We start from the raw sequence: 72,089 nt of genomic DNA, 5'->3' as shown, positions 1-72,089 counted from the left end.
TGCTTCTGACTTTCCTAACTCTGGGACCAAACAGTCAGAGGTCAGTCTGCTTTAACTGAATGCTCCAATCAATTCTGAGCTCAACCCATTCTACATCAGTGTTTATTTACAGCATTACAATGTTTTAGAACTGACCTCTGAATGATACCACACTGTGACCTTTCACTGACCCACAAAGCTCCTGACACGCTCCTTCCCCACAGCCCTCTGTCTGGGATTATTGCTCTTAACTGGAGCAGCTTGTGGGAACGGGATAACAGAGATCAAGTGACTGAGCTGGTGATTCAGAAATTCTACCCACACACTGCTGCGTCAGCAGTCCCCTTCTTCACATCTTCCTGAACATAAGGGTAAAAATCCATATCATTACACTGAATGAATTCACAGCATTAATTAGAGGCATATTAAACAGGAAGAGTGTGATTTCACAGGGAGGAACAGGAGGTTAGCTCTATAACTGTGTGTGGAGATTTATATGTTTCACATCTTGTTGTAGATTTGTTGACATTAATTGAGGCAGTGTGTTACTTGTAATCTGTTCTACAGGATGCCTGTGTCACATGTAATCTGTTCTATAGAGTGTCTGAGTTACCTGTAATATTTATAGTGTCCTATAGGGTGTCTATATCACCTGTAATCTGTTAGTAAATTTGCAGACGACTCCAAAATTGGTGACATTGTAGACAGTGAAGAAGGTTTCCTAAGATTGCAAAGGGATCTTGACCAAATGGGTCAATGGGCTGAAAAATGGCAGATGGAATTTTCAATCTGGATAAATGCAAGGTGTTGCATTTTAGTACAACAAACAAGGATAGGGCTTATACAATTAAAGGTAGGGCCAAGGAAAGTGTTGGGGAACAGAGGAACCTGGGGTCTGAGTACATAATTCTTTAAAGTTTGCATCACATATCGACAGGATGGTTAAAAAGGCATTTGGCATGCTTGCTTTCATTGCTCAGTCCTTTCAGTGTAGGAGTTGGGAAGTCATGTTTAAATTGTACAGGACATTGGTGAGGCCTCTTCTCGAATACTGTGTCTAGGTGTACAAGGTAATGAGAGGCATGGATAGAGTCGATAGCCAGAGACTTTTCCCCAGGGCAGGATTGACTACCACGAGGGGTGATAGTTTTAAGGTGTTAGGAGGAAGGTATAGAGGAGACGTCAGAGGGAAGTTCTTCACCCAGAGAGTTGTGAGCGCATGGAATAGTTTACCAGTGGTAGTCGTGGAAGCGGAGTCATTAGTGACATTTAAGCGACTGCTGGACATGCACATGGACAGCAGTGAATTGAGGGGAATGTAGGTTAGGTTATTTTATTTTTGGATTCGGATTATTCCACGGCACAACATCGTGGGCCGAAGGGCCTGTACTGTGCTGTACTTTTCTATGTTCTATGTTCTATGTTCTGGTCACCCAGTTATAGAAAGAATATGATCAAGTTGGAGAGGGTTCAGAAGAGATTTACCAGGATGTTGCCCAGTATGGAAAGTTTGAGTTATAGAGAAAGGCTGGATGGGCTGGGACATTTTTCACTGAAGTGTAGAATGTTGAGAGGTGACTTGGTAGAAGTTTATAAAATAATGAGAGGTACAGAGGTATCTCAGACTCCAGCATCGACAGTTCTAACTATCTCTAAGATGTTGTTAAATCTTTAAATAGTTAGAAGGTTTGAACTGATTAATATGATTGTGTAAACAGATAGAGTTGGTGGTAGTTGTTTTTTTCCCTAAAATGAGGAAGTTCAAGACCAGGGGGCACATTTTTAAGCTGAGAGGAGAGAGATTTAAACAAGACACGAGAGGCAAATTTGTTTTATACAGAAGGTGGTTTCCATGTGGAATAAATTTCCCGAGGAAGTGGTGGATGTGGGCACAAATAAAACGCTTAAAAGACATTTGGACGGCTACATGAATAGGAAAGGCTTGGAAGGGTATGGGCCAGGAGCAGGCAGGTGGGACTAGTTTAGTTTGAGTTTATGTTCGGTATTGACTCGTTGGGCTGAAGGGTCTGTTTCTGTGCTGTATGACTCTATGACTCTGTAGGGCGCCTGTGTTACCTGCAACCTCTATAATGTTCTATAGGATATCAGTACTATCTATAATCTGCAGAGTGTTCAAGAGGATGTCAGTGTTGCCTGTAATCTGTTCTATAGGCTGTTTGTGCAACATATATTCTTGTCAAAAAGGTTTTGTCACTTAATCTATTTTTCTAATCAACCTGTTCAGAGATATCTATACACCTCTCTGGAGTAGGTGAGACTTGAATTTGGGCCTCCCAGTCCAGGGACAGGGACGCAACACTGCACCACATGGGGGCTCAATGATGTTCTATAGCATGCCTGTGTTACCCATCATCTGGACAATGTTCTATAGGGTGACTGTCATCCGTAATCTGTATATTGTTCTGTGGGGGCTGTGTTATCTGTAATGCTTGTACCGTTCTGTAGGGGACAAGGTCAGAAATCACAAAACGCCGGGGTTATAGTCCAACAAGTTCATCTGAAAACACAAGCTTTCAGGCTCTAACTCCTTCTTCAGGTGTTAGTGAGTGAGGTAGCATCAGACACAGCATTCAGTAGTAACAGATCAAAGTGTCACACCATTGAGAAGGATGTACTAAACAGACCTAAGATGCTGCTATTAGATAACAAAGTGTGGAGCTGGATGAACACAGCAGGCCAGCCAGCATCAGAGGAGCAGGAAAGCTGACGTTTCAGGTCTGGACACTTCTTCAGAAATGGGGCCAGGGAAGCAGAAGTTTTAGAGGAGGTGGACGGTGTGGATGGTACTACGGATGTAGGTGAGGAGTTCCTGGATAGGGGGGAGAAAATGGAGTTGAGATAAGTGGAGATAAGTTCGGTGGGGCAGGAGTAGGCGGAGACAATGGGTCGACCAGGGCAGTTGGGTTTATGGATTTTGGGAAGGAGATATAAACGGGTGGTGCGAGGTTGGGGAACAATGAGGTTGGAGGCTGTGGGTGGGAGGTCACCTGAGGTGATGCCCATTTCTGAAGAAGGGTCCAGACCCGAAACGTCAGCTTTCCTGCTCCTCTAATGCTGCCCGGTCTGCTGTGTTCATCCAGCTACAAAACTTGTTATCTCAGACTCCAGCATCGACAGTTCCAACTATCTCTAAGAAGCTGTTGAATCTTTAAATAGTTAGAAGGTTTGAACTGATTAATATGATTGTGTAAATCCCCAAATTCCATGTCAGATCATCGACATGGACACTACCCTCGCATGTGGGAACACCACCCACCATGAGTACAGTAGATGCTCAAGAGACACTGCCAGCATTGTCTATCTCATACACTACAGGCAAGGATACCGGCTATTGGTGGAACCATGCAGACCCTACAACACTGGATGAATGGACACCACACAACAATTGCTTGACAGGGATGTTCCCTCCCAGTGGGGGAGCACTTCAGCAATAAAAGGACATTCAGCCTCAGATCTTTGGGTAAACATCCTCTAAGGTGGACTGTGGGATACATATCAACAGAGTCACCAGGCAGAGGCTGAGAGCCGAGTTCAGTGCCCATGAGGACGACCTCAACCGGGATCTTGGGTTCATGTCGCACTACAGGTGACCCCACAATACTGTACATTCTCACAGATACACACACACACACACACACACACACACACACACACACACACGCACTCACGCGCACACTCACTCACTCGCGCACACTTACCCACTCACTCACTCACGCGCACACTCACTCACTTGCGCACACACACTCTTTCTCTCATATACACACACGCATTCACTCTCTCTCTCCATCTTTCTCTCACGCACACACACTCTCACTCTCTCTCTCTCACACACACACACACACACACACACACACACACACACTCTCACTACCCCCCCATCTCTCACACACACACACACACACACACACACACTCACTCACTCACTCACTCACTCACTCTCTCTCTCACGCGCATACACACACTCTCTCACTCGCACACACACTTATTCTCTCTCACTCACACACACACACACACACACACAGACTCCCACTCTCTCTCAAGCACACACACACTCACTCTCCCTCTCTCTCATGCACACAGACACTCACTCTCCCTCTCTCTCGCTCTCTCATGCACACAGGCACTCACTCTCTCTCTCTCTCTCTCTCTCTCTCTCTCTCTCTCACACACACACATACACACACACACACACACACACACACACACACACACACACACATAAATCTAGGGCGTGAATTTGTATTTGTTCAAAAAGCACACAAACTCATAAACAGAGATAATGGGAACTGCAGATGCTGGAGAATTCCAAGATAATAAAATGTGAAGCTGGATGAACACAGCAGGCCAAGCAGCATCTCAGGAGCACAAAAGCTGACGTTTCGGGCCTAGACCCTTCATCAGAGAGCATGAAGGGTCTAGACCCGAAACGTCAGCTTTTGTGCTCCTGAGATGCTGCTTGGCCTGCTGTGTTTATCCAGCCTCACATTTTGTTATCTTCAAACTCATAAACAGTCAGTCAATGTGGCATTTTTTAAATTCATACCTTAGAAATAAATCTAATCGGACTCCAAAATAAAACACAAACAGATTCTCAACAAGGCTTCACACCAACACTCATTGTCTGACCTAAAATGTCACCTCTTTTTTACACTGATAAAACCTTTGGTTCTCACAGGACAAGGGCTTGAAAGGAGCTCAGTGTTACAAATGCATATTAATCAATTAAAACCTTCTAACTGTCTAAAGATGTAACTGCATCTTCGGTTCGTTTAGTACATCCTCATTAATGGCATGACTCTTTGATCTTTTCCTTATAAATGCTGTGTCAGATACCACCTCTCTCACTGACACCTGAAGGAGGAGTTAAGACTCATCCAGCTTCACACTTTGTTATCTAAGACTCAAAAAGCTCGTGTTTTCAAATAAACCTGTTGGACTATAACCTGGTGTGGTGCGATTTCTGACCTTGACTACCCCAGTCCGACACTGGCACCTCTACATCATGTTCTATAGGGGCTGTGTTATCTGTAATGTATGTCCTGTTCTCTACACCTAAGTGTCGTTGATAGTTCTGTAGTGGTCAGCTTTGAGTGGCCTCACCTCTGAGTTTTGCACCTTGCTATTCAGTGACTGGAAACATTCCCGCCACTAGTGACTGGGAAAGCTGGGCAGATGGCGGTTAAAAAGCACACACCTATTCACAGTTGGGAACACTGCCAGGACAGGTGAGGAGGAACCAATACAAGTTGGCTCTATGCCACCATCTAGTGATTTACACTAACCACCTTCTGAGCATACATGTAGCTGGCTGGTAATAGCAGTGTTTGTGTGAGTCTCAGCTCAGTGTTCGTATTAATGTTATTGCCTGTCAGCCTGTTAGTGGCACTAATAGTGCAGTATTACTGTTGGAGTTAGATTAGATTAGATTCCCTACAGTATGGAAACAGGCCCTTTGGCCCAACAAATCCACACCGCCCCTTGGACCATCCTATCCCCTTATAACCCCCACACCCCTGAACACTATAGGGCATTTAGCACGGCCGATCCACCTAACCTGCACATCTTTGGACTGTGGGAGGAAGGCGGAGCACCCGGAGGAAACCCACGCAGACACAGGGAGAATGTGCAAACTCCGCACAGACAGTTACCCGAGGCTGGAATTGAACTCGGGTCCCTGGTGCTGTGAGGCTGCAGTGCTAACCACTGAGCCACCGTGTCACCCCAAAGTTAGGACTGAGGTTACGGAATTGTTAATGTTAGCTACATTTTAGTGTTAAGTTTAACGAATAATTAGCATGAATGTTAGTGTCAGTGGTGCTCTTGTTGTTAAGATTGATGCTACTTTTAGAAGCTGTTTTCATGTAAGGATTAGCTTTTTTATTCTTTCATAGCATTTGGGCATCGCTGGGTAGGTCAGCGTTGGTTTCACATCTGTAATTGCCCTTGAGCTGAGTATCTCGTTCAGGCCATTTCATTGCTCTAGGTCTGGAGTCACATAGAAGCCTGACCAGGTAATGATGGCGGATTTCTTCACTGAAGGACATTAATGGGAGAATGGATAGACTGGGACTTTTTTCACTGGAGCATTGGAGGTCGAGGGGTGACTATATAGAGGTTTATAAAATCACAAGGGATATAGATAAGGTGAAGGGCAGGTGTCTTTTCTCTAAGATGGGGGATTTCAAGACTACAGAGGCATGTTTTTAAGATGAGAAAGAAATGAGATAACAAGGTGTGGAGCTGGATGAACACAGCAGGCCAAGCAGCATCAGAGGAGCAGGAACGATGATGTTTTGGGCCTAGACCCTTCATCAGAAAAGGGGGAAGGGGAGAGGGTTCTGAAATAAATAGGGAGAGAGGGGCAGACAGATTGAAGATGGACAGAGGAGAAGATAGGTGGAGAGGAGACAGACAAGTTAAAGGGGCGAGGATGGAACCAGTAAAGCTGAGTGTAGGTGGGGAGGTAGGGAGGAGATAGGTCAGTCCAGGGAGGATGGACAGGTCAAGGGAGCAGGATGAGGTTAGTAGGTGGTAAATGGAGGTGCAGCTTGAGGTGAGAGGAGGGGATAGGTGAGACGAAGAACAGATTAGGGAGGTGGGGACGAGCTGGGCTGGGTTTGGGTCGCAGTGGGGGGAGGGGAGATTTTGAAGCTGGTGAAATCCACATTGATACCATTGGGCTGCAGGGTTCCCAAGCGGAATATGAGTTGCTGTTCCTGCAACCTACGGGTGGCATCATTATGGCACTGCAGGAGGCCCAGGATAGACATGTCATCTAAGGAATGGGAGGGGGAGTTGAAATGGTTTGTGACTGGGAGGTGCAGTTGTTTATTGCGAACCGAGCGGAGGTGTTCTGCAAAGTGGTCCCCAAGCCTCCGCTTGGTTTCCCCAATGTAGAGGAAGCCACACTGGGTACAGTGGATGCAGTATACCACATTGGCAGATGTGCAGGTGAACATCTGCTTGATGTGGAAAGTCATCTTGGAGCCTGGGATGGGGATGCGGATGGGGGTGAGGGTGGAGGTGTAGGGGCAGGTGTAGCACTTCCTGCGGTTGCAGGGGGATGTGCCGGGTGCGATGGGATTGGAGGGGAGTGTGGAGCAGACAAGGGAGTCACGGAGAGGGTGGTCTCTCCGGAAAGCAGACAAGGCTGGGGAGGGAAAAATGCTTTTGGTGGTGGGGTTGGATTGCAGATGGCGGAAGTGTCGGAGGATGGTACGTTGGATCCGGATGTTGGTGGGGTGGAACGTGAGGATGAGGGGGATTCTGTTTTGTTTGTTATTGCAGGGACAGCATGTGAGGGATGAGTTGCAGAAAATGCAGGGGACGTGGTCATACGTTGTGTTCTCGACCACTGAGGGGAGGAAGTTGCGGTCCTTGAAAAACGAGGACATCTGAGATGTATGGGAATGGAATGCTTCATCCTGGGAGCAGATGCAGTCAAGGCGAAGGAATTGGGAATAGGGGATGGCATTTTTGCAGGAAGGTGGGTGGGAGGACGTGTATTCTAGGTAGCTATGGGAGTTGGTGGGCTTGAAACGGATATCGGTTTCTAGGTGGTTGCCGGAGATGGAGACAGAGAGGTCCAGCAAGGTGAGAGAGGTGTTCGAGATAATCCAGGTGAATTTAAGGTTGGGGTGGAAGGTGTTAGTGAAGTGGATGACCTGTTCGATCTCCTCATGGGAGCACGAGGCGGCGCTGATACAGTCATCAATGTAACTGAGGAAGAGGTGGGGTTTAGGGCCAGTGTAGCTTTAGAAGAGGGACTGTTCCACGTAATCTACTAAGGGGCAGGCATAGCTTGGGCCCATGGCCACCCCCTTTGTCTGTAGGAACTGGGAGGAATTGAAGGAGAAATTGTTGAGTGTGAGGATGTGATCGGCTAAGCGGATGAGGGTATTAGTGGAGGGGGACTGGTCGGGCGTGCGGGACAGGTAGAAGCAGAGGCCTTTAGGCCATCTGCATGAGGAATGCAGGTGTATAGGGACTGGATGTCCATGGTGAAAATGAGGTGTTGGGGGCCGGGGAATTGGATGTTCTGGAGGAGGAGGAGAGCGTGGGTGGTGTCACAGACGTAGGTAGGGAGTTCCTGGACCAAGGGGGAGAAAATGGAGTCCAGATAGGTGGAGATGAGTTCAGTGGGGCAGGAGCAGGCAGAGACAATGGGTCAATGCAGAACCCTGCAGCCCAATGATATCAATGTGGATTTCACAAGTTTCAAAATCCCCCTACCCCCACTGTATCCCAAAACCAGCCCAGCTAGTTTCCCCCCCCAATTCCTCTCACCTATCCCCTCCTCCCACCTCAAGCCACACCCCTATTTCCTACATACTAACCTCATCCCGCCCCCTTGACTTGTCCGTCCTCCCTGGACTGACCTGTCTCCTCCCTACCTCCCCACCTACACTCATCTTTACTGGCTCCATCCCCACCTCTTAGACCTGCCTGTCTCCTCTCCATCTATCTTCTCCTCTACCCGTCTCCCCCTCTCTCCCTACTTATTTCAGAACCCCCTTCCCCTCCCCCTCCCCCATTTCTGATGAAGGGTCTAGACCCGAAACGTCAGCCTTCCTGCTCCTCTGATGCTGCTTGGTCTGCTGTGTTCATCCAGCTCTACACCTTGTTATCACGGATTCTCCAGCATCTGCAGTTCCCATTATCTCTGATACATGAGGGGCATTAGTTTTTACATAGATTGTGGTTCCCACATGGAATGAACTTCCAGTGGAAATGGTGGATGTGGACACAGTTACAACATTTAAAAGACATTCAGATAAGTACATGAATAAGAAATGTTTGTAGGGGGATATGGGCCAATCACAGGCGGTTGGGACTAGTTTAGTTTAAGGTTATGTTCGGTATGGACAGGTTGGAATGAAGGATCTGTTTCCAAACTATATGACTGTGTAATGAACCTGATGGGTCTTTGCAACAATTAATGATAGCTTCACTGCCATTGTTCCGAACACTCGCTTTCTATTCCAGATTATTTATTCAGTTTAAAGTCCACAAGTTCCCTGTGGTGGCATTTGAAACCATGTACACAGAGCACCAATCTGGGCCATCTGGATTACTAGGCACTGCACCAGCATGCCCCTCGTGTTTACACTAAGACCTGTGCCCAAGGAAAAGTTCCTGGTGTCTCCAGGACTCTGCTGAAACAGGCAAGCCGGAGAGCTGCCAAGGTTTCAGATTCCACCTTCATGAAGTGCCTTGGGATGTTTTCCAGAGTTGAAGGTTCTGTACAATGCAAGGGGTTGGTACCAGTTTCAGAAGTGCTGGGTGTGGTCCTAGAGATAAAAAAAATAATGAGACAGATGACAGCTGGGTTGGGTTCATTTTAAGAGACAGTTACAGCTCCTAAGCCAAAATGAATCTGCTAACTTTGAATCTTTCACGTTTGGTAGTGTTACCTTCAGTGTTTGTTACCTTGTCTGTGGATTTTTGTGTCTGGTCTTTACTTGCTGCCCAATCATAGTAGTTGTGAGATTGGATGGTGTTTGAACAGGGATTGCGCAATTCAGGGAGGTAGCCAGTGAACTGTGTACACAATATCCCCCTTGTCAAGCCATCCTCTGCCCTTCTTCCTCTCCTGGAGGCTCAGATGCAGCAGTTAATCCTCTAACTGCAGCAGTTAGACATTTTCACTAATTCACCCAAATGCCCATCAACAGTTAGAGCTGTGAATCCAACTTGCAAGAGCTGCACAGATAATCCAGGCTGACAGTCTGTTCTGAGAGGGAACACTGGACTGATGGAGGAGCATCTCCTGGATGGGACATCGGACTCCAGCACTCTCTGCTCTCTCAGGTCGGTGTAACAGATCCTACATAAATAGCAAAGAATTTCCTGCTGGTTACTATTTATCCACTGGGGTTGTTCACTGTCTACCCTTCCATCTGATGAAACTCATGTACATCCTAGAGGTAGAATCTAAGTGCCTGATTGACCAGTTCTCTATCTAACCCTCCTGGCCCAATGCAGCAAATGGAGAGAGAGGAGCTTTCACTATTTGCTGAGAATGCTCTCAGGAGCCAGTCAGGAATATGTGCAGCAGAGGAAGATTGGGAGAAATGCCATTCCTGAGGGACCATATGCCTTTCATCTCTCAGTGAAACTCCATGGTGTCCTAACTCACCATCCAACATGCACAGTTACAGCACAGTCAACAGGATCATGTGATAGGAGTGAGAAATCAGCCTATGGTAGCCATAGAATCCTTACAGTGCAGAAAGAGGTCATTTGGCCCATTGAGTCTGTACCACCCCTCCAAAGAGCATCCCACCCAGACCCACCCCATTCCTGTAACCCTGCATTTCCCATGGCTAATCCACCTAATCCACACATCCCTGCACGTGATGGGCAATTTAGCATGGCCAATCCACCTGACCCGCACATCTTTGGACTGTGGGAGGAAACCGGAGCACCCGGAGGAAACCCACGCAGACACGGGGAGAATGTGCAATCTGCACACAGACAGTCACCCGAGGCTGGAATCGAACCCGGGGTCCCAGATTTTGAACCTCGGTGGGATGGGCTGCCCCAAAAACTGAATGTTGGACTTGTTTGTCTGCCTGGACCACTGTGATTCAGGCTTTTAGTCTTGCACCCAGTTCAAACATCCTGTTTGGCACAGTTATTTCCAGCATCATGACTCTGCAATACCTGGGCATTATGTTTAACTACTAAGCATGTAACTCAACAGTACACATCTTTTCAGAGTTCAAAACATCAATGACATTGCTGTCTTGTCAAGGTTCGTCTCCCAGCTCACTTCTCGATGTGTTGCAGGCATCAGCTAATATCCTGTCATTCATTTCAGTTAAACCTATTGATCTGTCGATACCCTCATGCAGCTCCTGTTTGCCCTCTTTTCACAGCCTTAGGCAGTAGTGTTCTTTCGGGACATCCTTGTCCTCATCAACTCTGTGTTTCATCACTTGTGGCGACCGCTCATTGTCTGTGCTCCTTTGGGGTGGGGGGGGACCCGAGGCCTGGGACTGGTTCTGCTGGGACACAGCGCATTGCCCCCTCCCCTGCTTTCCCCCAGCCAGCTTTGCCTCCATTGCTCCCCCACCGTCAGTCAACCACCCCCTAGCTGGCCAGGTCCCCCCACCATCTTCACCCAGAGTGAACCAGCAGTTTGTTTAGTAAGAGGTTAGAGTCTTGAGGGTATAATCCAGGCTGATACTGACAGTACAATGTTCTGGAAGTGTCAGAGATGTTAGACACAGTTTGTATCTGCTTTCTCAGTTGGGTGTTAACTACCCCCATGCTGTTTCTTAGAAAAGAAAGGAGTTATTTCTCCAATGTCCGGTTTGCTGTTGGTTACATTACCTGTCCATTGAAATGGTGAAGAAACACCGACTGTGTGGTAAGCATCGTCCTGCTGCTTATGGGACCTTCCTGAGTGTAAATTGGCTGTCGCTTTCCCAAACTAACCGCAGTGACTATATCTGTAAACTACATCACTGAGACATCCAGTGGTCAGGGATGTGCGGTAGACATTTTCTAATTGGCCTGTTCAGGGATTTTGTGAGCAGGTGGGATTTGGATCTAGACCTCCTGGCTCAGAGGGAGGGATACTACCGCTACACTATAAAAGCCCTTGAAAGGCTGCTGTGTGAATACAATGTTTTTCTCTCTTGATTTCCTTGGCATCAAGGTCCACAGATAGAGAGCCACACCAATTTATGCTTAACCTCAACAAAAGGAATGCTCAATGATTTTCATTCAAATCTCCATCAAGACAGCAAACCAGTAATTTCACAGACTGGAGCGAGTGTTCTCTGTTTGCTCCAAGTGCCTAGTCCAGTGTTTAGTAATTGGAACTAAATGGTAGTTAGTGAGTGCAGTCCCTCGTGTATACTGGGTGAGTCAATTCACCAGGAGAGCAAGATAATTACATTGTATAAAGACACCAACAAGTATCAATTACCAAACCCGAGGATTTATAGCCTTCAGAACCAGATTTGCCTCAGCTGAGCTTCCTTGCGTTTGAAACAGCTTTTTAAATGAACACTTTTTGTTTGCAACTGGTGGTGCAAAAATCCTGGGCTGGATTATCCTCTGGGAATGTGTCTCAGCTGTCCCCAGAGCACTGCAGGGTAATGGGGGAAGGGGATTGCTGGAGATATTTAACACTGCACATGCGTGGTCTGAAAATACAGTCCCAGTCTGCCCTCCTTTTCATTCGCCTGTCCTGGTCGGTGTGACCCATTTACTTTATCACCCCCTTGTCTGGCCCTTCTTGCAGGGACCCGGCAGAGGGTGTGGGCTAGCTTGGGATGTAGGTGCTGCCAACTATGCCAAGTCACCTATGTCCTTCTTTAACCATTCTGTACTGTACCTGGTGAAATGTAGGATCATTGTTTCTTAGTTACCTCAGATTTTACTCATTCATGGGATGAGGACGTCACTGATCAGGCAGCATTTATTGCCCATCCCCAATTGCCCAGAGGACAGTTTAGAGTCAATCACATTGCTGTGGGTCTGGAGTCACATGTAGGCCAAACCAGGTAAGAACATAGAACATAGAACAATACAGCACAGAACAGGCCCTTCAGCCCTCGATGTTGCGCCGACCTGTGAACTAATCTAAGCCGATGCCCCTACACTATCCCATAAGGACTGCAGTTTCCTTTCCCAGAGGACATTAGTGAACCAGAAGAGTTTTTCCCAACAGCCAATTCATGGCCATCATTAGATTCTTAATTCCAGATATTTCACTGAATTTTCAATTTCCACCATCTGCCGCAGTGGGTTTGAACCCGGGTCCCCAGAACATTATCTGGGTCTCCGGATTAATATTCCAGCAATAATATCACTAGGCCATTGCCTCCCCCCTAGGGAGGGGGTGTGGGTCTGGAGTCATACCAGGACCAGCCTGGGAATCAATGATGGGCTTCCTTTGCTAAGGGATGCTCACAAACAATTTTTTTTATATGACAACCTGGCAGCTTCATTGTCACTACTCTGAGCGAAGGAAACGTTTGCCCATCTCTGTCCAAAATGGGCTACTCCACACTGTGAGACTGTCCCCTGTTCTAAACTCCCCAACAAGGGGAAACAGCATCCTGCATCCAGTCTGTATGGCCCTGTTAATGTTGTACATGTTTCAATCAGATAACCTGTCATTCTTCTAAACTCTAACTTACCTGAGAACTCTGGCCCAGCTGAGGCAGCTTCTCCCTGTATGACAGTCCCCGGTATCACACCTCTCACTCTGACATTGGTGTGGATTCCATTCCAAGTACTCCTCACACCCGCTTCAGCTTCAACAACACCCATTCTATAGGATAAACACACATCCTTACTGCAGAAGGGCATAAGGGTTAGAAAGGGTTAAAACTGAGGTGTACCTCAAGCACCACCCACTATGATGACATCATAAGGATAGGTGGGGAAAAATTACTTGGCATGTTGAAGGTACAAAACCTGCATCCAGGCCTCTCCTCCTCATCGCCGTAACAATGTCCAGCAGATCATTTTAACTTGTATTTTGTTGCTAAGATGTAATAAATGACATCTCATCATTTTTTATACATGAGCATTGCTGGAAGAAGACACATCTTGTAGAAGCTTTTCATCTTGTACTCATCAGGACAATGTTGCAAGAATACCAATTCAAAGGGAAAACCAACATCTATGCTGCATGAAAGAAGAGTGCTGATTGGTTGATGAGAGGACTTTGTTTGAGGTATTGCCATGGAAAATGCACCAATTAATGCTGATTGACAGTTAACTGCCAGAATTAGTTTAAATTTTAAACCAGTGAATGGGTGTCATCAATTTTATTGACTTGAAACGGGTGCAGTGTGTACATGTTCTTCCTGCCTGTGATTTAACATGTCGCTCCTTCCTCGTGCTTCCCTGATACTCTCCTGGGGAAGGTCCATAATCAGTTTTGGGTCTTCAGTTTTCATATAAATCTTTTTTTTTATATAGAGTCATACAGTCACCCAGCATGGAAGTAGGTCCTTCGCCCCAACTTGATCGTGTTGACCAGGTTCCCTAAACTGAACTAGTCCTTGCATTTGACTGCATTTGGCCCATATCACTGTAAACCTTTCCTATCCATGCCCTGGTCCAAACATCTTTTAAACATTGGAAGTTGCACACACATCTACCACTTACTCTGGCAACCTGTTCCGTATATACACCATGGTCTCTGATAAGTTGTCCCTTGGGTCCTAATTAAATCTTTCCTCTCTCCCCTTAAATTTATGCCCCTCTAATTTTGGACTCCCCTACCCTGGGGGAAAGACCTTGGCTGATCACCTTATCTATGCCCCGCTTGATTTTATAAACCTCTATAAGGTTACCCCTATGCTCCAGTGAGGCAAGTCTCAACCTGTTCAGCGTCTCCTTAGAACTCAAACCTTCCAGTCTCTGCAACATTCTGGTAAATCTGTTTTGCCCTATTTCTGTAGCAGGCTGACCAGAACTGTACACAGTACTCCAAATGTGGTTTCACTAATATCTTTTTATTCATTCACAAGGTGACGGCATTTCTTCCCAGGCCAGCATTTATTGCCTATCTGTAATTGCCCAGAGTGACATTACTGTGGCTCTGGAGTCACGTGTAGCCAGGCCTGCTAAGAATTAGTTTCATTATTTAAGGGGCATTCATGCCTTAGATGGGTTTTTATGACAATAATTTTGTGGTTATCATTAGACACTGAATGCAGAGTTTTAATTGAATTCAAATTCTAACATCTGCCTTGGCAGGATTCAAACCTGGGCCCCATCACCTGGGCCTCTGGAGTAATAGTCTTGTGAAAATAGCACTAGGCTATCGTCTCCCCTCTCACCTCACTGTCACTATATTGGCTAGTATGTGAATGAAAAGAAAACAAGGCAGAGTTAATACCGCAGAGTTACTGTCTCTGAGGACCTGAAATTCAATTTCATTGTAAGCTCCTGAGACTGTGCTGGAACAAATTGAACTCTTTTCCTTCCCATGTCATTGCTTCCTGCATGGAAAGCAATGTTTCACTGGTCCCGCTCCATCTCTCGACACATTCTGCACCTTCTCTTCATGAAACAATTCCAACCTGGAGCTTGCAGCACATAAATAAAGCATGCTGTCAAATAACTGGGAAAACACGGAACAGAGGACCATGTACAAGATACGCAAGAATATATAGAATCGGAGAGCTGTACAGCATGGAACAGACCCCTTGGTCCATCTAATCCATGCTGACCAGATATACTAAATCAATCTAGTCCCATTTGCCAGCATTTTGCCCATATCCCTCTAAACCCTAAACTCTATTCCTGTACCTATCCAGGTGCCGTTTAAATGTTGTAATTGTACCAGCCTCCACCACTTCCTCTGGCAGCTCATTCTATACATGCACCACTCTCTGTGTGAAAAAGTTGCCCCTTAGACCCCTTTTAATCTTTCCCCTCTCACCTTTAACTTATTCCCTCTAGGCATGGAGTCCCCTACGCATGGGCAAAGACCTTAACTGTTTACCCTATCCGTACCCCTCATAATTTTATAAACCTCTATAAGGTCACCCCCTCAGCCTTCAGGGAAAATAGCCCCAGCCTATTCAGTCCCTCCCTGTAGCTCAACATCTCTGTAAATCTTTTGTGAACCTTTTCAAGTTTAACGATATCTTTCCTTTAGCAGGGAGACCAGAACTGAACACAATATTCCAAAAGTGGCCTAATCAATGTACTGTACAGCTGCGATATGATATCCCAACTCCTGTACTCGATACAACTGATCAATAAAGACAAGCATTCCAAATGCCTTCTTGACTATCCTGTCTACCCGTGACTCTGCTTTCAAGGAACTGATGAACCTGCACTCCAAAGTCTCTTTGTTCAGCAACATTCCCCAGGAATATTCCCCAATGGTAAGGACCTTACCATTAAGTGTATAAGTCCTGCCCTGATTTGCCTTTCCAAAATGCAGCACCTCACATTTATCTAAATTAAACTCCATCTGCTAACCCTCGGCCCATTGGCCCATCTGATCAAGATCCTATTTTACTCTGAGATAACCCTCTTCACTCTCCACTACACCCCCAATTTTCGTGTCACCTGCAAACTTACTAACCATGTTCACATCCAAACTATTTATATAAATGACAAAAAGCAGTGGACCCAGCACTGATCCTGTGGCACACCACTGGTCACAGGCCTCCAGTCTGAAAAGCAACCCTCCACCACCACTCTTCAAGCATGTGACTCTAGACCCGCAGCAGTGCGATTGATTCTTCACTGCCCTCTGGGCAGTTAGAGATGGGCAATAAATGCTGACCTAGCCATCTTGTGAATGGCTAAAAATACATTGGTGATGCCACATTTGGAGTACCATCTCCTACCTTCAAGCTAATTTTGTATCCAAAAGTCTAGCTGTCCCTGGAATCCATGTGATCTAACCTTGGTAACTAGTCTACCATGTGGAATCTTGTTGAATGCTTTGCTGAAGTCCATATACACAATGATAGTAAGAACTGCCAATGCCGGAGAATCTGAGATAACAAGGTGTCGAGCTGGATGAACACAGCAGGCCAAGCAGCATCAGAGGAGCAGGAAAGAAGGGTCCCGACCCGAAATGTCAGCTTTCCTGCTCTTCTGATGCTGCTCGGCCTGCTGAGTTCATCCAGTTCCACACCGTGTTATCTCCATATAAACAATGTTCACCTCTCTGGCCTTCATCGATCTTCATTGTCACCTCTTCAAAAACTCAACCAAGTTCGTGAGAAACGATTTCTCATGCACAAATCCACGTTCACTATCCCTACTCAGTCCATGCTTTTCCATATATATATAAATCCTGTCCCTCAGGATCCCCTCCAACATTTGCCTACCACTGAAATCAGGTTCATGGTCTATAGTTCCCTGGCTTTTCCTTACCACCTTTCTTAAGTAGTGGCACCACATTAGCCAAAGTCCAGTCTTCGGCACCTAACCAACGGCTATCGATGATACAAGTATCTCAGCAACTGGCTCAGCAATCACTTCCCTAGTTTCCCACAGAGTTCTGGGATACACCTGGTCAGATCCCAGGGATTTATGCGTTTTAAGTCACCCAGCACCACCCCCTCTGTAATATGGACATTTTACAAGATGTCACTATTTATTTCCCCAAGTTCCCAGGCTTCCATGTCCTTCTCAACAGTAAACACTGATGCAAAATTCTCACTTAGTATCATCCTCAACGCCTGCCGCTCCACACATAGGTAGCCTTGCTGATCTTTAAGGGGTCCTATTGTCTCCCTGTTTAATCTTTTGTCCTTAATGTATTTGTAGAATCCCTCTGGATTCTCCTTTACTCTATTTGCCAAAGCTACCTCATGTCCCCTTTTTGCCCTCCCGATTTCCCTCTTAAGTGTCCTCCTACTGCCCTTATGCTCTTCCAGGGATTCACTCGATCCCTGCTGTTTATCCCTGACATATGCTTCCTCCTTTTTCTTGAACAGCAGCTCAATTTCTCTTGTCATCCAGTATTCCCTAAACCTACCAGCCAGGCTCTTACAAAAATGTGAGATCTCCTTACAAATTTATTTCTCAATTCCTTGCTGACTACTCGTGGAGTGGAGTCTGTAGTACAATCTTAACAAGATCAATATCCCTTTCTTATCTCTCACCTCCACCTCATTATTGTTTCACTGACATATTCCCAGGATTATCCTCCCTAAGTACAGCTGTAATGTTATCCCTACTCAATAACATCACTCTCCCTACTCTCATGCCCCCCCCACCTCTTTCGACCCTTCCTATAGCATCTGTACCCTGCAACATTAAGCTGCCAGTCCTGCCCATCTCTGAGCCATGTCTCTGTAATTGCTAGGATATCCTAGTCCCATGTTCCCAACCATGCCCTGAGTTTATTGGCCTGACTTGTCAGGCCTCTTGTCTGAAGTAAATGCGGTTAAACTTATCAATCCTGCCTCATTCTCTGCCTTGCTCCTGCCTAACCTGACTATTTCTCTTGCTTCTTTTCCCAACTGTTCCAGCCTCAAATTTATATTACACAAGGGCAATGTGTGCGAAAGCTCTGTCAGAAAATGTTACACAATTCCATCTGTGCCATCCTCGTCTGATGACGTGACGTAACCATGTGCTTCATGTTCTGGTGTGACATGAAGACAGACGGAAAGCTTCTGCTGGATTTGTCAGCAGCAGAGAATTCAACCGGATATAGCTGCCTGTAGCATCAGTGCTCCATGCGAGCGTCTGTATTCCTGAGAGAGGCACCACACTGAGGAAGGTGGAGCAGATTGCCAATGCTCAAGTGAAACAGCTGATAGTGCAGGCCTCTCTCAGTGACAGTATAGGCCTCTCTCTCTGTGTGACAGTGCAGGCCTCTCTCTGTGTGTGACAGTGCAGCCCTCTCTCTCAGTGACAGTGCAGGCCTCTCTCTCAGTGACAGTGCAGGCCTCTCTCTCTTTCTGTGACAGTGCAGGCCTCTCTCAGTGACAGTGCAGGCCTCTCTCTCTTTCTGTGACAGTGCAGGCCTCTCTCTGTGACAGTGCAGGCCTCTCTCTCTGTGTGACAGTGCAGCCCTCTCTCTCAGTGACAGTGCAGGCCTCTCTCTCAGTGACAGTGCAGGCCTCTCTCTCTGTGTGACAGTGCAGGCCTCTCTCTCTGTGTGACAGTGCAGCCCTCTCTCTCTTTCTGTGACAGTGCAGGCCTCTCTCAGTGACAGTGCAGGCCTCTCTCTCTTTCTGTGACAGTGCAGGCCTCTCTCAGTGACAGTGCAGGCCTCTCTCTCTTTCTGTGACAGTGCAGGCCTCTCTCAGTGACAGTGCAGGCCTCTCTCAGTGACAGTGCAGGCCTCTCTCTCAGTGACAGTGCAGGCCTCTCTCTCTCTCTGAGACAGTGCAGGCCTCTCTCAGTGACAGTGCAGGCCTCTCTCTCAGTGACAGTGCAGGCCTCTCTCTCTCTCTGTGACAGTGCAGGCCTCTCTCTGTGACAGTGCAGGCCTCTCTCTCTCTCTGTGACAGTGCAGGTCTCTCTCTGTGACAGTGCAGGCCTCTCTCAGTGACAGTGCAGGCCTCTCTCTCTCTTTCTGTGACAGTGCAGGCCTCTCTCAGTGACAGTGCAGGCCTCTCTCTCAGTGACAGTGCAGGCCTCTCTCTCTCTCTGTGACAGTGCAGGCCTCTCTCTGTGACAGTGCAGGCCTCTCTCTCTGTGACAGTGCAGGCCTCTCTCTGTGACAGTGCAGGCCTCTCTCTGTGACAGTGCAGGCCTCCCTAACCATTCCTCCCACCTCAAGTCCCACCCCATCCCCTACCCACTAACCTCATCCCGCCCCCCTGACTGCCTGTCCTCCCTGGACCGACCTATCCCCTCCCTAACTCCCCACCTATATTCACCTTCACTGGCTCTAACTCCGTCTCTTTGACCTGTCTGTCTCCTCTCAACTTATCTTCTCCTTTATCCATCTTCTATCCGCCTCCCCCCTCTCTCTCTTTTTATTTCAGAATCCCCTTCCCCTCCCCCTTTTCTGAAGAAGGGTCCCAACCCAAAACGTCCTGCTTTCCTGCTCCTCTGATGTTGCTTGGCCTGCTGTGTTCATCCAGCCTCACACCGTGTTATCTACCATTAAGGAGAATTTGTTCCTGTCTGGGGTGCATTATACTGGCAAATTCTCTTTCCTGGGAGGCAGTGGAAGTGGGGTCTTTAAACTTACTCAAGCCTGAGTTAGACTGAGCTTTGGTGGACAGGTGAGGCTGGGGTTATGGGAGAGTAAAACGGAGTGGAGACAGCAACCAAATCAACCATGAGCTTGAATGGTAGAGCAGATTCCAAAGGTCATATGCCCTACTCCTGCTTGTAGGTTCCTATGTTCAATACCAGTGTACACATTCTGCAGCCACTGTTGGTATGTTGGCAAACACAGATGCTAATTGGTGCACTGCATGATTCCACAGATGGTAACCTACACAAACCTACTTGTACGATGTTGATTGAGTGATAAATATTGGCTATGGCACCCAGGGATTTGTTCTCTGCTTTTTCCACATAGTGCTATGGGATCTTTCTGTCCACCAAGAGTAATCACTGTGGGAGTGCAGTACTCCCTCAGGACTTGACTGAAGTATCAACCGTGACTCTGTGCTTGAGTCTGTGCCCTCGGACTTGAACATACCATCGTTTGCCTCAGGGGCATGAGATCAGAAATTCCGAAACATCAACACCATTGTGGTCATTTGCATTGGGAAAGCTCCAGACCTTTGAGAAAAGATTAATGAACAGGTTTGTGAGCGACATGAGTCAGCAGTTGTTACCAGGTAACATGGACAATGTACCAAATATAACCCAAAGTGAAGTAGCACTAGGGACACGGGTTCAATTCCACCCTTGGGCATCTGTGTGGAGTTTGCACATTCTCCCCATGTCTGCGTGGGTTTCCTCCGGGTGCTCTGGTTTCCTCCCACAGTCCAAAGATGTGCAGGTTAGAGTGGATTGGCCATGCTAAATTGCCCATAGTTCAGGGATGTGTAGGCTGGGTGGGCCATTTAGCCGTTGGAAATGCAGAGCTACAAGGATAGGACAGCAGAGTAGGTCTGGTTGGGATACTCTTCAGAGGGTTGATGTAGAGTTGATGGGCCAAATGGCCTGCTTCCAAGCTGTAGGGATTCTATGATTCAAAAATCTGACCTGGTGTGACAGTGTGCAGAAGGGAAAGTTACACTGGCTTTTGTCTGCCCAGTAGAGAGCTAATCTCCTGCAATTGTCCAACTGATCACAAGTGTGTCAGCAGAAAGACTAGATCTTTCTACTCCAATTGCATCACCTCTGTCCTGGGAGATAAACTGCTGAGCTCAGACTATTCATTCAACTGTTTCTAATCAGATAGATTCAACCATTCATCCACTGCCAAACTCTACACATTATGGTCAATACAGGAGACATGTGTGAGAGGGAGAGTGTGTGTGTCTGTGTGCATGTGTGTGCTGTAAGCATGTGTGTGAGCATGTGCGTGTGTGTGTGAGCATGTGTGCGCGCGCATGTGTGTGAGCATGTCCATGTTTGTGAGCATGTGTGTGTGAGTGAACGTGTGTGCACGCACGCGCATGTGTGTGTGTGTGTGTATGTGTGTGAGCATGTATGTGTGTGCATGCGCATGTGTGCGTGAGCATATCCACGTGTGCGTGAGCATATCCACGTGTGCGTGAGCATGTAGATATGACAGTGAAGGGAACAACAACAAACAAAAGGGTAAGATGAGCCAGATGGTTTTCCATTCTGTACTGAGATGCTTATTACAAAGAATAATGTAGTTATACAGCACACCCTCACAGCACCCCAAAGAGCTTCTTGTCAATGAATTGCAAAAAGATTTGGCTATTTTGAAGCCAATTTATAGGCAGCAAGGTTATAAAATGCTGAAACTAGAAATGGTGCAAAGGGTGGGTTTTAGGGTCCTGGGACCAGCTCTGGGGAGATGGGGCCAGATGGATCTCAACTATACAGAATGGTGACAATTGTCCTCCTGGGGTAGGACTGTTGGGGACAGTGTGAACCAGCTTGGCAGGAGAATGGGAGCAAGACTGTAGCATTAGAAGAATGAGAAAAGTGCACTAAGTATTGGGAGAGACGGCGAGAACTAGATTAAATAATAGTCAGGCACATGAGGTGTCAACCTACGAAACTACAGCATAGGCCAACTTCCATGCCAAACAGCAGTAACAGTAATAGTTAGGATTAAGTAAGCCCACAACCAAAGGATCAGATACAAATTGAGAAAACTAAAAGAACTACAGATGCTGCAAATCAGAAAAAAAAACAAATCATCCTGAGGAAGGGTCACCGGTCGTGAAAAGTTAACTCTGATTTCTCTCTACAGATACTACCAAAGCTGCTGAGTTTTTCCAGAAGTTTCTGTTTAGACGTAAGCTATGCAATTGTGGCAGATTCACTTGTGAAAGGTGATAGATAGTTAAACAGCTGATAAACTCCACAAATATCCCATCTTCAACCTGGGAGAGCCCAGCAAAAAGACAAGGCATTTGAAACTATCTTCAGGCAGAGGTGGTGGTTGGATGATCCCGCTTTGTCTCCCTCTGAGATCCCAATGATCTGAGCTCAGAGATTTCAACCAATTAGATTCACTGCAGGGCATATCAAGCAAAGGCTAAGGGTAAGGTGTGAGAATTATATACATATTTTGATATCACAATTTTTGATTTTTGAGTTTGATCGCAGGGCACGTGTGTTTTCTGTACAGGAGCAAATTACTGCAGATGCTTGAATCTGTTCTGTAAACAAAAATGCTGGAGCTCACAGCAGGCCAGGCAGCATCCATGGAAAGAGAATAAGCTAAACATTTTCAGTCTACATGACTCTGATGAAGTCATCTAGACTCTTAAACATTAGCTTGCTCTCTCTCCATGGATGCTGCCTGGTGCGCTGTGATTTCCAACATTTTTTTGGGTTTTCTTTAATGATTAAGTTGCAAGTGTTTCTGTAGACATAGTGATTTGTTTTGTGAAAAATACGTCTCAAGGGGAAGTTTATGGCTTTTTGTTTATTTTTGGGAAGTTTACAAGTGCCATGCATTATACTTTCAGATAGAAGATTCTGGATCTCAGTTGGGATTAGGTTGAAAAGAAGTTTTTAAGTCCCAGTTTCAGAAAGTTCATTTTTTTACTCTTTCATGGGATGAGGGTGTCACTCAGTATTTATTGCCCATCCCTAATTGGTCAGAGGGCAGCTAAGATTCAACCACATTGATCTGCGTCTGGAGCCACATGTAGACCAGGTAAGGAGGGCATTTTCCTTCCGTAAAGGACATTAGTGAACCAGATGGATTCTGCTGGGTCTTGACTGAACCTGAATGTATAATGTAGTTTCTTCTGTGAAAAGGAGAAGATATTTTAAGACCATAAGATACAGGAACAGAATTAGGCCATTCAGCTCATCAACCAGCTCTGCCATTTGATCATAGCTGATATGTTTGCCTATCCCACTCTTCTGCCTTCTCCCTGTAAGCTTTGATCCCCTTACCAATCAAGAACCTATCTATCTCATCTTAAATACACTCAATAATTTGGCCTCTACAGCCTTCTGCAGCAATGAGTTCACCACCCCCTGGCTGAAGATGTTCTTCCTCATCTCAGTTCTAAAGTGTCGTCATTCCACTCTGAGGCTGTGCCCTCTGGTCTTAGTCTCACCTACTAATGAAAACATCTTCCCTGTGTCCACTCTATCCAGGCCTCTCAGTCCTCTTTAAGTTTCAGTCAGATCCCCGTCTAACCTCTATCGAGTACAAACCCAGAAGTCTCAGCTACTGCTCATATGACAAGCCCTCCATCCCTGGAATCATTCTTGTAAACATCCTCTGGATCCCCTCCAATTCCAGCATATCCTTCCTTAGGTTCGGGCCCGAATAGCTCATAGTATTCCAAATGCACTCTGTCCAGAGCCTTGAGCAGCTTCAACAATCCACCTCTACTCTTATATTTGAGCTCCCATGGAATGGAATGCTGACATTACATTTGCCTTCCTAACCGCCAACTGAACCGCATGATGACCTGAGAATCGTGAACTAGGACTAAGTGCCTTTGTTCTTCAGATTTCTGAAGCCTTTCCCCATTTAGAAAATAGCCTAAGCTTGTGTTCTTCCTACTGAAGTGTATGACCTCACACTTTCCAACATTGTACTCCATCTGCCACTGCTTTGCCCACTCTCCTAGCCTGTCCAAGTCCTTCTGCAGTCTCCCCACCTCTTCATTCACTAACTGTCCCTCCACCTCTTTTTGTATCACCTGTAAACTTAGCAACAATGCGCTGAGTTCCTTCGTCCAGATCATTAATGTATAACATGAAATAGTTGTGGTCCCAACACTGACCCCTGTAAAACTCCACTAATTACTGGCTGCCATCCTGAAAAAGAACGCTTTGACCTCACCCTCTGTCTTCTGCCAGTCAGCCAATCCTCTAACTATGCCGGTATCTTTCCCCTAGCGCCATCATGGGGTCTTATCTTATTTAGCAACCTCTTGTGCAGCACCTTGGAAATTTAAATAGACCACATCCACTGGCTCACCTTTACCTAACTTGCTCGTCACTTGCTCAAAGAATTCTAACAGATTTGTCAGGCACGACCTCCCTTGATGAAGCTATGCTGACTCAGTCCGATTTTTCCATGTTCTCCATAATCTCATTCCGAATAATGGAGTCTAAAACCTTATCAAGACCAGGGTCAAGCTAATTGGACTATAGTTTCCTGTTTTCTGCCTCCCTCTTTTCTTAAACAGCAATATTACATTAGGCATTTTCCAGACCTCTGGCACCCTCCCTGGTTCCAATGATTCCTGAAAGATCAGCAGCAATGCGTCTACAATCTCTTCAGCTATTTCCTTCAGAACTCTGAGGTGTAGTCCATCTGATTTATCCACCTTCAGAGAACTCAGTTTCCCCAGCACCTTCTGCTTAATGACAGCGACTGCAATCTCCTCTGCCTCCAACTCTCATTAAAATTGATAAAAATAGGTTACCTCAGTGTAAAGATTTTAGTAGACGATCCACATTAGAAGGGTTTGTAAAACCCAGAAGGGCTTCTTTGAAGCTAAGAAAGTTTAAGCTGAGTGGTATGAAGATTCCAGAAAGAGGTTAGCAGTTTGTCAACACTCAGAGGTGAAACCAGTTATGTTAAACCCTTTGGAGGTAATAGAGAGAGAAATTCTCTCTAGTGTGAGTATTCTAAAAGGGGGCTTTTAGGATTAATGGGGTTATATTTCCATAATGTGTTTAGAAATACTTGCACTTGTGTTATATGTAAACAAGTTGGTTTATTCTGTTTTATCTTCACGTCTTTTACTCAATAAATCTCTATTTTATTGTTAAATCCAAACTGGCAGCATTACTTGTTTGTGCTTTTGCAAGAGAGCACCTCATTAAAAACCAAACAAACAAAATATGATCCATGAAACTAGGTTGCAGTCTGGGATCTGACTTGTTTAGCTTGGATCATGACAAAAGTGAATGGGTGCTGACAACATTCTGGCAACGGTACAGTAGATTCTCCTCCAGAACTTGCTGCACCCCTAGCCAAGCTGTTCAAACATAGTTACAACACTGGCATCAACTCAACAATTTGGAACATTGCCCAGGTATGTCCTGTACACAAAAAGCAGAGCTAAGGGGGAGGTGATGGCTTAGTGGTATTATTACTGGACTGTTAATCCAGACACTCAGGTAATGTTCTGGGGACCTGGATTTGAATACCATCATAGCAGTTGATGCAAATTGAATTCAGTAAAAATCTGGAATTAAGAGTCCAATGACCATGAATTCATTGCTTATTGTCAGAAAAATACCACTCCTAATGTCCATTAGGGAAGGAAACTGCCATTCTTACCCGGTCCGGCCTATTCCAGACCCACAGCAATGTGGTTAACAGACTCTTCTGGGCATTTAGGGACAGGCAATATATACTGGCCAGTCAGAGATTCTACAGAGATTCTATTCCGCTTGGGAACCCTGCAGCCCAATGGTATCAATGTGGACTTCACCACCTTCAAAATCTCCCCCTCCCCCACCGCATCCCAAAACCAGCCCAGTTCGTCCCCTCCCCCCACTGCACCACACAACCAGCCCAGCTCTTTCCCTCTACCCACTGCATCCCAAAACCAGTCCAACCTGTCTCGGCCTCCCTAACCTGTTCTTCCTCTCACCCATCCCTTCCTCCCACCCCAAGCCGCACCTCCATCTCCTACGTACTAACCTCATCCTACCTCCTTGACCTGTCCGTCTTCCCTGGACTGACCTATCCCCTCCCTACCTCCCCACCTATACCCTCCTCTCCACCTATCTTCTTTTCTCTCCATCTTCAGTCCGCCTCCCCCTCTCTCCCTATTTATTCCAGAACCCTCACCCTATCCCCCTCTCTGATGAAGGGTGTAGCCCGAAACGTCAGCTTTTGTGCTCCTGGGATGCTGCTGGGCCTGCTGTGTTCATCCAGCCTCACATTTTATTATCAGAGATTCTACATTGCTTGAATTAATAATGAAAAGCGGGGTCTTGTGACACAGTGAGTATTGTCCCTGCCTCTGAGCCAGGCATTTCTGGCCCACGCCAGGATTACATGGCAAAGAAAGAAGCATTCACAATGCAAGCAGGTTGAGTATCAACTTGTGAATTCTCCAACACACACCGACAGCAGGTGGTAAAGAGTGGGAGATTCCTGGTCAGGATGTGATGGAAATAACTTGGGAGCGTCTGCCATTACTATCCACAGGCTGCAGTGAACATGTGAAGTGTATTTGCCATGGTAACCTAGACTCCAAGGAGGCTGAGAGTGGTTCATTGGCTGGATGGTCTGAGTAGGATCAGGTAGGTGCCAACACTTCAGGATTTGGTGCCTGTTCCAGCAGGGGTGGACTCAGGATCCATGGTAGAGGTCATGGTAATGTGTGCATCAAGAGCATTTTGGGAGGTCAGATTCCAAGGGAAATGCAGTAGCAGGATATGATGTGGCAATAATGGTGACTGGGCTCAAAGCATTGGTCATGGATATTCCTGGATGCAAGGCATTGGGGAAAGATGAGCTCTCCAAAGATCAGTGTGACGGTCACTGCTAATGCTCATTCACCTTCTGGAATTTGGAATCTAGAACCATCATTTCTAAATTTGCAGATGATACCAATTGAGGTGGATAGAAGGCTGCAAAATTCACAAAAGAATATTAATGCATTTACAGAATGACCATATAATTAGGAAATGAAGTTCAAAAAAGATAAACAGAGGTAGTATGTTTGGTAGGGAAAATAAGGACACTGAATGCTTGGAATGTTAGTGGGAGAAGAGGATCAAAGGGATCTTAGAGTACAAATCACTAGAAGTTGCACCAAAAATTAGCAAGCCCTTTAAAGTAAAACGCAATGCTTCATTTCAAGAGGCATAGAATTGGAAAATAAAATAATTATGCTAAATCTATGTCAAGCCTTGGTTAGTCCACAATTAGAAAAATGTCTTCAGTTCTGGCCACTATTTTATAGAAACAATATAGGAGACTCACTACATGGTGCGGAGACTTACCAAAGATGATGTCAGAAACATGTAGGTATACACACCACCAAAAGGATTAGCAAACTGGGTCTTCTCTCCCTTGAAATACATTGATGGGTAAACTAAGAGAGATTTGTAACATTCTGGACAACTTTGATACAGAGAATGCTACCTTAGAATCCCTGCAGTGTGGGCACAGATGATTCAGCCCAACAAATCCACACCAACTCTCTGATAAGCATCCCATCCAGACTCACTCACTCACCCAAGCTATCCCTGTAACCCTGTATTTGCATTTCCCATAGCTAACCCACACATTCCTGGACACTACAGGTAATTTAGCATGTCCAATCTACCTAACCTGCACAGCTTTGGACTGTAGCAAGAAACCAGAGCAAACCCATGCAGACATGTGGAAAACGCAAACTCCACACAGATAGTCACCCGAGGCTAGAATTGAACCACGGTCCCTGCTGTTGCAAGGCAGCAGTGCTAACCACTGAGCCACCGTTCCTCTAGTGGGAACGAGCATAACTAATGGCCAACCTACACAACTCTAAAGGAGAAATTTAAGAATCTTACTCCTCTTCTAGAAAATGAGAGTATATCACTAGCCTGCTCCAACTTGTTCTGTCAATCAATATGATTACGACTGGCATGTGAAACTAGAAATAGGGGGCATAGCCTCAAACTAAAGGGCAGCAAATTTAGGAGGAACTTATTCACTCAAAGGGTTGTGAATCTGCGGACTTCCCTGTGCAGTGAAGCAGTTGAGGCTATCTTGTTGAATGATTTTAAGGCAAAGATAGATAGATTTTTGAACAGTGACAGAATTAAGGGTGATGGAGTGCGGGTGTATAAGTGGAGCTGAGTCTACGAAGAGATCAGGCTCAAGGGACAAAATGGCCTATGCCTGCTCCTATTTCTTATGTTCTTAAGACTGATTTACTTCGGTTCCATTTTCTGCCCACACCCTGTATCCCTCAAGTCTGTGTAAAATTAAAGATCTGTCTGTCTCAGCTGTATGTTCAATGGCACAGCACTCATAAGCCTCTGGGGATAAGCCTTTAGATAAGAAATTTCTCTTTATCTCAGTCCTTAATGGTAAGCCTAATCTTGAGTGTCCCCCTCACGTCACTTTATGATCCTCCAAGCTTCAATAAGATGACCTCTCGTTCTCAAAACACTAGAGAATATGGGCCCAGTTTATTCAGCTTCCTCATCACAGGAAAACTCACTTGTCCCAGAGACCAATCCTGTGAATCTTTACTGTGTCGCATCTAAGGCAAATATTTCTGCTTCCTCCTCACAACTTACATTCCTAATTAGTTTGGATTGGCAGCCAGCTGAAATATATTAGTCTCTGTTGAAGACATTTAAATAGACTAGAAAATAATCAAGGCCTCAAATCTGGTGGCAGTCTACTAATTATAGTCCAAAAGTGCTCTGTTTCTCTCAATCTCTGCTTCCTTTCTGTTGACCCATCCTCTTTCCTTGCAGCTCTGCTTCGCAGCTCCCGGTTGAGTTCTGTTATTAAAGGCTGCGAATGATTATTTTCCTGCAGTTAATGCAAAAGACATATTTTTGGAAAATAACATGATTGTGAAGAGAATTGTTGGAACTAGAGGAAAGTTGGGAGCCTGTAAGGCATAGAAGGCAGTTCTTTTGCCTGAGGATTCCTAAATTGGCTCTGTATCTTTAAACTTTTATCCTTTTTTTTCAGGGCACTGGCTGTGACCAGGCAGCTCACAGTCAGTCCCCTGAACTTAGGAGATTTTAAATCCCCTAGATATGTCTTTTTAAATTTTTTGTGACCCCCAAACTGCTGCTACACAGCAGTAATGCTTATTTTCCCCCCAGAGCACTCATGTTATATGTAAGTGCAGCAACTCCATAAAAACTCTGCTGTGCAAATAATTTTATTCAATATTTCTCTTTGAACTTCAATTCAGATGTGGCGTGCGCCTATGTCAATGGTTTCTCTCAGATGTAATTAATGATGCATATTTACACATTTGCAGTTTTAACTGAATCTTATCAAATGGCAAATTCTATGTTAGGTTGCCACCTAGTGTCATTCCTTTAACAGGCACCTTACCATCATCACGTTGAACAACACTGATGGAGGCCATTTAGCCCATCAAATCAATGCTTGCTATTTTGGACAGCAATCCAGTTAACCTATTCCCCTTGACATTCCCAAACCTTTGTCATGTTTTTCCCCTTCACGTATTGTGCATTCCAAATCCTAGCCTAAAGGGTTTTCTCTCATACATCTGGTTAATTTGTCAATCCTAATATTGTGCCCTTACTCATTAATCTTTCAGCCATTAGAAACACTGCTCTTCCAGTGTGAGCATCTTGCTGTATTGGGACATGTCGCTGTGAAGTCTAAGGTACAGCAGGGATAGTCTGAGATAATATAGTGAGAGCTGCAAACTATCATTGCTGGAGATGTCATCTTTCAGATATTAAACAAAGCTCCTACCTGATAGGGCAGGCAGATATAAAAGATCTTGGGCTACCTTTCAATGAAGCGTGGGGACATTCTCTGTAGTGCCCGGCCGATACTATTTTCCCCCAAACCACCAATCTTGAGTGGAAAATAAATGCAATCATTATCTGGTTACTGGAGCTGGGTCTTTGCTGCATGCAAACTTGCTGCACCACCTCCTACATTAAACAATGACAACCTTTTAAAAGTATTCAATTGATGATAAAAGCATTTTGGGATATTCCCATGATGTGAAAGATACAAAACAAATGAATTTCTTTTTCTCATCCAGAGGTCCTGTGTTATTTGCAAAGTGTTTGGCAGCTAAACAAACAATATTCTTGGTATTTGACTGTCATGATGAATCACTGTTTATTGTCTTGTAACTGAAAGCAACAAGCTCTGCGTGTTCTCTGCAATGCTCTCATCTCATTTGCATTAGTTCCAAGACAACATAACTGCCCTCACTTAAACTACCAAAGTGCCTCTTCCCTAAATCCACATTTGCAGCTCATTGAGTGTTCCTGCAGTACATAAGCAGAGAAATACACTGCATATGAAACAATGGTCAAATTTACGTTAGCGCAGAAGACACCAAGTTAGCAAAAAGCAAAACTTCAGCAGTGGACCAAACTTGAGTATTTTTAGAAACATGAGGAAAAGTTGATTAAATTTCACCACAGTTCCACGAGACATCTGCATCACAATATGTGGCAACTCGGCGTCAGCGAAACATCAAAGTTACAATTGCATCATCGCATCACTACCATTACCTCTTGCTACTTCAAGTTTTTTGGAGGGATATGAGCCAGGAGCAGGCAGGTGGGACTAGTTTAATTTGGGATTATGTTGGGCATTGACTGGCTGGACTGAAGGGTCTGTTTCTGTGCTGGAGGATTCTATGACCATGCATACAGCAACTTGGTGCTGTAGTGGAAGGCTTTAAAGACATTTTGAATGAGTGAATCAACATGGCCACATGCCCATACATTTTATCTGTACCTTGTAAGATCAGGTGACTAGAATCAGCTAGGATGCCTCGTCATGAAATCTGTACATTCTAGGCTCCACCCTTTCATACTGAATGCTTTAATTCGAACCATAGAAAAAAGCTTTTAAAGGTGCAAGTTTGCCATTGTGCCAACCTCGCAAGTAAAATGTAACTCTAGGTTGTCTGGATCTTTTATCTCATTTAATTAACAAGCATGATCATCCTGATTTTGGATTATGAAAACAACACAGCAGCAGTTATCCTTAGCCCCTGTTACCTGTGTGAGGGCACACCTGCTGTTGCTCTAGTGTTGGCACTGTCGTGGCAATATATTGAGGCACAGCTGAATTTTCTTTCCTGCTGTCTTTCACATTTTAAAAACAACCAAAATAATTAAATGAAAACTTTATTATGGGAAAATATACGAAACAGGATAATCTGATACAAGGCATGCTGTGTGGTCCAAGAAAACAGCAAGAGCAACACAGATCAAGGCAGCAGCTGTAGCTATGGCTCCACGAGTTAAAATGTCTTTCTCTGATGGCTCTGTCTCTGAAGTGGTTTCAAAAAAAAATCACCAAAATTGCATGTTCAAATCCTGAAAAAGGAGAAAATGAAAACAACAGTATTAGACCAAGCCATTAGCTGATCCTTTTCCCCAACCTTTGGGGACAAACCTCTCTTGCTGAACTAAAATGAACACTGCATGTCAGCATTATGCTCTTCAAGGCTAGGGGTAGCATTGATTACAGTCAATATTAAGAGGGGTGAATCTGTTCTGCATACACTTCTAAACTTTGTCAAGGTTACATAGAAATTTTCCTTAATCTCTGAAGAAGATTGAATTCAATGGAGTGGGAGAAATACAAAAAAGAGCTTCACTCTGATAATCTCTTGTTGTATTGAAATGTCCAATGCAAGTCTGACATTGTCCAGCTGCATATGGATGGCATTTTCCCAATCTCCCTGTAATTTTTGAATGAACATGTCCAGTAACATTGAAGAATGTACAGCACAGGAAGACTCCACTCGGCCTAACAGGTTTACGTTTCTCACAGACTTCCTCCCACACTTTACTTCAGGTCAATCCACTAGCATTTTCTTCTATTGCTGTGTCTTTCACATTTCCTGCATCACATTAGTAATGATGTTTCAACAGTCACTTATTAGATATACAGCAGGTTGTTATGAAAGTTACTATATTGATGCAAGTCTGTCTTTTCTTATGAGTATTTCTTACAAGTGGCTTCACTTAAATTGCTCATGGATAGTAAAGAGGTGGAAAACAGTCTCTAAAGAGGAGTTAGCTGTTTTAAATTGGGAAAAAATGATGGGTGCAGTAAAAGGTGCTTTGAATTTTTACCGTGCCAGGTGTGAAGTGGACTTGGCCATCGTAATATTGACACTATTAGGTATCTCCAACACCAGTAAAGACAGACAGCTGTGAAACCCCTGGAGAACTTGCTCAAAAGACCCACAGGTGACTCAAAGTAAGACCAAGGAGGTGCTGGGCCAATGGTGGCTGTGCCAGGTGGGAGATCAGAGCCGTGTCTAGTTCTGTGGCACAGAAAGATGGTACAGCATACTTACTGTGCATTCTTCAACTCAAGAACGGATATCACCAACTGCACGTCTTTTGAAGAAAAGAAATCAAACTGTTAAAATGGTGACTCACTTTCGATGTTTGGAGATGGCGCAGGGGGAATAATCGAGGCTGGGAAGAGTTAGCAGATCTAATGAGAACTGTAGTACTAGTCCACAAGCAGCCAGGTTATTTGACTCCTATTTCACAGATTAAAGATGATGGATTTAACCACATTAATTTCAGTTGTCCGGCCACTACAACTATCACAGGGAACTATCTAGACATGTATTTGCCTTCACTTGAAGGCATACAGGTAATGACCTAGTGCTATTATCTCTGGCCTAACCAGCTTCACTGTCATCCCGTGAATGAATAAAAACAAATGTTGATTCTTAAGGTGACAAGATTCTATGTGCAGTTAACTGTGTAACTACTACACAGCAGCCTGGGTGGGTAATCCTAGTTGAACCTAACCAACATACACATCAGGGGAAGGCCCAAAGACATCAATTCCCAATTCTGACAAAGTGACAGATGACCCTGGTTTCTCTCTATACAGATGCTGACTGATGTGCCAAACATTTCCATTGAAGTAAAAATACTTCTGAGGAAGGGTCTAGGCCTGAAACATCAGCTTTCCTGCTCCTCTGATTCTGCTTGGCCTGCTGTGTTCATCCAGCTCTACACACCTTGTTATCTCAGATTCTCCAGCATCGGCAGTTCCTACTATCTCTGGAGTAAAAATACCTCTTATTTCCAACACTTCAAAAAGCACAGGAGTTCTTGAGCCTCTCCCTCCCACTTTCAGCAAAAATCTCTCAGCTCCTGCCTGAGACCATGGATTTCCTAAAGAAAAACGGTGGGAGAAACAGACTAGGCCCCCTGTCCTGCTCACCAAAGAAGAGAAACAGAGACAGATCCATCGGGGCTGGGTTTAAATAACACCAAGCTCACATTTGCCTACTCCAGGCTCATATCACACAAAAGCCAGGGCCTGAAGTGGGTTGTTTTCTTGGCCTGATACTTGGGTAGATTTTTATTTTAAGGTCCTGACTACCCAATCCTGATGGTGGGGTGCACAAAAAATGGCAAAATCCAGGTCTATGTCTCCATTCCTTCCAATAATACATCAATTCCTCCTTAAGTAGCAACTGGAGCATGACACAACATGTGTCCAATGTCACCTTGTAATTTAAAGCACAGGGCACCTTTGATCATGACCAGCAGGTTTTCTGCTTCCACTTATGTCTTATGATAGACTTCCAAACATTACACGTCTATGATTTGTGTATCAGCATTGTCTGTAAAGGCTGTTGAGTAACATTCTGTGAGATGTTGCATTTCTTTTGCTTGTTTATGGTAATATAGCAGTCACTGCCCATCCCTGAGTTGCTTGACTCCATTAAGAATGTTGGACTAGGTCACATGTAGGCCAGTAAAGTGCCAGATTGTACTGAAGGAGTTTTTCCAGCAAATCAGCAGCATTTGTGTCAATTACTGTATTTTAGTCCACAAACAGCCAGATTTATTGAATGCCATTTTGCAAACTAAGGGTGATAGATTTAAGCTCATTAGTTCAGGGTTACCAGACCACTACTATAATAACGAAGCTACATTAACCATATGGTAATTGAAAACTGACACATTCCGTCTCCATCTACAATAATTAACAAACAAGTATCATATTGGTCTAAAATGAAGACTGCATGTTAGCATTATGCTCTTCCAGACTAGGGGTATTTGAAATTTACTTGATGCTGCACTGAGTCTCTGTGTGGCACTGGGTGTGTGTGGCTTATTTATTGGTTCGGTTTGGCAAGTATGGAGATTAACATCACTGGAGGTGGTGTTCAGGAGCTGTGGAGGTGGCAAGTCCTACTTCCTATCCCTGATTGTCATAGGGAAAGCTACAGTTGAGGAAAAGGGCTGGGGAAAGCTCCTATCACCAGCAGAGGCTGTTTGGAAGGGCCTCATGGGGTAGAAATAATGTAGAGACACTACGCGCCTTGCGCTCCAGCCAGACGTGAAGTCGACAGAATCTTACAATTCCTGCGCAGAAACAGAACCATTCAACAAGCTACGTAAGAAAGGAAGAACTGGGAATCTGGTGTGTTCTACTTGTCTGATGAAACCATTGTTTGGAACAATAGCAATCATTATCGATTATTCTTTTGATCAGGATGAGCTATGCTCCAGGTTGGCTGCTTTGGACACTGACCGTTCAGATTGACTAATTATTTAGCCAATGAGCCCAAGCTCTGGTGAATGCTAATTGCAATCCCCTCTCCCAGGCCCTAGCTGCAGTGTTAACTGCAGTGTTTCAACCTCATTGCTAACACTACCACCAAGACCAGGCCACTGATACGGAAGAAGTTAGACCCAGGCCCTTTCTTGTGTGCACGTGTCAGTATCACAGATGAAATGCAGCAGGAAACCCTAATGCAGTCATGAAATGAATATTCTGGGTTCACATCTTGAATTCCTTCACATCAGTAATGTCTAACGTTTCATGTCAGTTTACTCGGATGAGGGCATGCATTTACTGTCCCAGGAAAAACATTTACAAAACAATTGAAGTAAAATAGGCAAGAAATATCAATTCTTGAGAACAGTCCCAGTTTCATTAAATGCTTGTACCATAAGTTTTACACCAAGGATTGGAGACCATTCCACATGCAAATCATTAGAACTGAAAGCAGCATCTCAGCACAAATACAAATCCATATTCTACCAATGCACGTTGGACCCAGTGCTAGGATATAAGGCCCAAACCACAAATTGCTGGAAAAATCTCAGAAGGTCTGGCAGCATCTATGCAGAGACAAACAGAATTAATGTTTTGGGTCCAGGGACTCTTCTTCAAAACTGCCAATGTTTTCCAGCAATTTCAATTTTTGTTTCTGACTTCCAGCGTCTGCAGTTCTCCGGGCTTTTTTATTTGGCTAAGCTACAGAGGTTCATCACAGGAATGTGATGAACACACGTGTCCAAGAATGTGCACATTAGGTGAATTAACCACAGTAAATGCAGAGCTTTGAATATTGGGAAGGGTGCTCTTCAGAGGGTTGGTGGAGATTTGATGGGCCAAATGGCCTTTTCCACACTACAATTCTAAAAATGAAAAGTGTTACTGGGGGATGATACACTGCAGCCCCTGCAGGGTCCACTGGTCCCTGAAAACCCCAAGATCATCTCTACCCTTTCTGGGGGCATAAAGTATCTCAAGCTATTCTGAACAGGAGCAGGATTTCTCCTCATATCCATGTCAATAATTATCTTCCGACCAACATCATGTTATCTGGTCTTTACCCCATTACTGTTTAAGGGACCTGTACACAAACTGAATGTTTCCCTACATTGCAGCAGTGACTACAGTTCAAAAATGCATTGAATAAAGTATTTCTAAAATGCCCTAGGATAACTGAAATGTAGGAGGGGAGGAGTGGCCTTATCGCTAGACTATAAATCTGGAGACCCTGGTAACATTCTGGGGATCTAAGTTCATATCCTGCTATGGCAAATGGTAGAATCGAAATTCCAGATTTTAAAAAAAAATCAAACTAAGAGTCTATTGGCAGTTGTGAACCATTGTTAATTGTTGGAAAGACTCATCTGGTTCACTAATCTCTTTTAGTGAACACATGACATAGAGATGCCGGTGTTGGATAAGTCAGAAATCACACAACACCAGGTTCTCATCCAACAGGCTTATTTGAAATCACAAGCTTTTGGAGCACTGCTCCTTCATCAGGTGAAATGCCCCAAAAGCTTGTGATTTCAAATCAATCTGGTGGACTGTAACCCGGTGTCATGTGATTTCTGACTTTAGGGAAATAAATTTGCCATCTTTACCTGTTCTGGCCAACATGTGACTCCATACCCAGTCAATGTGGTTAACTCTTAATTGCCTTTGATCAATTAGAGATGAGCAACAAATGCTGGCCTAGCCGGTGACGCTAACATGGATAAATAAAAAAACGTATACATGCAAGTGCTTATATCTGAAATCTTCATTCATAGAATAGCACCATCTTACGCATGGCCAGCATTTATTGATCATTTCCAATGGCTCCCATTGGATAACTGGTGAGGTGGTGAGCCACTGCTTAAATCATTGCGGCCCACGTGATGTAGATGCACCATACTACTGTTAGGTAGGGAATTCCAGTAGTCGGATCCAGCAACAGTGAAGAAATATTCCAAGTTTGGATAGTGTGTGGCTTGGAGGGAAACTTGCTGGTGTGGTGTTCCCATGTATTTGCTGCCCTTGTGTTTCTACATGGTAGAGATGTTTGGTTTAGGAAGTGCTGTTGTAGGAGAGTTGACAAATTGCTCTAGTGTATTTGCAGGTTGCACACAGTGCTGCCACTGCATTTCTGCCAGTGGGAGGGAGTGAATATTTAAGATGGTAATGGGATGCTGATGAAATGTACTCTTTTTCCTGGATGGCAAGAGTTCTTCAAGTATTATCGAAGCTATGCTCATCCACATGAGTTGAGGATATTCCATGACATTTCTGACTGGTGCCTCATGGTAGTGAAATGGCTTTGGAGGTTCAGAGGTGAGTAACTCACTATTCTTATATTACTGTGGCTGGTGCAGTTCATTTACCAGTCAATGACAGTCCCCATATAGTAAGGGATTTAACAACAAGAATCAAGGGGACATGGTTTAGACTCTCACTACCTGTCATCTGATGGCACAAATGTTACTTGCCACCAAATTAGCCCAAGTCTGGATGTTCACATCTTACTTCATGTGGATATGGACTGTTTCATTGTCCAGGACACAGCCCCGAAAAACTGCTGTAATAATATCTCAGGCATCGAGCATCGCAACCATTTTCCTTTGTGCTAGGTACGAGAGTGAAGATTCTCTCTCCCAATATCCCCAATTCCCACCGAATTAAAACTTGCCACACTCAGTTAAATGTTGTCATAATGTCAAGGATTATCAGTCACATGTACCAAGGATACTGAAACTCATGTTCCCATGGACTAACAAATATCTTAAGTTGCCGATTCGAACAGACCTTGTTACTTTGAATATTTAACTGTCAATGAGCTAACAGTAGCACAAATTTTCCAAAATTGTTGATTCTCAAAATCTGAATACAACAAAGTAGGAAACAATCCAAATGTTCATGGGCTTAAAGACGTGATTTAATTTGAGGGCACTGAGAGGTTTCACATCTAGATGAATGAACTCAAGTAATTTAAGTAGCTTTCCAGATTTGTATTCAATCTGGCAATAAGCAGCGGCCTGGCTGACTTGTCTCTTTGCTCATTTTGGTGCAACAATTGCAGAAAAGATAAACATGGCACAAGGGATGCGTCAAATCAGACAGAACACTAACTCCACCCACTACTGGACATGGCAGTAACTCCACCCCTCCATCTGGATAATCAGGAATTAGCTCACTGCCTGCAGTAAGCCTACCTGTGGTACTCACCCTTTCTTGTTCCTGGGTTTCAGCTCCTCTGCAGCATTACGCAGGAAGATGTAATTCTTCTTCTGTGGGTTGAAATATTCATGACCCTGAAAAAAAATGCTCAAATGTTTTTGTGACCAATTAAATTCTAGTGACAGCAAAGTCAAAATACAAGCACAATCTCTGGTCACAGCTACGACATTATCTTAACCTCTTCCCTCACTTTATCAACAACAGAAGCCAGGGATTTGCAAACATGTGTCCACCTGTGGAAATTCTGTTATGCAATTAACCCTAGTAACTGTCCACAGATTTGTCTTTTCACACCACATGCTACAGGGCTTATCTGAGCATTACTTGAATTTTTTAAGGGGATAATGCTCTATGTAATTGAGTCTATCTTAGCATTAAACAGTGCAACCACACACTGTGCTTCCAAAGCAACAACTCAAGACCTCAGCTAGCAATCTATTCCCATATTGTGCACTAATGAGATTAAAATATAATGCTACCACAAGTTGAAGTATAAATTGAAGTAAATTATGGAAAATAATGGGCTTGTTTTTTTAAAATTAGTCCTAATCAGGGATTAACGAAAGACTAAAACGACATCAAGACACAGTTTGGACTAAATCCTTCTGACTAAATATTATGAAAAACACTAAATCAGACATGATATTGCCTCCAACTTCTGTAAATGCAAAATGTGCTGAGAAGAGTTTTGGGCCTGCATGCCACTTTTGAAATTCATGATGTTATTCGCAGTTTGGATTGAAATTCAATTTTTTTTGGAGGGTGGGTGGGGGAGTAGGTTACAAGGTGCAGGTGCTTGGCACATCTGTGGTTGTCCAGTTCGCATTGCTCACAGCAGGGATCAAGTTATATGTCAATCACTGTATTCCAACTCAGTGCCAGCCAGAATTCAGGTTGACATGCTTAGGCAAAGACACATGATATTGATCACTACAGTACACAGTGAAAGCTGTGTGAAGCTTCATCAATACATCAGCCAATTTCTTCAGTTGAGTAACTGGTGTTGGGTTTGCTTCCTCATATATGCAGAGCTAGCTGAACCCAGACTGAAACAGAATTAACCTCGTTGGATAAAGAACAGGAGACCCATCTGTTCAGCAACTTCTGCTCTCTATATTCTGGAATCAGATAAGAGCAATGTAGTTTCTGAGTCACTCCCAACCACAGACATGTAACTTGCCAACATTCAAACCTATAGCTTGCATGTTTCACTGTGCACGATAACTGCGGAATTTAATCACAACAAAAAAATCCACAATAAAAAGTGGAGCTGAAGACAAACTAGTAGAGAAGAAAAATCTATTTCCAGCAAGTATTAGGTGTAGATTGATTGATTGATCAATTTAGAATTAATTTGGCAACAGAATGCAGGGAAGTGTTCCTTACAGAAAGTAAATTTTATTAAAAGCGCACCCACTACAACAGCTAGCTCTTTCATAGCTATAAGAGAGTACCCCCATCTACCATAGCAGAAAGACAGCCTCGTAACTGAGCTAGCTCTTTTCACAGGTGATGGGGATAACACTCCATCCTGGAACCAGCTCTTGCCACAGATGTCCCAAGAAAACTAAAGGCATGATTTTTGCCTGACCAAAAGTTCTATTATTTATGACCATTACTAAGGTATCTATGCAGACAGCAGGACACCTGTACTTACCTTTGACCAGTCATAACTTGACGAATAGGCAAAGATGTTTCCATTATTATTGAAGCAGCAGGCAGCTATTTGCTGGTCAAGCTGTTCTGAGGTTTTGAGCTTAGTGCGAGCATCTTTGTCCCAAAAACTGAACCTGCCGTCGGATCCTACAGTGGCCAGTGTGCCATGGAGAGGATGGAATGCAATTCCATTCACCTGGGAGAAGTGGAAATAGGGGAGATTTTTAAATGACATGCTGGAGAAATGGGCAGCACATTCTTTAACAAATCGCTGCTCACTATTCAGCACTGAGGTTTTCTTGAATATGAACAGCTTCTACAATAAATTAAAGATGAATTTGGACCTTAAGCTAGTATTTTACAGCAACGCTGTTTGAGATGTTAGGCATATGTAGTTAATTTTTATTTACTAAATCAGAAATAAAAAGTATCATTGTACAAGCATGAATTGTCCTTCTGTATTTCAATCTTGTGCTTTTTCTTAATTGTAAAAACATAAGATAAAAGACAGAATTTTTACTATTGTAACGCTATAAGCCCTTGGTTACTGAACATGGACAGAAACTTATTAAAACGACCACATGCATGTTTGCTTACCTGCGCTGAATGTGTCAATAGGTCTAAAATTAGTGCTTTGGTGACCACAGATTAGCACTGGCACATTCCTGCTGGACAACATCATTTTCAGAATGCTAAGTTGGGCCTGCAGCTGTGGGTTACGCTGCCACCTTTCTGAGCAGCGGCTATGAAGCAACATGCAAACATATGTGCCTCTCTTACAAGTGCAACAGTACAGTGCATTGTCAAATTTTTGAGTAAGTTACAGCATCAGAATAGCACCAACATGGTCTCCTGTTCTATATTAACATAGAGATACACCTCAAATTGCAAATCAAGCTATGGTATTATTTATCCTTGGGTCTTAAACTCAAGGAACAGTTATTCAATCATATGAATCAAAAGGAAAATCCTGTCAGTAATTAACCCAAAGCTGCACAAAAGCAAAATATTGTGGATTCTGGAAAGTGGAAATAAAAACGTTAGCAAAGCTCAGCAGGTTAGACCGCATTTATGAACAGAGAAACAGGTTTAGTATTTCAGATTGATGGCTTTTTACAAAAACAAGAAAAAGTTAGAGATTAACTGGTTTTAACAAGCACAGATGCAGGGATAATGGAGAGGACTGGTGAGAGTTGAAAAGTCTGTGATAAGGTGGAAGCTGGAGAGATTACATGACAAAAGTGATGATCATGCAAGGCAGAACGGGATGACAATGGGGACATAAAACAAAAAGTGGGTCTAGAGGAGGTGACAATGCTAAATCATGATTCACAGCTATTCTCCCGAAAAATTGGGAGTAATGATTATCTCAAATTGTTGAACCCAGTGTTGAGTCTGGGTAGCTTGTAAAGCTCTTAATCAAAAGAGTATGGCAAAATGTTCCAAGATAACAAAGTGTGAAGCTGGATGAACACAGCAGGCCAAGCAGCATCTCAGGAGCAAAAAGCTGATGTTTCAGGCCTAGACCCTTGATCAGAGCTCTGAAGAAGGGTTTAGGCCCGAAGCGTCAGCTTTTGTGCTCCTGAGTTCATCTAGCTTCACACTTTGTTATCTTGGATTCTCTAGCATCTGCAGTTCCCATTATCTCTGGCAAAATGTTCCCCTGGCTTACACTTGACCATTGGTGGAAACAGTGGAGATGTTCACAAAGCTAGCAATAAACCTTCCTTTGGTCTTTCAGGGTACAGGAGACTGGATTGTGAGCAACAAACAAGAATGTACCATGCTGAAAGGAATATAACGTTTTTTTCACCTGGTAACAGCATTTGGAGACTAGGAACAGTGGGGATGGAGCAGGTCAAAGGGCAGATGTTGCATTTGCATGCTGACACAGGCCAATGCTGTGGGAAGGGGAAAGGCCATTGGATGAAATTGAAACGTGAACAAGAGTGTCACAGAAGAAATTATTCTTTTTAAATGCTAAAAGGAGGGAAACAAGGATTTGATGGTGCTAGCTTTATGTTGTAAGTAATAGTGAAGGCAGAGCTTGTCATTTTAATTCTCTCCATCAATCTTAGCCCTGTCCTTGGCCTCCTACATAGATCCAATGAATGTGAGAAGTGATTCAAGGAACAGTACATCCTCTTTTCTTTATGAACTTTACAGACTTACAGATCCAGCTCCAGATCCTGACCACTGTTCCCATTGTTATCAGACAGCCAGTGCTTGTAATGCTTGCACCTTGCTTCTGACTTATTACCATACCTGTTTGCTTTACAATCATTATGCCATTTGTCATTGTTAGGGATGCCCATGACAGAACAGCAAAAAATGGTCGACAAAAGCCCCAACAAGCTTTACGGTACATGTTTAACAGAAATTATGAAGTGAGAGAAACACTTATTTAATGTATTCTCATACAGGGGTCAATAGCTGTCTGTTTCCTCAGTAAGACTGGATGTGCAGCTTTCTTTGCCTATCCTAAAGATAAGAACATTTCCTATCAATTAGTGGTTTCCTCTTAAAATTTCTCTAATCAAATCAGTCATAATACTACTAGTAGGTTTTAATTAAGATTCTTCAAGCCAATCATACCGATTCCAAAGTGTTACAGAAAGATATATACATATAAATCACTAAAAATATTAGAAGAAAGGTTTAAAAACTAATTACCTCCCTTATCTCATTATAGTCCTGGTTGAGAGATAAAAGGTCATAGGTAGTCACAGAGGGCTCAGTTTCTCACAGACCAAAAGGGCCCATTCAGATCACAGCAACAAACGAATAGTGACGTACTGGAAACCCAATCACAGTTGAACAACCCAGCACTAATTAACCAAAAGTATACAGTGAGGGAGTATCTGCCACCATGTTAAAGTTACAAGAAAAATGTATAAAAGACAATTCACTTGTTTTAAAATTAGACTGTCATTGATTTTCTTCCAATCTGAGCTGACGATTAAGGGGGTAACTGAACCCTCATGTCACTGCCAGATTTGGGTTAGTCTTTGGCCTCCCCCTGCATTGTACTGGTGGATGCATGAAATAAATTACCATGTGCCCAAATTCTGCTGTCTCCTGACAATGTATTACCTCCGTGAACTTGCTCTTACAACCATTTAAGCTCTCCAGCCTTGTATCCTATCACAGACCTTCTCCTTTCAGCTTTTCTCCATACTTGCTTGAAATTTGTTATACCTCCGATTGTTTCCGCATTTTGATGAAACGTCATTGACCTGACACATTGACTTTATTTCTCTATCCACGTGTTGAGCATATGTGCAATCAGAGGGCATGTTTGTGGATGCATTACAATGGCAGGGAAACACGAAATAGATGAGATCTGGTGTGCAGCTAGCTCTGGGAATGATGTACCAGATGACCAGTTCCTGTGCTGAAATCTGTTGAGAGAAATCAGGTTGTATAGACTGGAAACTAAGTGCTTGTATTTCAGACCCAACTCCCAAGCTCCTTACTCGATTCTAAATCCATGGGAAAAAAAGTAGTAGGAAATTAGGTGTACAATTAATGATTACACTGATAACATGGCTAGACTAAATGTTCACCGTCAGTACTCACAGCGTAAATATCCTGAGGCCCAGACGTATTGGTTGTTCCATTAGATCGGTGGCATTTAAAAGTGAAGTTATCTTTTGCACTATTTAAAACAAAACATTGTTTAGCGGTTTGTTGAAGCATCACATCAGAGAAACGAGGAACTGGCCAAAAACCAGGAATACTTACGGGTTGGGAGGGTTTATATAATGAATGGCCACTCGCCCCTCAATGCTTCCAAGTGCAAATCCTGTTGGCTTGTTCTGTTTATCTTTGAAGATGGCAACACAGCGATGCTGAGAAAGATGGTTTGAAAGAAGTTGAGGATGTGATCTTTGCAATATGAATCCAATAGATTACATACCTACTATATTTATTTCAATCATGGACACAGGAGGGAGTGGCACTGTCTGTTTAATCCCCATCATTCACTGTACCACCTGAACCACTATAGTTCCTGTGGTGAAGTTACTCCTAAAGTGCTATTAGACAGGGAGTTCCAAACTTTCACCTGATAGATTTAAAAAATAAATTTCTAAGGAAGGAAAGTGAGAGACTTGGGAGAGAAATGGGGGAGAGGACTGGCAGTATTCTCAGATGTCTGTTTGTGCAGGTTTGAGGTTATGGCATTAAAAAATACTAATGAAGAAACCTTGGTGACTTGTGTTGGGAATAGATGACAGCAAGAGATACTTCAGAAATAAACAATCCAATTATTTTCATGACAATTTGGACTAATCATTTGGCCTAATTAGCTCATCCTGCACTGGATAGTAACAATGATGGACCGTAAAAGCTTTGAGGGAAGGAATGGAAGTATAACCAACTCCTGATCTGTCTCCAGTAAACGGGCTCCAATTTGGGTCAGGATAGGTGTGGATTCCCCAGAGTCACATACTATGTTTAAGTTTTGCCATCCAAGTCCACAGATGAAGATGGCCCAATTTAGCAAATTATTTGATAATCAATTATCATCACCATAGGGTTGACTCTTTTATTTATTCCCCTGGGGATTTATATTGCACTACACAGGTACACTTACTGAAGATATCCAAGAGACTCAAACATATGGTAAATTACTCTAACTGAATTGCCTCTGATGTTTTTTTCAAAAAGGGACAGATATTATAGATGAGAGTCCAGGTTGACTGGAAACAATGATTGGCTAAAAATAAACATGAGGGAACTGTAGAAACCAGAAACTCTGAATAACAAAGAGAAGCTATTGAAAACAGCAACAGGAGCACTGGCCATATGTAGGCTTGTGCAACAGTCTACATTAATCATAGAAAGACATGTTTCCTGCTGTTGGAATGGTTCCCTTTATCCAGCAGTCAGCTGCAGCCGGCATTGTACCTGATGCTTGAGAGGAGAGTCTATCCTCTTGAATTCAGAAGGCTGGTTCTCGAGCTGATAGACTATCAGTCCTCTCTCTGCAGTGGCAACCACTGCCATTGGATACAACTGTCATTTAAAAAGAGAGTGATGGCAAAAATAAGGAATCTTGAATGACCATTTACTTGAACAACATAACAAAGCTAAAACAAAGAAAACTATTGTGGTGACATATTTCTCTGCCCCAATCCACTAATGCTTTCCTATCATACAGAATGGAAATTGGGTATTCTAACAGCACCCTGTATAATACATAGTAGAGATTAATTATCGCATAAAAATGTATTAGTCTCAAATTTTTGAAATATGTTCCCAATTTATTAACTACAAATACAGATTTTAATTGCTCCATCTCATTGTTAAAGGCACATATGATGAGTGAAGAATTCTGTAAAAAGCCTCGATTACATTAGCTTCCAAATATCACTACTTCAGAAAGAATGTCTGGAATTAGTTAATTAGTTTCATTAACTAATTACTTAACAACTAGGTAGGAATCAATAAAGGTGCATATCATCCCCAATACAGTTTAAATTCATGTTCCTAGAAACAAGGGTAATTGGACACAATACAACGCAGCTTCACAGCTGATCAGTTGGCCTGTCTCAGTCCGATTGAATTCTGGTTTGTCATTCAGTGGGCTGTTAATGGAGAGTGTGTTGCCCTCAACATCTCCTTACAAGATGTGCTCCCATGAACATATCTATTATTTGGATGAACCATTATACCGACTGTTAGGAAGATGGGTTATGACTATGGAAAGCACGTTTGTGTCATAGCTGATAAATCAATGAACCCATCTATTTTCCAATACTTCACATGTTTGCAAGGCAAGAATATGAAGATACAACATCAACAATGGTTTACCAATATTTTGTTCCTGTTCAGTCTATTATTCCAGGTTAAACAAATTATTATTAATTTGTGGGGTCAGGGCGAGTGAGTAGCACTCTGGTTTGCTTCATGGATCGATCACCAGCGATCTTACATGGCAGTTCCAACAAGACCCTACAAAGGTGTTGTTACAATACAGCTACCTACCACGTCAGCACAGTAACATCTCTCTGGCAGTTGCAACGTCAGCATGGGATTTGGAGAACGCGTGTCCCAGAACTGAAATACAAGACAAGCAATTAACATCCTTGCTCTACTATGCACTGTTCACCATCTAAAGATAGGAGCTCAAAATCAATTTAACATTGCCGCCTGTTTCCCAAACATTTATTTCACAAATGTTTTCTAGTTTATAAACCAAAATAACTGGCGGATGCTGTAACTCAGGAACAAAAACAAAGTCGCTGGAAAAGCACAGCAGGTCTGGCAGCATCCGTGAAGGAGACAACAGAGTTAACATTTCGGGTCCGGTGACCCTTCTTCAGTTTTCTTGTTTTACCCTAGATGTTAAGTTGGCCAATTTCAGGCAAGGCCTCACAGTTGAACTTTTTACAACTGTCTTCAGTATCCACTCCACTCAAGTCTCAGTTACTGTTAAAACAGAAAATCAAAAGAAGCCCGCCTATAATATTTGCAGGCTGCTGCTTCTGGACAGGGGCAACAGGATAATGGAAACACCAATGTTTCCAACTTCCCCCTGTCACATACCAACCCAGCTCATTGCTGTTCCTTCACTGCTGCCGAATCAAAATTCTAGAACTGCCTCATTAAGAGTGATTTTACAACACTGTCTGCAGTAATTCAAGAACACAGCCCATCATCATCTTCTAAAGGCAACTTGTCATGACAGCCCAATCTCACGGATAACATTTTGCTTCTACACGTCAAAGCAGTCAAATCACATACTCCCTTGCTCTGTATAATAGAACAGACAACACCTACAAGCTGAATATCAACACAAACAGTGCATTCATACCTTCAATGTCTTGTCCCAGCTTCCTGTCATTACGCAACTGTAGTTAGGTGCTTTGATCCAGTGAACAGTTTTAATGGGAGCGTCATGCTGTGGTTCAAATATATGTTATTACTAAGCTGTACTGCTTAGAGGACTCAAATATTTAGAATTTTTCCAGATACCATTGCAGCCTATTTCTTGACTCTCCTCTTTTAACAAACTACAATCATATTTGACCAAGCTCCATTAAAAAAAAAGGTTGTGTTTGGAAGACTCTGACGTTTTGTTACAGAACACTAACTTTTAATGAAAGGTGCTGGGTTTCCCAGTTGTCGTACAGAGATATGGGATGAGGCCATTCAGTTCTGCTGTAGCACTCAATTAGATCACATGTCAACTCCATTTACCCACCTTTGATCCATAGCCCTTGGTACCCTCAACTAACAGAAATCTATCAATAAAATAAAAGCAAAATACTGCAGATGCTGCAGTAAACAAAGTACTGTAAATAAACCAAAGAACTGCAGATGCTGGAAATGTGAAGCAAAAACAGAAACTGCAGGAAAAGTTCAGCAGGTCTGGCAGCGTCAGTGGAGAGAGAAAGCAGAGTTAATGTTTCGGGTTTGGTGATCCATCTGCAAAGTTCTAAACAGGATCGTCGGATTTGAAACATTAAGTCTGCTTTCTCTCCACAGATGTCGCCAGACCTGCTGAAGTACTGTAAATACTCTGGCTGTAGCGGTGGAATGAGAAACAAGAAAAATTTTAGGTCAAATAGAACAATTTTAATCTCAAATATTTTAATTCCTTCTTTTGGAATGGTGGTTCAGAATTCTATGATCATTTGTCTGGATCAGTGCTCCATGATTTCACTCCTGAATAGGCTGGACCTCATCTTACAAACATGCCCTTTTGAGCTAGGTGCCCCACCAAAAGAAACAGTTGTTTTGTACCAACCCTTTATAAACTTAAATTACATGACTGTATTATCCACAAGCCTTTTAAACTCAAGGGATCACATGCCAGTTTATGCAATTTACACTTCATTAAACCGTCCAAACTGATTGGAAATTGCCAGTGGTAAATTGTGAACATCAGTCTGTGCAATGATACTCCACAGCTACAGATGCTCACCCTTTGTCAATATATGTGTGAACTGACATCTCTCAAACATACGATGTACAGTCTAGTTTGTGACTGATCACCAGTTTAGTAGCCATTCACGTTTGCAGACTTGTATAATTTTGGAAGAAATATAACAAAATCCAGAAGGGAGAAAAGGCCTGAGCTTGTTTCATTCCCATTTGTCCAGAGTACACTTGCAAGTACCGTACTTTCCACTTACTTGTGCAATCTGTATTGCCTGATTGCTGTTGAGGTCCCACATCTTTGCAGTTTTATCACATGATGCTGTGATCACTTTGCTCCCATCCTTTAAGGATACAAAGCTGTATTACTGTTCATGGTTAAATGCAGGCCCACACTGTCAATGTGAACACTTCATACAGACTGTATGAAACAAAAAAGTGTATCGTGGCACAGTTTGAATAAACCCTCTGAATCATTGCGTATATTAAACTTCATTAAAGCTATTTTGGTGCATTTCATTCTTGTGTATCATATTCAAAAGCTCCTTCTGTAACGAGTTGGTGCTACTTCCTAAGGGCTGCTGGCCAATGAGAGTACCATCATCTTTAAATGCTATTCAGTCAAAACCCTGAAACTGACCCCCGCTAACACTGAGGTGTACTTTAACTTAATATACCATAGGCCCGCCTCCTCTTTCACAAGAGCAACAAGTAGAAATCAAATGCCAGCCAGCCCTTTAAAAAATAGCAGTGCCAGTAGGTAAGGTCTTGAAAACAGTTAGCAGGACTCTGCCTGGGATACTGTCCCATGTCATAGAGATCTACAGCATGCAGATACGCCCTTCGGCCCATCACATCATGCAGGTCAAAAACAACATCTAACTATTCCAAGATAATAAAATGTGAGGCTGGATGAACACAGCAGGCCAAGCAGCATCTCAGGAGCACAAAGGTGACGTTTCGGGCCTAGACCCTTCATCAGAGAGGGGGATGGGGAGAGGGAACTGGAATAAATAGGGAGAGAGGGAGAGGCGGACCGAAGATGGAGAGTAAAGAAGATAGGTGGAGAGAGTATAGGTGGGGAGGTAGGGAGGGGATAGGTCAGTCCAGGGAAGACGGACAGGTCAAGGAGGTGGGATGAGGTTAGTAGGTAGATGGGGGTGCGGCTTGGGGTGGGAGGAAGGGATGGGTGAGAGGAAGAACCGGTTAGGGAGGCAGAGACAGGTTGGACTGGTTTTGGGATGCAGTGGGTGGGGGGGGGGGGGGGGGGGGGAGGTGGGGAGAGAAGAGCTGGGCTGGTTGTGTGGTGCAGTGGGGGGAGGGGACGAACTGGGCTGGTTTAGGGATGCAGTAGGGGAAGGGGAGATTTTGAAACTGGTGAAGTCCACATTGATACCATTAGGCTGCAGGGTTCCCAGGCGGAATATGAGTTGCTGTTCCTGCAACCTTCGGGTGGCATCATTGTGGCACTGCAGGAGGCCCATGATGGACATGTCATCTAGAGAATGGGAGGGGAGTGGAAATGGTTTGCGACTGGGAGGTGCAGTTGTTTGATGCGAACTGAGCGGCGGTGTTCTGCAAAGCGGTCCCCAAGCCTCCGCTTGGTTTCCCCAATGTGGAGGAAGCCACACCGGGTACAATGGATGCAGTATACCACATTGGCAGATGTGCAGGTGAACCTCTGCTTAATGTGGAATGTCATCTTGGGGCCTGGGATAGGGGTGAGGGAGGAGGTGTGGGGGCAAGTGTAGCATTTCCTGCGGTTGCAGGGGAAGGTGCCGGGTGTGGTGGGGTTGGAGGGCAGTGTGGAGCGAACAAGGGAGTCATGGAGAGAGTGGTCTCTCCGGAAAGCAGACAGGGGTGGGGATGGAAAAATGTCTTGGGTGGTAGGGTCGGATTGTAAATAGCGAAAGTGTCGGAGGATGATGCGTTGTATCCGGAGGTTGGTAGGGTGGTGTGTGAGAATGAGGGGGATCCTCTTAGGGCGGTTGTGGCGGGGGCGGGGTGTGAGGGATGTGTTGCGGGAAATACGGGAGACGCGGTCAAGGGCGTTCTCGATCACTGTGGGGGGAAAGTTGCGGTCCTTAAAGAACTTGGACATCTGGGATGTGCGGGAGTGGAATGTCTTATCGTGGGAGCAGATGCGGCGGAGGCGGAGGAATTGGGAATGGGGATGGAATTTTTGCAGGAGGGTGGGTGGGAGGAGGTGTATTCTAGGTAGCTGTGGGAGTCGGTGGGCTTGAAATGGACATCAGTTACAAGCTGGTTGCCTGAGATGGAGACTGAGAGGTCCAGGAAGGTGAGGGATGTGCTGGAGATGGCCCAGGTGAACTGAAGGTTGGGGTGGAAGGTGTTGGTGAAGTGGATGAACTGTTCGAGCTCCTCTGGGGAGCAAGAGGCGGCGCCGATACAGTCATCAATGTACCGGAGGAAGAGGTGGGGTTTGGGGCCTGTGTAGGTGCGGAAGAGGGACTGTTCCACGTAACCTACAAAGAGGCAGGCATAGCTGGGGCCCATGCGGGTGCCCATGGCCACCCCCTTAGTCTGTAGGGCACTTAGCCCATAACCTTGTATGCCTTGGCATTGTAAGTGAACATCCAAATTCTTCCTCAATGTTGTGAGGTTTTCTGCCCCTACCACCCTTATAGGCAGATTGCCACCAACATTTAGGTGAAAATCTTTTTCCTCATTTGAGGAGCCAAAGTAACAAAAGGAACCAGGGAGAGAATGTAGCCCATTCCAGTTTGGTATACCATCTGATTCCTGTTTAAACAACTACAACTTCTTAGCTTCAAAGTCAGGGGATTGTCCAATTCACACTGAAATTCTTTACCTGACTGACCCTGTATTCCTTGACCTAAAAAGCTGGAAAGGTAATAAAAAGTACACCAAATTTCCTACTTTTATGACCGATCTTTTGACAAACACAGTACAAAACAAAGTGAATTTCTAACAATGAATATTTAACAGACATACATCACTCCAGCAGACATCTAGCACTGGACCCGTATGCATCTGCTGGGCCTTTGGAACAGTCTGTCCGCTGTCCTGAATCTCCCAGCAACGTACCTTCAAAAGTAAAAACAAAGTTTTTACAATGGTGCACAAATAGAAAAGTAGTATTAATGAACTAATGATTCGACTGACGGTATCATTCACACAAACAGAAAACCCAAGACTACTGAGAAATTTAGATGAAAGGATGCAACTGCACGAGTGAGCAGCTAATGACTAAAACTCTCTCCCAGGGCAAGTATTTAACCAAAGTGAGAGAAGTCAAGATGAGAACATTTGCTGCAACAGCATGGCCAATGAACCAATGTAAACACATATCCCAGATCAAAAAGATACCATGGACTTATACCAAATAACTCGTTTAAAATAGAAATCAGGAGCAGAAGTAGGCCATTTAGCCCTCTGATCCTGCTCTGCCAATCGACATGATAAAGGATCAGCCAAAATCATACTGTCAAATTACCGCTTTCTCATCATGCCTTCAAAATCTTTCTTGAATATATCCAATAACGTGGTCTCCTCAGCCTTCTGTGGTAGAAAATTCCACAGGTTCACAACCCATTGAGCGAAGAAACTTTTAATCATCTCGGTCCTAAATGGTTTACCCTGTATCCACGGACTGTGGCCCCGGTTCTAGACTCCCACACCCAGGGAAAACATCCTTCCTAGATCTAGTGCATCCAGCCTTGCTAGAATTTTAATCTTTTCAATCAGATACCCTCCCATCCTTCTAAACTTGAGCTAATACAGGACAGTTGAACCAAGCTCTCCTCATACAACAGTCCTGGTATTCCTGGTTTCAGCCTTGTTAAACTGTGCTGCACTCCCTCTATGGTGAGTATATCCTTTCTTAGGTAGGGAGAACAAACTGCACACATAGTTCCTGGTGTGGTCTCACCAAGGCCCTCTATAATTACTGCAACTCCCTACTTCTAAAATCAAATCCTTTTGCAAAGATGGCCAAGATAAAATTTGTTTAATTGCTTGCTGCACTCATCATTGACCAATGTGCAAGGATACCCAGATGTCTGTACATCCACATTTCCCAATATACCACCATTTTAAATAACTCTTCCTTTCTGTTTTTTACACTGAAGTGTACAACTTCATATTGAGCCACAATGTACTATATCTGTCATGTGTTTACCTGCAAACTCAACTTATCTAAATCATCCTGAACCCTCCGTGCATCCTCCTCATAATCCCACCCAGCTTTGTGTTGTAGTAAACTTGGAAATGCTGCATTTGGTTCCCTTATCCAGGTTGTTTACATATATTATGAATCGCTGGGGTCCAAGCACTGATCGCTAGGGTACACCACTAGTCACTGCCTTCCATCTGGGAAAAACAAGACATTTATTCTCACTGGTTCCTGTCTGTCAACTGATTTTTAATCCATGCCAATATATTATCCCAACCTATGTGTCTGACCTTCTCAAAAGCTTTCTGAAAATCCAAACACACCACATCAACCGGTTTCCCTAAACCAATCTACTAGTTACATCCTCAAAAACAAAATCCAGTAGATACATTAGGCATGATTTGTTTCTCATAAACGCATGCTGGCTTTGTCCAAGTGTTCTGTTATCATGTCTTTTACAGTAGACTCTATCACTTTACCTCACAACTGACGTTAGGCTAACTGGTCTGTCATTCTCTGCTTTTTACCCTCTCTCTCTCTCTAAATAGTGGGGTTACATTTGCCACCCTTCAATCTGTAGGAACTGCCGAACAATATTTCTAGGGCTACTTCCTTCACTATTTTGGGATGTAGATTATCAAATGCTGACAATAAGTCAGCCTGTAACCTTATTAATTTCCCAAGCACCATTTCCTTACTAATAGTGACTCCCTTCAATTTCACCCCTTGACTGGACCCTTGGGTTCCTTAACATTTCTGGGAGGTTATGTGTGCCCTCTTTTCTGAGGACAGAACCACAAGTATGTGTCCAGTTCTTCTGCCATTTTTTTGTTCCCCATTATAATTGGCCCGGGTTCTGACTGTAAGGGACCTACATTTATGGACTTCAGTAAGGCATTTGATAAGGTTCCCCATGGTAGGCTCATTCAGAAGGTCAGAAGGAATGGGATACAGGGGAACTTAGCTGCTTGGATACAGAATTGGCTGGCCAACAGAAGACAGCGAGTGGTAGTAGAAGGAAAATATTCTGCCTGGAAGTCAGTGGTGAGTGGAGTTCCACAGGGCTCTGTCCTTGGGCCTCTACTGTTTGTAATTTTTATTAATGGCTTGGACGAGGGAATTGAAGGATGGGTCAGCAAGTTTGCAGACGACACAAAGGTCGGAGGTGTCGTTGACAGTGTAGAGGGCTGTTGTAGGCTGCAGCGGGACATTGACAGGATGCAGAGATGGGCTGAGAGGTGGCAGATGGAGTTCAACCTGGATAAATGCGAGGTGATGCATTTTGGAAGGTCGAATTTGAAAGCTGAGTACAGGATTAAGGATAGGATTCTTGGCAGCGTGGAGGAACAGAGGGATCTTGGTGTGCAGATACATAGATCCCTTAAAATGGCCACCCAAGTGGACAGGGTTGTTAAGAAAGCATATGGTGTTTTGGCTTTCATTAACAGGGGGATTGAGTTTAAGAGTCGTGAGATCTTGTTGCAGCTCTATAAAACTTTGGTTAGACCGCACTTGGAATACTGCGTCCAGTTCTGGGCGCCCAATTATAGGAAAGATGTGGATGCTTTGGAGAGGGTTCAGAGGAGGTTTACCAGGATGCTGCCTGGACTGGAGGGCTTATCTTATGAAGAGAGGTTGACTGAGCTCGGTCTCTTTTCATTGGAGAAAAGGAGGAGGAGAGGGGACCTAATTGAGGTATACAAGATAATGAGAGGCAAAGATAGAGTTGATAGCCAGAGACTATTTCCCAGGGCAGAAATGGCTAGCACGAGGGGTCATAGTTTTAAGCTGGTTGGTGGAAAGTATAGAGGGGATGTCAGAGGCAGGTTCTTTACGCAGAGAGTTGTGAGAGCATGGAATGCGTTGCCAGCAGCAGTTGTGGAAGCAAGGTCATTGGGGTCATTTAAGAGACTGCTGGACATGTATATGGTCACAGAAATTTGAGGGGGCATACATGAGGATCAATGGTTGGCACAACATTGTGGGCTGAAGGGCCTGTTCTGTGCTGTACTGTTCTATGTTCTATGATCTAATAGTTTCTGTTTTTAAACTGAGGTCGTAAAATTTTTAAAGAAATATGTCCCATATTTACATTGATAAAGGTTAATAACAGCTTGTAATTTATACAGCAATTTTAACTTGAGAAGTCAACGTGTTTCAGGAGCCTAACTGATAGATGAACAAAACTTCTGTCAAATTCTCAAAACTCAGGCATTTCAAAAACAGCAAGCTATCTTTGTAGTATCAAATCATGGATACATTCCCCTCCCTCCCTTACCTAAACCCAAAGAACAGTCGAGAAATTCCAGATGTTAAAATTGACCAGACATGAACAGCCATCAGAATCTACATACGTGCACCAGAATCAAGAAAATTAAAATTCAGGCAGTTTGTCCCTTCTCTGCTTCTCACCAAGGTTAAAGGGCACTATCCAGCATAAAAGTATACCACCAAGTCAGAAATTAATTGCCAGTCATGGTTCAGTTAGCCAAGTCTGTTTAAAGGATACTTAATTCATTCATATAGACCTAACTGGTTGTATGTAACATTAACACTTGCTGATATTGAGACTTTTTTTCTTAGATTGTTTCCAAGCTGTAATTGCTTGGAGATGTGACACAGGTACAATGTGTAATTGGTTGTTGCTGAGAATGCTGGTCAATTTGACTATGCTGTTTGATTTGAACTTGTGTACTGCTGCAAGCTCTATCTGGTATCTATTTAAGGTGTATTTGTTTATTTTGTTTCACACCACCTGACTGCACATCACCATAAAGTACAGAACAATAATTGAGCGAACAACAATTGACAGCACTGCATAAACATAACCCCAAAGAAAGATAAAAAGACAACTGAAGACATGCTGCAGGCTTATTCGCAGTAAAAAGAATATTCAGCTCTCTAACCCTGCCACACAACTAGATCACAATTGATCTGTATTTCAAACCCATTTACCAAGCATTAATTTACATTCTGAGAGCCTTAAACAAAAACAAACCCGAGTCTTGAAAATTTCAATTTATCCCCAGCATTCACAACAATTTAGTGCAAGGAGCTCCAGCTTTTCAACACCCTGAATGTGTAAAAAGTGCTTCCTGATTTCACTCCCGACAATCACAGTTGCAATGTTAATATTGCATCATCCAGTTTGATCAAATATTTGAATGTAGTTTTCACCCATAAAGGTTTCTATTCCTAAAACCTGGTCAGGTAGCTATACTTATGCCATGTTAGCATTTTAGTTACAGCACTATATTCTTCCTCGTGCAATTACTATCAAACTCATTCGGATACATTGTTTTACTTAGGGAGAATGCATAATGCCTCATTTGGAAATTTCCTTTCGGGTTTGTTGATTCACATACATCATGAGTTTTCCCCAAGGGAAGACTTTCTTAGGAAATCTGAGAACATCCTATTCTTGGATTAAAAACAAGAAGAAAACTAAAAGCAAAATACTGCAGAGTCTGTAAATCTGAAATTAAAAAACCCAAAAGGTGTTGGAAAACACTCAGCAGAATGGATGCCGCCTGTAGAGAGGACAATGTCAACATTTTTCGGGTTAATGACTTTTTGATAAATTGAGGGGAAACTAAAAGATTTCGCAGATTATAAACAAGTACAGCATCAGGGGAAAGGAGAAGGGAATGGAGACGTCTATTGCCATTTATAACATATCTAGGGACTTGTTCCAATAGCATCTCCTCTAGCCTTCCACCTTCTTTCATCATTTAACTTTGCCTGCCTTCCACAAACCACAAGTATTCCTTTAATACTTTCACTTTCCCCCTTTCCCTGTTTTCATACATGTTTATAAATAGAAAGTTTGAGAGAACAGGTTATGATGGAAAGTCACAGAACTGTTTGAACTGTTTGTCTCTGCACTAGTGCTGCCTAACTTGGTGAATACTTCCAGCACATTTTTGTGTGTTTAATATCAAATTTTCAGCATTCACGGTACTTTGCTTTTGCTTTTCTGGCACCTGTCTGAGACAGGCGGGGGTTATGATGGAAAATTATAACTGAAGCTCTTGTGTGTGACTCAATGTGAGACTAAGTAAATTGGGTCTACGTCTTCTGTAGTTCAGTGAAACAAGAAGTGATGACTGTAAAAAATACAAGAACCTGAACAGGCCTGGCACAGCATCTGTTCACGAGGTCTAGAAGGGGGCGGATCATTTAACATTTAGTTTATGAGACATTTCTTCACTTAAAGGATAATGAACTTTTGGAATTCCCGACTCCAGGAGATACATGGATGCTCCATTGCTCAGTATATTTAATGTTTGAATATTTTTGGATGCTGATGGAGTCAAAACATACAGGAAGGAGGCAGGAAACTGGAGTCAAAGCCAAAGATCAACCTTGACTATATTAAACGTTGAAAGAGGCTCACTAGGCCAAATGGTTAGAACCTGTTGCTATTTCTAATCAGTACAAAACTTAGCTGGATACAATGATATGAAGTGGAAGCTTACCAAAAAAGGCAGCGCACAGAAGACAGCAGCAAGACCAACAGAACCATCATAAATAAAGACATCACCATTGGATCAATTACTCACATCGTTGGCCCAGGATCCAGCAATAAGAAAGTTTCCCGGTAATGTAGGAGGGTTAAACTCCAGGCAGCTGATGCTGTCATCAGGAGGGGACATCACTTCAATATCCTGCGGAAACAACATTGATAAACGAGAACAATGAATCGTTGGTTGATCTATCTGCAAGATTTACATCAGACCTAGTACAAGTGGCCTATTCTTACTCCTATTTTCAATGTAGACAAACCTACACGTTATTTGATTCATCTCTTCACATGCATTCGAAATCAAGACTTGTTCCATCACCACCTCTATAGATCTCTCAGCCTTTCTTTCCTGAGTCAATGGGCTTTTAAATGCCAAAGTTTATAACATTAATAAAATCATCGCTGACCTCCTCTTCTCTCCAGGTTTCACCTTTCTCTTAATGATAACATTGTTAAATGTAGAATTTCAATAATGGGCAGTCAAATAAAAACATGAATTATTTACAGACAATCTTTAGAGAATCCTCTTCATTAAATAACGCACTGTTGGATAGCTCCATAAAGATGTAACCTCAAAAATTAAAACAGGATATGTGGAACAGGCAAATAAAAGCAAAACAATGTAATGCTTGAAACTTGAAACAAACAGAATGCTGAAGAAATTCAATAGGTCTGCCAACATCTGTGCAGAGAGAAACAGAATTCAGTTCTAAAGAGTTACTCACTCAAAATGCTAACAGTTTCTCTCTCAACGCATGCTGCCAGGCTTTCAGAGTCTTCAGAATTCTCTGTATATGTGGAACTGCCATTGCTTCATTTCTATTCAGATCTTCCCTACTTAATGTCTTGAATTTGGTGCTACTCGTTCTCCCACTTCACTCCATGAACACAATATTTCTGCATTCCGTGCGCACATCATTCCACTGAGACAAATAGGATTCTTAAGGGGCTTTATAGGGTAAATTGTGAAAGGATACTTCACCTCACAGGTTTGTCTAGATTAAGGGACTCCAATTTAAAATGGTGATGAGAAGAAATTTCTTTTTTAAAGGGTTGAGAGTCTTTGGAACTCTTTGCCACAGAGAGCTGTGGGGGCAAATTCCTTGTGTACATTTAAGGCTGAGATAGATTCTTGAACAGTAGAGGACCAAGGGAAAATGCAGGAAAGTGGACGTGAGGAATGTTGGATCAACCATGATCCTATTAAATGGCAGAGCAGGCTCGAGGGCCAAATGGCCTATCCCTGTTTCTATTTATGATCAATCCCATCCCACCCCTCACCTATAATCAGCATCCCTTGCTTTCATGTGAATTGTTTCTGACTGTTCCTTTAACTCCTGGACTATGGCAATCTACTGTCCATTGATTACATATTCATTCAGATGACTCCACGTCGCTGAGGAGTTACTGAAAAGGTTAATTTCAGCTACCTGGCCCGGTTGAGATTTACAAACCGACATTATCACATTAGTTCCTCTACACGTTATTGCATTGTTTACAAGGCACATTTGTCCTTCTATCCTCCCAGAACTCCTTCTCCAGGTGACAATCTGATAACAACTGGGTCCCAACAACAACTGCTTTCTTCCTTCTTCTCTGCAATCTCCACATGCCCCTTCCCTGGCATTCCCAATCTTTCCATGCAACCACAGGAGATACAATCAGTGTCCAATTACCTTCACAATGCTTCTGCACCAGTACAAATTACTTCTTCAGATATCAATCTCGCTGTCCCTTTTCTAATCCAGCACATTGTATTTGCTGCTTGCTGTGTAGTTACAGATTCATAGAATCCCAATATTGTGGGAACAGGCCATTCAGCCCATTGAGTCCACAGTGACCCTCTGAAGAGCATTTCACCAGACACACTCCCTACCCTATTCCTGTAACCCTACATTCCCCATGGCTAATCCACTTAACCTACACATCCCTGGACAACATGGGCAATTTAGCATCCAATCCATCTAATCTGCACATCTTTGGACTGTGGTAGGAAACCAGAACACCCAAAGGAAACCCATGCAGACATAGGGAGAATGTGCAAACTCCACACAGTCACTCAAGGCTAGAATTGAACCTGGGTCCCTGGTGCCGAGAGGCAGCAGGGCTGACCACTGAGCCGACTCAGTCTTTATACTGCAAAGGCTAAATGCAGATTAGGCATATGCATTATTGGACATAGCCTGCAAGAACCACAAGATCTGCTTCTGCTAATACCCTCGTTCAGTAACTTTCCATGTCTGCCCTTCTCCCCAACAATAGTCAATGCGAGCTTCAGAAGTACCTCATCATTCTGCTGGACAAACACTGGTCGACAAAAAAATTTGACCATATCGATGCTATTTCCAGGGCACGTTTCTCTTACCTGCCATCCTTTATCTTAGTAACAGGCACTTGCATTTTCTGTTTACAAATAATTTTTCTTTCACTTGTACAAATCTTAACCTCATGTGAAATATCTCTGGTACAGAAAAAAATCCCCTCAAAAGTTGCCATGAAGTATAAAAAGCTGCCTGTGCATTCACAAACATGCTGTGAAAGGGCTTAACATTTATATTTGAAGCAACCTAAACATCACAAAATTTCCTCAGGTGAATCACAGGAACATTTCTAGGACACGGCCACAAAGATATAAGAGGATATATGACCAAAGGCCTGGTCACAGATGGAGGTTTTAAGGGGCTTCTCAATGGACAGAGAATAGCAGGCAGGTTTAGCAGCAGAGATAATGGGAACTGCAGATGCTGGAGATTTCCAAGATAATAAAATGTGAGGCTGGATGAACACAGCAGGCCAAGCAGCATCTCAGGAGCACAAAAGCTGACGTTTCGGGCCTAGACCCTTCATCAGAGAGGGGGATGGGGGGAGGGAACTGGAATAAATAGGGAGAGAGGGGGAGGCGGACCGAAGATGGAGAGTAAAGAAGATAGGTGGAGAGGGTGTAGGTGGGGAGGTAGGGAGGGGATAGGTCAGTCCAGGGAAGACGGACAGGTCACGGAGGTGGGATGAGGTTAGTAGGTAGCTGGGGGTGCGGCTTGGGGTGGGAGGAAGGGATGGGTGAGAGGAAGAACCGGTTAGGGAGGCAGAGACAGGTTGGACTGGTTTTGGGATGCAGTGGGTGGGGGGGAAGAGCTGGGCTGGTTGTGTGGTGCAGTGGGGGGAGGGGATGAACTGGACTGGTTTGGGGATGTAGTAGGGGAAGGGGAGATTTTGAAACTGGTGAAGTCCACATTGATACCATATGGCTGCAGGGTTCCCAGGCGGAATATGAGTTGCTGTTCCTGCAACCTTCGGGTGGCATCATTGTGGCAGTGCAGGAGGCCCATGATGGACATGTCATCAAGAGAATGGGAGGGGGAGTGGAAATGGTTTGCGACTGGGAGGTGCAGTTGTTTGTTGCGAACTGAGCGGAGGTGTTCTGCAAAGCGGTCCCCAAGCCTCCGCTTGGTTTCCCCAATGTAGAGGAAGCCGCACCGGGTACAGTGGATGCAGTATACCACATTGGCAGATGTGCAGGTGAACCTCTGCTTAATGTGGAATGTCATCTTGGGGCCTGGGATGGGGGTGAGGGAGGAGGTGTGGGGACAAGTGTAGCATTTCCTGCGGTTGCAGGGGAAGGTGCCGGGTGTGGTGGGGTCGGAGGGCAGTGTGGAGCGAACAAGGGAGTCACGGAGAGAGTGGTCTCTCCGGAAAGCAGACAGGGGAGGGGATGGAAAAATGTCTTGGGTGGTGGGGTCGGATTGTAAATGGCGGAAGTGTCGGAGGATAATGCGTTGTATCCGGAGGTTGGTAGGGTGGTGTGTGAGAACGAGGGGGATCCTCTTGGGGCGGTTGTGGCGGGGGCGGGGTGTGAGGGATGTGTCGCGGGAAATGCGGGAGACGCGGTCAAGGGCGTTCTCAATCACCGTGGGGGGAAAGTTGCGGTCCTGAAAGAACTTGGACATCTGGGATGTGCGGGAGTGGAATGTCTTATCGTGGGAGCAGATGCGGCGGAGGCGGAGGAATTGGGAATAGGGGATGGAATTTTTGCAGGAGGGTGGGTGGGAGGAGGTGTATTCTAGGTAGCTGTGGGAGTCGGTGGGCTTGAAATGGACATCAGTTACAAGCTGGTTGCCTGAGATGGAGACTGAGACGTCCAGGAAGGTGAGGGATGTGCTGGAGATGGCCCAGGTGAACTGAAGGTTGGGGTGGAAGGTGTTGGTGAAGTGGATGAACTGTTCGAGCTCCTCTGGGGAGCAAGAGGCGGCGCCGATACAGTCATCAATGTACCGGAGGAAGAGGTGGGGTTTGGGGCCTGTGTAGGTGCGGAAGAGGGACTGTTCCACGTAACCTACAAAGAGGCAGGCATAGCTGGGGCCCATGCGGGTGCCCATGGCCACCCCCTTAGTCTGTAGGAAGTGGGAGGAGTCAAAAGAGAAGTTGTTGAGTGTGAGGACGAGTTCAGCTAGGCGGATGAGAGTGTCGGTGGAGGGGGCCTGGTCGGGCCTGCGGGACAGGAAGAAGCGGAGGGCCTTGAGGCCATCTCCATGTGGAATGCAGGTGTACAGGGACTGGACGTCCATGGTGAATATGAGGTGTTGGGGGCCAGGGAATTGGAAGTCCTGGAGGAGGTGGATGGCGTGGGTGGTGTCCCGGACATAGGTGGGGAGTTCCTGGACCAAAGGGGAGAAAATGGAGTCCAGATAGGTGGAGATGAGTTCGGTGGGGCAGGAGCAGGCTGAGACGATGGGTCGACCAGGGCAGGCAGGGGTTGGGGAACAATGAGGTTGGAGGCTGTGGGTGGGAGGTCCCCTGAGGTGATGAGGTCATGAATGGTGTTGGAGATGATGGTTTGGTGCTCGGGTGTGGGCAGGTTTAGCAGCAGGCTATTCCAGATCTTGAAAGCACAGTCACCACTCTGGCTGAATTAAATCCGAGGTTGGCCAGAATTGGAAGAATGTGTCAGGAAGGGGTGAGACCGTGGATAGGAATTTAACACATGAGAATTTTAAAACAGATCCAAAGGCCATGTTGGTCAAAAAGCAGAGGAGTGATGGGTGAACAGGATTTAGTCCAAGTGAGCAGCAAAATTTTGGATGTGCTGTAGTTTGTGTAGGGTAGAAGATTATAGACTGACCAGGACAACAGCGGAATAGTTAAGTTTAGTCTAACATAGACACAGATAAATGTACCTGCGTGAGGCAGTACAGTTACAACATTTAAAAGACATTTAGATAACTACATGAATAGGAAAGGTTTGAAGGGATACAGGCCAAATGCAGGTAAATGGGACTGATTTAGTTTTGGAACATGGTCGGCGTGGACGACAAAAAAAAGAAAGTGCTAGAAAAGCTAAAAAGGTCTAAAAATTGACAAATCTCCTGGCCCCGATGGGCTACATCCTAGAGTTCTGAGGGAAGTGGCTGAGGAAATAGCAGAGGCTTTGGTTGTGATCTTTCAAAAGTCACTGGAGTCAGGGAATGTGCCAGATGATTGGAAAATTGCTGTTGTAACCCCCCTGTTTAAGAAAGGATCAAGGCAAAAGATGGAAAATTATAGGCCGATTAGCCTAACCTCAATAGTTGGTAAAATTCTAGAATCCATTGTCAAGGGTGAGATTTCTAAATTCCTGGAAGTGCAGGGTCAGATTAGAACAAGTCAGCATGGATTTAGTAAGGGGAGGTCGTGCCTGACAAACCTGTTAGAATTCTTTGAAGAGGTAACAAGCATGTCAGACCAGGGAAACCCAGTGGATGTCATCTATCTAGACTTCCAAAAGGCCCTTGATACGGTGCCTTACAGGAGGCTGCTGAGCAAGGTGGGGGTCCATGGTGTTCGAGGTGAGCTACTGGCTTGGATTGAGGATTGGCTGTCTGACAGAAGGCAGAGAGTTGGGATAAAAGGCTCTTTTTTGGAATGGCAACCGGTGACGAGTGGTGTCCCGCAGGGTTCAGTGTTGGGGCTGCAGCTGTTCACCTTATATATTAATGATCTGGATGAAGGGACGGGGGCATTCTGGCGAAGTTTGCCAATGATACGAGGACAGGTGGACACGCAGGTAGTACTGAGGGGGTGGGGAAGCTGCAGAAAGATTTAGACAGTGGTCCAGTAAATGGCTGATAAAATTCAATGTGAGTAAATGTGAGGTTTTGCACTTTGGAAAAAAGAATACAGACATGGACTATTTTCTAAATGGTGAAAAAATTCGTAAAGCAGAAGTACAAAGGGATCTGGGAGTGTTGGCCCAGGATTTTCTAAAAGTTAACTTGCAGGTAGAGTCCGTGATTAAGAAAGCGAATGTAATGTGGTCGTTTATCTCAAAAGGGTTGGAATATAAAAGCAGCGATGTGCTTCTGAGGCTTTATGAAGATCTAGTTAGGCCCCATTTAGAATACTGTGTCCAATTTTGGGGCCCACACCTCAGGAAGGACATACTAGCCCTGGAGCTTGTCCAGCGGAGAATCACACAGATGATCCCTGGAATGGTAGGTTTAATGTATGATGAACGGCTAAGGATCCTGGGATTGTATTCATTAGAGTTTAGAAGGTTGAGGGGAGATCTAATAGAAACTTACAAGATAATGTATGGCTTAGAAGGGGTGGACGCTAGAAAGTTGTTTCCGTTAGGCGGGGAGACTAGGACCCGTGGGCACAGCCTTAAAATTAGAGGGGGTAAATTTAAAACGGAAATGAGGTGACATTTCTTCAGCCAGAGAGTGGTGGGCTTGTGGAATTCATTGCCACGGAGTACAGCGGAGGCCGGGACGTTAGATGTCTTCAAGGCAGAGATTGATAAATTCTTGATCTCACAAGGAATCAAGGGCTATGGGGAGAGGGCAGGGAAGTGGAGTTGAAATGCCCATCAGCTGTGATTTAAATGGCGGAGTGGACTTGATGGGCAGAACGGCCTTATTTCCACTCCTATGTCTTATGGTCTTATGGACTAGTTGGACTGAGGGATCTGTTTCCAAGTTGTATGACTCTATGACATGAGTTTGTGGTTTCAAATGATGGCCCCAAGGAGCAGGATGTGGTTGAGAAATAGGAGTAAAACATTTGAGAGCATCAGATGTAGTGTTGCAGGAGAGGGAAGAAGAACCATAACAAGTAATTCTCTTGCTGCGATGGGACCAGCTAAGGTCAGTCCCACAAAGTTGGGTAACTGAGAAGATTCTCTGGAGAATGAAGACTGGTTAACCATGCTAAAGATGCAGAAAGATCAGGAGGGACCCTAGTCACAGCCATGCAGGCCCTTGTTAAGGACAGTTTCAGTACAGTGGCAGGGACAGAAACCTGATTTGGAGCTGGTAGAAATACAGGAAAAACAGGTAGGGTTCAGACAGAAAGAGTTTGGAGACAGGTTGGTTGTTTGAAAGGGCAGAAAGTCAAGGTTTATTCGAACAGGCAGTGGTGATAGCAGATCAGAACGGAGAGGGAGATAGTACCCGAGGAGAGAAAGTCACTCACAAAATCAATTAACAGCCAGAAAGGGACGTTGAGCAGAATTTGAATCCAGACCTTAGGTTATTAGATCATTCCTTTGAATGACTATTCCACTACACCATAACAACCCTGTGCCAAAATCCCGAAAGTGAAGGTAGAAATTTCCATCCAGGTTTAATTCTATAACTGAAGATTTCCCAAAGTTACTTAGTTCACTCACAGGATCGTAGATCATAGAATGCCTAGTATGGAAACAGGCCCTTTGGCCCAACAAGTCAACACCAATCCTCAGAGCACCTACCCAGACCCATCCCCCGAAAACCCACCTTATCTTCACATCCTTGAACACTATGGGTAATTTCCCATGGCTAATCCACCTAGCCTGCACATCTTTGGACTGTGGCAGGAAACCAGAGCACCCAGAGGGAACCCACAGAGACACGGGGAGAGTGTGAAAACCTACTAAAATTAGGATCGCTGAGGGAGAAAGGGAATGGGTGACCAAAAGGCAGAAAAAAAGCAGGAAGGTAGTGCAGGTGTCCTCTGGTCATCTGCCTCCAAAACAGGTATACCGTTTTAGATACTGTTGGGGGAGATGGCTCATCCAGGGAAGGCAGCAGTGGCCAGGTTAACGGCACTCTGCTGTACAGAAGGGCAGGAAAAAGAGTGGAAGGGCTACAGTCACAGGGGATTCGATTGTAAGGGGAATAGATAGGCGGTTCTGTGGTTGAAAACGAGATTCAAGAATGGTACGTTGCCTCCCACGTGCACAGATCAGGGACGTCTCAGATCGACTGCAGGGTATTCTGAAGGTGAACAGCCAGCTGTCATGGTGCATGTAGGCACCAATGATATAGGTAAAAAATGGAATGAGGCCCTACAATCAGAATTTAGGGAGTTAGGAGCCAAGTTAAAAAGTTGGACCTCAGGGATGGTAATCTCAGGATTGCTACCAGTGCCACGTGCTAGTCAGAGGAGAAATGAAAGAATAGGCAGGATAAACGAGTGGCTTGAGAGATGGTGCAAGAGGGAGGGATTCAGTTTTTGGGACATCGGGGCCAGTTCTGGGACAGGGGGGACTATTACAAATCAGACGGTCTACACCTGGGCAGGACTGGAACCAATGTCCTAGGGGCTGCTTTTGCTAATGCTGTTGGGGAGGGTTTAAAATAGTGGTGGATGGGAACCAAATGAGGAGGTTAGTGGACAGTAAGGAAGTAGTAACTAAAGCCTGTGAGGAACTAGATAATGAAGTCAGTGTGACTAAGGGGAAGAGGAGGCAGAGAGCAGACGATGAACGCAAAGGGACAGATGGTCTGAGGTGCATTTGTTTGAATGCGCAAAGTGTAGTAGGTAAGGCAGATGAACTTAGGGCTTGGATTAATACCTGGTAATATGATGTTATTGCTATTACTAAGACTTGGTTGAGGGAAGGGCCAGATTGGCAATTAAATATCCCAGGTTACAGATGCTTCAGGCAGGATAGAGAGGGAGGTAAAAGGGGTGGAGGAGTTGCATTACTGGTCAAAGAGGATATCACAGCTGCGCTGAAGGGGGGGCACTACGAAGGACTCGAGCAGTGAGGCAATATGGGCAGAGCTCAGAAATAGGAAGGGTGTGGTAACAATGTTCGGGCTGTACTACAGGCCTCCCAACAGCGACTATGAGATAGAGGTACAAATATGTAGACAGATTATGGAAAGATGTAGGAGTAACAGGGTTGTGGTGATGGGAGATTTTAATTTTCCTGACATTGACTGGAATTCACTTTAGATGAGGGGTTTAGATGGAGCAGAATTTGTAAGGAGCATCCAGGAGGGTTTTCTAGAGCAGTATGTAAATAGTCCAACTCAGGAAGGGGCCATACTGGACCTGGTGTTTGGGAATGAGCCCAGCCAGGTGTTTGAAGTTTCAGTACGGGATTACTTTGGGAATGGTGATCACAATTCAGTTTTAGAATACTGATGGACAAAGACGAGTGGTCCTAAAAGGAAGAGTGCTGAATTGGGGGAAGGCCAACTATAGCAAAATTCAGCAGGAGCTGGGGAATGTGGATTGGGAGCAGTAAATCCACATTTGATATGTGGGAGGCTTTTAAAGAGAGGTTGACGAGAGTGCAGGACAGACATGTCCCTGTGAAAATGAGGGATAGAAAGGGCAGGATCAGGGAACCATGGATGACAGGTCAAATTGTGAGACTAGCAATGAGGAAAAAGGAAGCATGCATAAGGCCTAGGCGACTGAAAACAGACAAAGCTTTGGAAGAATATCAGGAAAGTAGGACCAATCTGAAATGAGGAATTAAGAGGGCTAAAAGGGGTCATGAAATACCTTTAGCAAATAGGGTTAAGGAAAATCCCAAAGCCTAAGGAGAGAAAGGGTTGGCCCACTCAAGGACAAAGGAAGGAAGTTATGCGAGGAATCAGAGAAAATGAGTGAGATTCTTATTCAGTACTTTGCGTCAGTATTCACTGAGGAAAGGGACATGACAGATGTTGAGATTAGAGATAGATGTTTGATTACTCTAGGTCAAGTTGGCATAAGGAGGAGGGAAGTGTTGAGTATTCTAAAAGGCATTAAGGTGGACAAGTCCCCAGGTCTGGATGGGATCTATCCCAGGTTACTGAGGGAAGCGAGAGAGGAAATAGCTGGGGCCTTAAGCGATATCTTTGCAGCATCCTTAAACACGGGTGAGGTCCCTGAGGACTGGAGAATTGTTAATGTTGTCCCCTTGTTTAAGAAGGGTAGAAAGGATAATCCAGGTAATTATAGACCGGTGAGCCTGATGTCAGTGGTGGGGAAGCTGCTGGAGAAGATATTAAGGGATAGGATCTATTTACATTTGGAAGAAAACGGGCTTAGTGATAGGCAGCATGGTTTTGTGCAGGGAAGGTCATGTCTTACCAAATTGATAGAATTCTTTGAGGAAGTGTCAAAGTTGATAGATAAGGGAAGGGCTGTAGATGTCAGAGACATGGGCTTCAGTAAGGCATTTGATAATGTTCCCCATAATAGGCTGATGGAAAAAGTGAAGTTGCATGGGGTCTAGAATGTATTAGCTTGATCGATAGAAAACTGGCTGGGCAACAGGACACAGAGTTGTAGTGGAAGGGAGTTTCTCAAAATGGAGAACTGTTACCAATGGTGTTCCACAGGGATCTGTGTTGGGACCACTGTTGTTAGTGATATACATAAATCATCTGGAGGAAGGTATAGATGGTCTGATTAGCAAGTTAGCAGATGACACTAAGATTGGTGGAGTAGTAGATAGTGAAGGAGACTGTCGGAGAATGCAGCAGAATATAAATAGATTGGAGATTTGGGCGAAGAAATGGTAGATAGAGTTCAATCCAGGCAAATGCAAGGTGATGCACTTTGGGAGATCCAATTCAAGAGCAAACTATGTGGTAAATGGAAAAGCCCTGGGGAAAACTGATGCACAGAGAGGTCTGGCTGTTCAGGTTCACTGTACCCTGAGGGTGGCAACGCAGGTCGATAGAGTGATCAAGAAGGCATACGGCATGCTTTCTTTCATCAGACGGGCTATTGAGTACAAGAGTTGGTGGGCAACGCAGGTCGATAGAGTGATCAAGAAGGCATACGGCATGCTTTCTTTCATCAGACGGGCTATTGAGTACAAGAGTTGGTGGGTCATCTTGAAGTTGTATCGGACTTTGGTTTGATCACATTTGGAATACAGTTCTGGTCGCCACATTACCAAAAGGATGTGGATGCTTTCGAGAGGGTGCGGAGGAGGTTCACCAGGATGTTGCCTGGAATGGAGGGCGCTAGCTACGAAGAGAGGTTGAGTAGATTAGGATTATTTACATTAGAAACACAGAGGTTGAGGGGGGACCTTATTGAAGTCTACAAAATCATGAGAGGTATAGACAGGGTGGACAGCAAGAAGCTTTTCCCCAGAGTGGGGAACTCAATTACTAGGGCTCACCATTTCCAGGTGAAAAGGGAAAGTTTAAGGGAGATATGTGTGGAAAGTGCTTTATGCAGAGGGTGGTGGGTGCCTGGAACGCATTGCCAGTGGAGGTGGTAGAAGCGGGCATGATAGTGTCATTTAAGACATATCTAGACAGATTCATGAGTGGGCAGGGAGCAGAGGGATACAGATCCTTGGAAAATAGGTGACAGGTTTAGATGGAGGATCTGGAGCGGTGCAGGCTTGGAGGGCCAAAGGGCCTGTTCTTGTGCTGTAATTTTCTTTGTGCTTTGTTCCACATAGTCAGTCAGCCGAGGGTGGAATCAAACCCAGCAGCGAGGCCGCAGTGCTAACCACTGAGCCACCATGGTCTCTGGCTAGGCCAACCCATCCCTAACTAAGAGTCGACCACATTGCTGTGGGTCTGGAGTCACATGTTTGCCAGACCACCTAAGGATGAAATTTTCTTCCCTAAACATTATCAAATGCCTATTGAACCACATGGATTTTTCCAATAATCGACAATGAATTCGTGGTCATCTTCGACCCTTAATTCCAGGTTCTTTACTGACTTCAAAATTCCATAATCTGCCATGGCAGGATTTGAACCTGGATGCTCAGAACTTTAGCAATAACACCATTAGGCACTGGTTGCCCAAAATGAGGTCACAAGCAAAAATGTTGTGGTTGAGACCTCTGAGACAACAATGACAATAATGAGCTCTGATCGAGTTATAACAACTGTGATCCCTTTCCAACAGGCCTCTGCTCTCACAAAGGGACAACAAAAATTTTGAAGCCTCATAATGGAGTCACAAAGAGAAATAAAGTTTCTCCAACTGAGTAACTGTCTTCTTTCCCTATTGGGAAAACCTTGACTTGAAAAGATGACATTTATTAGGATTAACAAAATCAACTTAACAAGACACATTGCTGAATATCTAAATATTGGCAAATATCATGTTGATTCACTCTAGCTTGAGGACAGATGCAGACAGACACTTCACATTGCAGTTGCATTCCATGTAAGATCACAATTTTGAAGACAAGCACAAAAGGTTAGCAATACTAATTTTTATCCAGAACCCTGAGCTGAAATCTTAATATGTAACTGCATATATTGAAAAGTCCTGAAAATCAGGTGTAACCAGAGCTTCCTCTAAGGTATTATCGCTTACACTCTTCAAATTATTCTGTTTACGTGGGTGGCTGTGGAAACATTTAAAGGTGACGTACACAAAAAAAAACTGCATTCTTCAAAGGAACAATTACAAGGAAGGTGGTCATGACTCTCACAATTCTCAACATTTAATCTCAATTCTCAACATCTAATCCTAATGCAACCTCGTGAGTACTTCTGAAGTATCATAAATGTTGAAATGCAGGAAATTTGGCATCAAACTTCCACCAACAACGTGATGACATCTGCATATCTGTTACCAAGAACACGCCTGCTCATTTTTAAATACTGCCATGCTATCTGTGAAAACCAGCATAGTGTGTAGACAGCGCAGCATTCCCTGTGTACTGCATAGATGGTCAGTATAGATTTTGCATGCAAGTCCCTGGAGTTGGGCTTTAATCCACAGATGGAAGGGTCACAAATGAGCAAAAGCTGACAAAAAGAAATGGAACTTATGATTCATAACATTTTCTCCATTTAATACAGTTACAGTGTCTACTTACATGCTTTGCACTGAAACAGATTCAACACCAGGGCCGTATATCCCCGATATACTGTAATATAATGTACTGTACCTTCATAGGATTGTGGTTGTCTGTTGTTGTCCCTCCAAACATGCTCGCAGTTCCGAACCCTCCACTTGTTCCAAATATGCTCATTTTAGACTCTGCAAACAATGAATTTTAAAGTTAATAACGATTACAGAAGCTTACTGTAAACAGAACAGGACTTACTAACCACTGCCCTGTGTAAGAAAGCCAGCTGCTGATAGGGTTAAATGATTTCAAGTGGGACAAAGTCAATATGCAGCAAATAAACCATCACAGACCATTTGGCTGAAAGGCCTTACTTGGCGTTGCAAAGTTTGCTTATTAAAAATACATTCACGGTATATCATAAATCACAAAAATAAATTACAAAAACACCAAGACTGTCAAAGTTAAGTGCGGAAGAGACTCATAGGCAATGAACTGATTTTGTGAAAAAGTTAAGAAGCACTTCCTGCCAGACATTATATTTAAGCTAACACTGAAAAGAAGTTGCAACATATGTACCATATGTACATCCAAACTGCTTCCCAGTTTTGACAAATTATGAGGTGACAGACAGGGTGAGGATCAACCACAATATTAAGCACAGATAGAGTGGGGCTGCTATTTATTCCAGGGTATTCATCCTCGTTCCTACAGTAGCAAGAAGGATCTGGGCCTGTACTCCCATCCTGGGTTGTGCTCCAGTCAACTTCCTATCTATAACCACACTGCCGGAAAGGGAACTTTGAAGTTAGCAACTTTTTCATACCCATTCTCAAAATATGTGGAAACCACAATGGATAGGACCCTCAGCCCATCACCAATCAAAAAGTAAAAGCCAAGGTGTGGAAACTGTGTATGAAAATGCACAGGAATGTCATAGGAATACAGCAAAAACAAAACAGCTTTGCACTGCAACAGTCTGCAGAATACAGCTCTGTACACAGACACCACACAAAAGTATTAAGGTACACAGCTAAATGCAGCCACGAGGATTGTTTCAGAAACACTGAAGTCCACTCTAATTGAATGGCTCCCACTTCTGTCCCATATCCTCACTGGAAACAAAAAAAGTTGGGGATCACAGCGAAACAGGCAGCATCCACGGGATGCCGCCTGAACAGCTGTATTTTTTTTTGTTTTCAGAATAGATTTCAGTATCTGCACGAATTTGCTCCTAAACCCTGTACCACAGCCACCTGCTCACGGAGGGTCAGCCCTGTCTTTTGCGAGACAGAGAAACAAAACATGAGCACTTAGCTTCCCATTCACAAAGTATGCAAAATTCTCGTCAGTGGCAGCTAACACAGGCATTTTTTAAAAGGAAAAAAAGCCCCACTACGCAGGTGGAATTCTGGGTGACAAGTTGCATGTAAAAACCACAGGTGACCCAATAGCAGGGAGCTCCTGTCTGTGTCTTCCAACGAAGACTGCGGACAGCTTCCCCCCCACCCCCCACAAAGCGGGAGATGAGAGACAACACCCCCCCCCCTCCCCGGGGGGAGCAGCAGCAGCAGGGAGGGGTGTGCTGAAAGGAGGGCACCAGGCGTTATCCACTCCAGCCCCGTAAGGGTGAGCATCCGAGCCGGGTAAGTGTGAGGTTTATCCGGGTGGTACCGTACCTGCGGCCTGTCACTGCACTCACACAACAGGCGGCCTCTGGCCCTTTCCCCCCCGGCCCTGGGTGACTGGGCTGCGGTACCCTCTGGTACCCAGCTCCCACTCCCTGGGCCTCGGTGTCTCTTTCCTCTTTCCCCACCCCGGGGCCCTCTCACCACCGCGCGCGCTCTCTCTCTCTCTCTGTCTCACACACACACACACACACTATCTACCTCTCTCTCTCACTGTCTATCCCTCCCCCTCTCTTTCTCTCTCACACTCACTCTATCTATCGCTCCCCCTTTTATCTCTCTCTCACACTCACTCTATCTATCGCTCCCCCTCTCTCTCTCTCTCTCACTCACTCTATCTATCCCTCCCCCTCTCTTTCCCTCTCACACTCACTCTATCTATCCCTTCCCCTCTTTTTTCTCTCTATCTATCTCACACTCATTCACTATCTATCCTTCCCCGTCTTTTTCTCTCTCACCCCCTCCCCGGTACACCCGACGACGGTTCGCCAGAGCAGCCCAAACGCCGTCCGCACGCTCCGCGAATGCACTTCCGATTTCAAAACACACACCCCGTCTCCTTTTTCAGATATTAACCGTATCCGTTACGGTTCTCCTTTCATATATCATCCGTCTGATTCTTTTTTTCTTTTCACTATTTCTCCCTCCCGGTTTTAAGGGTTGAATGCACTGTTTTAACGGCGTGCGTTTATTTCACGGGGATGGATTATTCAGCTCCACCAAATCTCTTCCAAGATTTGCCATCTGCCCATATTAACAGAAATTGCTGCAAAAGTTCAGCGGGTCCAACAACATCTGTGGAGAGAAATCAGAGTTAATGTTTCGGGTCCGGTGACCCTTAGAAACCCACTTGAGTCACTTAACCGGAAACATTAACTCTGATTTCTCTCCACAGATGCTCTCAGACCTGATGTGCTTTTCCAGCTGTTTCTGATTCACAGCCTCTACGGTTCTTTCTGTTACTTTTCAGAATCGGTCTTTTCCTCATACTTCATCTTGGTTATCTTTGTCAAGTATCTCTTTGAAAAGTGTTAATTATATACACCTTCCAAACCCATTACCGCTTCCATCTTGAAGAACAAGGGCAGCATATGCATGGAACACCAACACCTGCAAGTTCCTCTCCTTGCCATCCTTACTTGGAAATATATTGCTGTTTCTTCACTGCCACTGGGTCACAATCCTGGAATTCTCTCCATAAGGACGTTGAGTCAACCACAACACACGGACTGCAGCAGTTCAAGAAGGCAGCTCGCCAACCTTGTAAGGGCATCAAGACACAGGCAATAAATGCTGGCCCACAAATAATTATAGAATCTAGTTGTAAGGAATCCTGATTCGATTGAAATTGATTTTTGCACATGAGGATGTCATGTGCTACCTTATGTAGAGGCAGCAGCAGTGGCAGTATTGGGCTCATTGAATTTGGCAATTGGCTAGATGTCCAGTGCAAGGCAGTGGCTGGGGCTTGACCCAGGACTCTCTTGAGTTCTCAATGCCTGGCGTGCAGCACTAAGGCGAGGCTGAGGTCTGGCACCTGGATTGGGGCTTTGGCGGTCTGAGATCCAACGCAGTGATGGAAATTTCCCCCAACATCTGCAGTGATGACGAGAACAGGGAACTTCAAGCCAGTGTGGGGAAAGCAT

General features: G+C 44.3%; 1 protein-coding gene and 1 long non-coding RNA gene across 4 annotated transcripts in view; one reads left to right on the top strand and one right to left on the bottom strand.

The window, feature by feature from the left end:
- The window catches only part of LOC125461251 (uncharacterized), a 27,220-nt gene extending 11,357 nt beyond the window's left edge, over window positions 1-15,863 (top strand). Inside the window, exons 3-4 of the long non-coding RNA XR_007249442.2 lie at window positions 13,551-13,699; window positions 15,638-15,863. This is a non-coding gene — a long non-coding RNA (uncharacterized LOC125461251). The remainder of the gene's footprint in view (window positions 1-13,550; window positions 13,700-15,637) is intronic.
- A 14,993-nt stretch (window positions 15,864-30,856) lies between these two features.
- On the bottom strand, window positions 30,857-70,953 carry rae1 (ribonucleic acid export 1). 3 transcript variants are annotated; one of them, XM_059652878.1, is made up of 13 exons: window positions 70,902-70,953; window positions 68,855-68,946; window positions 55,778-55,882; window positions 50,036-50,128; window positions 47,317-47,403; window positions 45,993-46,079; window positions 45,164-45,235; window positions 44,084-44,191; window positions 42,917-43,023; window positions 42,752-42,830; window positions 39,174-39,368; window positions 37,505-37,590; window positions 30,857-31,065 (listed from the first exon to the last, which is right to left on the bottom strand). In XM_059652878.1, the coding sequence occupies exons 2-13, from the start codon at window positions 68,936-68,938 to the stop codon at window positions 31,059-31,061; spliced, it is 1,110 nt and encodes a 369-aa protein (XP_059508861.1). In that variant the 5' UTR covers window positions 68,939-68,946; window positions 70,902-70,953; the 3' UTR covers window positions 30,857-31,058. The 3 variants fall into 3 exon arrangements, with proteins under 3 accessions (XP_059508861.1, XP_059508860.1, XP_059508862.1); XM_059652877.1 differs by lacking the exon at window positions 70,902-70,953 and adding an exon at window positions 70,435-70,895; XM_059652879.1 differs by lacking the exon at window positions 70,902-70,953 and adding an exon at window positions 69,335-69,630.
- Between the last annotated feature and the right edge of the window lie 1,136 nt (window positions 70,954-72,089).

This window comes from Stegostoma tigrinum, chromosome 19, assembly GCF_030684315.1.
Source record: "Stegostoma tigrinum isolate sSteTig4 chromosome 19, sSteTig4.hap1, whole genome shotgun sequence".
NCBI classification, from domain to species: domain Eukaryota; kingdom Metazoa; phylum Chordata; class Chondrichthyes; order Orectolobiformes; family Stegostomatidae; genus Stegostoma; species Stegostoma tigrinum.
This window is presented reverse-complemented; position numbering and strand designations above follow the sequence as displayed.

Coding starts and splice junctions, on each gene's coding strand:
- rae1 (XM_059652878.1), bottom strand. CDS start 68,938: ATGAGCATATTTGGAACAAGTGGAGGGTTCGGAACTGCGAGCATGTTT. Junction 50,129..55,777: donor CTGGATCCTGGGCCAACGAT/GTGAGTAATTGA, acceptor TTACTTTTGAAG/GTACGTTGCTGGGAGATTCA. Junction 44,192..45,163: donor GATGTTACTGTGCTGACGTG/GTAGGTAGCTGT, acceptor TTTAAATGACAG/TTGTATCCAATGGCAGTGGT.